Source organism: Accipiter gentilis, chromosome 7 (genome assembly GCF_929443795.1).
Source record: "Accipiter gentilis chromosome 7, bAccGen1.1, whole genome shotgun sequence".
NCBI lineage: Eukaryota > Metazoa > Chordata > Aves > Accipitriformes > Accipitridae > Astur > Astur gentilis.
The window spans coordinates 12,191,050-12,260,077 of NC_064886.1; the positions used below are offsets into that span (position 1 = coordinate 12,191,050).

Consider the following 69,028-nt stretch of genomic DNA (forward strand, 5'->3'; position numbering starts at 1 on the left):
GGCAAGGGGTGCGGAGAGCAGGGCGCTGACGGGGGCTGGCTGGGCAAAGAGCAAGCGGCAGGCAGTGCGGGCAAGGTGGCGGCTCTGGCCCCTCCAGCTCCAGGGCAGCCCTGGGAACAGGGCGCTGCTCGGCCACGGGATCTCCTCCTCGCTCATGACACCTGTCCTTGGGTCCCGCGTGTTTCAGGCTCAGCTCTCTCGCACAAAGATGTCTTGCTACGACCTGTGCCCACCGAAAACCGGCGTCGCCGTCCCCCAGCCCATCGCTGAGAGCTGCAACGAGCTGTGCGCCCGGCAGTGCCCCGACTCGACGGCCTTCATCCAGCCGCCCCCCGTCGTCGTCACCTTCCCCGGCCCCATCCTCAGCTCCTTCCCCCAGCAAGCCGTGGTGGGCTCCTCCGGAGCACCCGCCTTCGGGGGCAACCTGGGGCTGGGAGGCCTCTACGGCGCCGGCGCCACCCTGGGCTCGGGGGGCCTCTGCACCTTTGGCAGACCCTACGCTTCTCCCGCCTGCAGCCCTTGTGCCTTGCCCCGCTACAGCAAGAAGCTGTGGGACACCTGTGGGCCCTGCTAGACCCAGCCCCAGAGCCCCCACAGACCCTGGGCCTCCTCAGCCTCACACCTCCTCTCCTTCCTCCCCTCCGTCCCCTCTCTCCATCTTGCCTCTCCTCCTTGCTCCTGCCCATGCCCAGCTGCACGGTGCAACACCACCATCGTCCCACAGGGCACTCGCTTGTCTCCACAACAGCCACCGCCTGGGAGAAGCCTGAAGGAACACCTCTCTTGAAGCCCGGGGTGACAACCTGCCTGCCTCTGCCTTGCGTGTCTTTCTGCCGTGGGTGCTTTCCTGCACTGCAATAAAGCAAGCCTGCATCCAACACCTGCCTCTCTGCCTTTCCTTTCAAGGCCTAGCGTGGGCTGCAGGGCTCCCTCGCCCTGCACGTGTCCCCCTCCAGCCGGGCCAGGGCAGGCTCAGCCCCAGCAGAGCCTGGCTGAGCTGCCTTTTGGGAGACCCCCCCACACACGGTCCCGCGGCTGAGCTCCAAGGGCCCTGCCTGAACGCAGGTGGCTCCCCTGCCTGCACGACATGCAGCCCTGGGGTGTTTGCAGGCCTCCAGCCTCCCTACGCGTGAGCACGGCTGCCCCAGGGGATGGGAGCCAGCCAGGAGCAATTCCTGCCGCAGCTCCACACCTTTGTGCCTCCTTGGCTCAGCTTGAGGCCCTGGGAGAAAAAGGAAACGGGAGGCTTCCCATTCCCTTCCTCCTCCCTAACAACGTCCAGTGCCCTTTCCTCTTCTTTGTACCCTTTTGCTACTTTTTTTTCCGCTTCTTCCCCTTCTTCTTCTCCTTCCCCTTCTCCTTCCCTTTCCTCTTTCCCTACCGCTTCTCCCTCCCCTTCCCTTGCCTCTTCTCCTCCTCCTTTCCCTTCCTCTTCCCTTCTTTTTCTACTCCCCCTTCCCCTTCCTCATCCTATTTCCCTTCCCCTTCCACTCCACTCTGCCCTTCCCTCTCCTCCTTCCCCTTCCCCTTCCCCTTCCACTTCCCCATCCCCAGCACAGACCAACACACGCCGTGCTCCTCGGTTCTCTGCCGCAGACACCAAATCACAGAAAACGCAGCCTGACTGTCGTGGCAGGAGCCTTTGCAGGGCATCTTGTCATGCTGCCCCCTCAAGCAGGGTCACCCCGAGCCGGCTGCCCAGCGCCGTGGCCACACGGCTTTTGCACGTCTCCAAGGACGCAGACTCCACAACCTCCCGGGCCAACTTGTGCCAGGGCTCGGTCACCCTCACAGTGGAAAAAGGGCTTTGGGATGTTGAGGCGGAGCCTCCCGTCTTTCAGCTGGTGCCCATTGTCTCTTGTCCTGGCACTGGACACCTCTGAAAAGAGCCTGGCTCCATCTTCTTGATGCCTTCCCTTCAGCCATGGGTGCACATTGATGAGGCACTCCCCCCACCCCACCCCGAGCCTCCTCAGCACCAAGAGGAACTGTCCCGTCTCTCTGAGGCTCTCCCCAGAGGACACGTGCTCCCCGTCCCTTCGGCAGCTGTGTGCGGCACTTTGCTGGACTCTCTGCAGCAGCCCCACATCTCTCCCGTGCTGGGGAGCCCAGCACTGGACACAGCAGCCCAGGGGTGGCCTCGCCAGTGCTGAGTGGAGGCCAAGGATCCCCTCCCTCCACCTCCTCCGCATGCAGCCCAGGACACCGCGGGCTGCCTTTGCCCCAACGCACGTTGCCGGCTCATGCTCAGCGTGGCGTCCACCAGCACCCCCAGGGCCTCTCCTGACAAGCTGCTCTCCAGCAATCGACGGCCATGTCCCAGGCACGGGGCTTAACACTGCCTCTCCTCCAGCCTCCTCTGTGCAGACGCCCGGAGATGCTGCCCTGCTTCTGCGGAGCAGCGGGACCTGGCGGAGCTGCTGCCGCTCCCGGGCTGAGAAGACCAGGCAAGGGAGCACTGCCAGCGCCTGTCCTGCCTTCTGCCCTTTCCCCAGATCCTGCAAGGGCCCACCAAAAGGCTCTCTCTCCCCTGCCTGCTGCCTGCATCCTCCCTCTCCCAACACCACCCACCCTCCCCTTGCCCAGGCATCCGAGGACCACTATTTGCCCTCCCACAGCTGCCGGGAACCCACCCACGGGGTCTTCCCAACATGGGACATGGAGGGAGGGAGACATGACTTGAATGCAGGAAACATTTATTGTGCCCAGAGGAGCAGGAGAGGCTGTCAGAGAGACGGTGGGCAGGACCCGGAGAGGCCGGTTGCCACGTGCTGGGGGAAGCAGAGGGATCTTCTCCAGGGCATCGCTTCTGGCTCCAGATGCCCCCCTGGCGCGGCATCCCAGATCCCGAGGACTTGGCCCCTCAGCCTTGCAGGGCCTTTCGGGTCCACCTCCTGCCCCACCCGACAGCTGGGACGAGAGGGGAGGGGAGGGGAGGAGAGCAGAGGGCAGGAGAAGAGGGCAGGGAAGGGCTGAGGGTGGGTGGCACTGCCGGCTGCCCAGGCGTTGGCTGGGGCTGGCGATGCTCAGCTCTCCTCAGTGCCCCGTGCCCGCCAGCTCAGCCCTGCTTGGGTGGTGGTGTTGGCGTTTGGGCTGGGGGCAGCGCCTGGCGCTGAGCTGGGTCTAGCAGGGCCCACAGGTGTCCCACAGCTTCTTGCTGTAGCGGGGCAAGGCACAAGGGCTGCAGGCGGGAGAAGCGTAGGGTCTGCCAAAGGTGCAGAGGCCCCCCGAGCCCAGGGTGGCGCCGGCGCCGTAGAGGCCTCCCAGCCCCAGGTTGCCCCCGAAGGCGGGTGCTCCGGAGGAGCCCACCACGGCTTGCTGGGGGAAGGAGCTGAGGATGGGGCCGGGGAAGGTGACGACGACGGGGGGCGGCTGGATGAAGGCCGTCGAGTCGGGGCACTGCCGGGCGCACAGCTCGTTGCAGCTCTCAGCGATGGGCTGGGGGACGGCGACGCCGGTTTTCGGTGGGCACAGGTCGTAGCAAGACATCTTTGCGCAGGATCGGACGGTGCTCTGCAAGAAGGCAGAGATTGCAAGAGAGCAGCAGAGGCGAGCGCCCGAGGCGGAGGGGCCGGGGCCGGAGCAGGAGGCCGAGAGGAGAAACGCTCACAGACTTACCCTGTTCCCAGAGGCAAAGGTGGCCAGAGCAGTGCTTGGGGGAGCCTGGCAGAGGCAGAGCTTTTATAGCAGCCCCGCCATTGCTCAGCACCACCTGGGCCAGTCTGCAGAGGCGGCACTCCCTCCTGCCAAGGATGATGGGGCTGTCCAGCTCCTGCCCCTCCCTGAGTCAGCATCCCCTCGCCAGGCCAGCACCTGCCACTTCCGAGGCTTTCCGCCCCTTTCTGGTTCGAGGGCTAAAAGATAGCAGGCGTCTCCCTGCTGGGGTCTGCGCACAGCAGGAGAGGGCTGTGCTTCTGCAGCTCCCCGCTGCCTGCCTCGTGCTCTGCCCGCGGAAGACATGTCTGCCCTGTGGCCGCAGCCAGGCTCTGCTGGGAGGAGAGACACCGCGAGCGCCAGCGGGGCCAAGCCAGCCGGGGGCTGCTGAGGTCATGCCACCAGGCAGAGTTCCCATCTCCCCAGCACCCCAAGGGCAGCCCTGGCCCAGCACCGTCCCCCAGCAATGGGGCTCCTGGGACACTTGCGAGGGGCTGGGGGAGGGCTGGCACGAGCCTGTGCCATGTGGGCCCAGGTGGGGTGTGTGCTCCTTGCACCATGCACCTCAGGGAAGAGCACGAGGGGCTTTTCTCCCCCAGAATTGCAGAGGTCGATGGCTAACACCTTCAGGTGGATGGAGACCGGCTCCTTTGGGCTGCTGAGTGATGCATCGTGCTGAGCAGGCAGTGCCCGAGAGGAGTGCCTTTGATTTGGCATTTCGTAACCTCGCGCCTCTGCGGATAATAGCCACACGGCGTACGTCATGCGGTCACTGGCATGCGGGAGGCCTTCGCAAGGCCGCCTTCCTGGCCAGCACCAGGACCCTGGTCTTCCCTGTGGCTCTGCAAAGCAAGCAAGGGGCCACCCCGAGAGCAAGCCCTTGGGCAAGTGCTATGGCACGCAGGGCGCTCGCAGTCAGCCTTTGTCACGCTGCATGCCCTCTTACACACCGAGATAATGAAAAGACAGCTGGGCTCATTCGGCCCATTAGGTGGCAGCTGGCAAGCATCCAAGCGGGGTAATTGCAGGGGCTGATAGAGCAGGTTGGGGCTGGAGAGGAAACAGCATCAGCAAAACAGCCCCATGCCACGCAGGGAGGAGGCAGGGGCTCGGCCGCTGCGGGCCACGTGCCCCCAGCGCGGCCAGCTCCTCCCCGCACTCGCCAGCCCGGCATAAAAGCGCTGCCCTCGGCAAGCGCTGCCATCCGCCGCTCCTGCCTCGCTCTGCTCAGGAACAGGGTAGGTGGGTGCCTGCAGCTCTCTGCCTCCTCTGACAGGGGCTGGCGTGGGGACTCCGTGGCCAGGAGAGCACTGCTGGCCATGGGCGTGCTGGCAGCAGGCTTGGTGGGCCAGGGCGGGCTGAGGGGCGGAGGGAGGAGGAAGGAGCCCCGTGGCCCAGCCGCGCAGAGCCAGGCCTTGCACAGGCTCTCGGGGAGGGCTTGCGTGCCCTCTGTGTGCAGAGAGGGCAAGGCAAGGGGTGCGGAGAGCAGGGCGCTGACGGGGGCTGGCTGGGCAAAGAGCAAGCGGCAGGCAGTGCGGGCAAGGTGGCGGCTCTGGCCCCTCCAGCTCCAGGGCAGCCCTGGGAACAGGGCGCTGCTCGGCCACGGGATCTCCTCCTCGCTCATGACACCTGTCCTTGGGTCCCGCGTGTTTCAGGCTCAGCTCTCTCGCACAAAGATGTCTTGCTACGACCTGTGCCCACCGAAAACCGGCGTCGCCGTCCCCCAGCCCATCGCTGAGAGCTGCAACGAGCTGTGCGCCCGGCAGTGCCCCGACTCGACGGCCTTCATCCAGCCGCCCCCCGTCGTCGTCACCTTCCCCGGCCCCATCCTCAGCTCCTTCCCCCAGCAAGCCGTGGTGGGCTCCTCCGGAGCACCCGCCTTCGGGGGCAACCTGGGGCTGGGAGGCCTCTACGGCGCCGGCGCCACCCTGGGCTCGGGGGGCCTCTGCACCTTTGGCAGACCCTACGCTTCTCCCGCCTGCAGCCCTTGTGCCTTGCCCCGCTACAGCAAGAAGCTGTGGGACACCTGTGGGCCCTGCTAGACCCAGCCCCAGAGCCCCCACAGACCCTGGGCCTCCTCAGCCTCACACCTCCTCTCCTTCCTCCCCTCCGTCCCCTCTCTCCATCTTGCCTCTCCTCCTTGCTCCTGCCCATGCCCAGCTGCACGGTGCAACTCCACCATCGTCCCACAGGGCACTCGCTTGTCTCCACAACAGCCACCGCCTGGGAGAAGCCTGAAGGAACACCTCTCTTGAAGCCCGGGGTGACAACCTGCCTGCCTCTGCCTTGCGTGTCTTTCTGCCGTGGGTGCTTTCCTGCACTGCAATAAAGCAAGCCTGCATCCAACACCTGCCTCTCTGCCTTTCCTTTCAAGGCCTAGCGTGGGCTGCAGGGCTCCCTCGCCCTGCACGTGTCCCCCTCCAGCCGGGCCAGGGCAGGCTCAGCCCCAGCAGAGCCTGGCTGAGCTGCCTTTTGGGAGACCCCCCCACACACGGTCCCGCGGCTGAGCTCCAAGGGCCCTGCCTGAACGCAGGTGGCTCCCCTGCCTGCACGACATGCAGCCCTGGGGTGTTTGCAGGCCTCCAGCCTCCCTGCGCGTGAGCACGGCTGCCCCAGGGGATGGGAGCCAGCCAGGAGCAATTCCTGCCGCAGCTCCACACCTTTGTGCCGCCTTGGCTCAGCTTGAGGCCCTGGGAGAAAAAGGAAACGGGAGGCTTCCCATTCCCTTCCTCCTCCCTAACAACGTCCAGTGCCCTTTCCTCTTCTTTGTACCCTTTTGCTACTTTTTTTTCCGCTTCTTCCCCTTCTTCTTTTCCTTCCCCTTCTCCTTCCCTTTCCTCTTTCCCTACCGCTTCTCCCTCCCCTTCCCTTGCCTCTTCTCCTCCTCCTTTCCCTTCCTCTTCCCTTCTTTTTCTACTCCCCCTTCCCCTTCCTCATCCTATTTCCCTTCCCCTTCCACTCCACTCTGCCCTTCCCTCTCCTCCTTCCCCTTCCCCTTCCACTTCCCCATCCCCAGCACAGACCAACACACGCCGTGCTCCTCGGTTCTCTGCCGCAGACACCAAATCACAGAAAACGCAGCCTGACTGTCGTGGCAGGAGCCTTTGCAGGGCATCTTGTCATGCTGCCCCCTCAAGCAGGGTCACCCCGAGCCGGCTGCCCAGCGCCGTGGCCACACGGCTTTTGCACGTCTCCAAGGACGCAGACTCCACAACCTCCCGGGCCAACTTGTGCCAGGGCTCGGTCACCCTCACAGTGGAAAAAGGGCTTTGGGATGTTGAGGCGGAGCCTCCCGTCTTTCAGCTGGTGCCCATTGTCTCTTGTCCTGGCACTGGACACCTCTGAAAAGAGCCTGGCTCCATCTTCTTGATGCCTTCCCTTCAGCCATGGGTGCACATTGATGAGGCACTCCCCCCACCCCACCCCGAGCCTCCTCAGCACCAAGAGGAACTGTCCCGTCTCTCTGAGGCTCTCCCCAGAGGACACGTGCTCCCCGTCCCTTCGGCAGCTGTGTGCGGCACTTTGCTGGACTCTCTGCAGCAGCCCCACATCTCTCCCGTGCTGGGGAGCCCAGCACTGGACACAGCAGCCCAGGGGTGGCCTCGCCAGTGCTGAGTGGAGGCCAAGGATCCCCTCCCTCCACCTCCTCCGCATGCAGCCCAGGACACCGCGGGCTGCCTTTGCCCCAACGCACGTTGCCGGCTCATGCTCAGCGTGGCGTCCACCAGCACCCCCAGGGCCTCTCCTGACAAGCTGCTCTCCAGCAATCGACGGCCATGTCCCAGGCACGGGGCTTAACACTGCCTCTCCTCCAGCCTCCTCTGTGCAGACGCCCGGAGATGCTGCCCTGCTTCTGCGGAGCAGCGGGACCTGGCGGAGCTGCTGCCGCTCCCGGGCTGAGAAGACCAGGCAAGGGAGCACTGCCAGCGCCTGTCCTGCCTTCTGCCCTTTCCCCAGATCCTGCAAGGGCCCACCAAAAGGCTCTCTCTCCCCTGCCTGCTGCCTGCATCCTCCCTCTCCCAACACCACCCACCCTCCCCTTGCCCAGGCATCCGAGGACCACTATTTGCCCTCCCACAGCTGCCGGGAACCCACCCACGGGGTCTTCCCAACATGGGACATGGAGGGAGGGAGACATGACTTGAATGCAGGAAACATTTATTGTGCCCAGAGGAGCAGGAGAGGCTGTCAGAGAGACGGTGGGCAGGACCCGGAGAGGCCGGTTGCCACGTGCTGGGGGAAGCAGAGGGATCTTCTCCAGGGCATCGCTTCTGGCTCCAGATGCCCCCCTGGCGCGGCATCCCAGATCCCGAGGACTTGGCCCCTCAGCCTTGCAGGGCCTTTCGGGTCCACCTCCTGCCCCACCCGACAGCTGGGACGAGAGGGGAGGGGAGGGGAGGAGAGCAGAGGGCAGGAGAAGAGGGCAGGGAAGGGCTGAGGGTGGGTGGCACTGCCGGCTGCCCAGGCGTTGGCTGGGGCTGGCGATGCTCAGCTCTCCTCAGTGCCCCGTGCCCGCCAGCTCAGCCCTGCTTGGGTGGTGGTGTTGGCGTTTGGGCTGGGGGCAGCGCCTGGCGCTGAGCTGGGTCTAGCAGGGCCCACAGGTGTCCCACAGCTTCTTGCTGTAGCGGGGCAAGGCACAAGGGCTGCAGGCGGGAGAAGCGTAGGGTCTGCCAAAGGTGCAGAGGCCCCCCGAGCCCAGGGTGGCGCCGGCGCCGTAGAGGCCTCCCAGCCCCAGGTTGCCCCCGAAGGCGGGTGCTCCGGAGGAGCCCACCACGGCTTGCTGGGGGAAGGAGCTGAGGATGGGGCCGGGGAAGGTGACGACGACGGGGGGCGGCTGGATGAAGGCCGTCGAGTCGGGGCACTGCCGGGCGCACAGCTCGTTGCAGCTCTCAGCGATGGGCTGGGGGACGGCGACGCCGGTTTTCGGTGGGCACAGGTCGTAGCAAGACATCTTTGCGCAGGATCGGACGGTGCTCTGCAAGAAGGCAGAGATTGCAAGAGAGCAGCAGAGGCGAGCGCCCGAGGCGGAGGGGCCGGGGCCGGAGCAGGAGGCCGAGAGGAGAAACGCTCACAGACTTACCCTGTTCCCAGAGGCAAAGGTGGCCAGAGCAGTGCTTGGGGGAGCCTGGCAGAGGCAGAGCTTTTATAGCAGCCCCGCCATTGCTCAGCACCACCTGGGCCAGTCTGCAGAGGCGGCACTCCCTCCTGCCAAGGATGATGGGGCTGTCCAGCTCCTGCCCCTCCCTGAGTCAGCATCCCCTCGCCAGGCCAGCACCTGCCACTTCCGAGGCTTTCCGCCCCTTTCTGGTTCGAGGGCTAAAAGATAGCAGGCGTCTCCCTGCTGGGGTCTGCGCACAGCAGGAGAGGGCTGTGCTTCTGCAGCTCCCCGCTGCCTGCCTCGTGCTCTGCCCGCGGAAGACATGTCTGCCCTGTGGCCGCAGCCAGGCTCTGCTGGGAGGAGAGACACCGCGAGCGCCAGCGGGGCCAAGCCAGCCGGGGGCTGCTGAGGTCATGCCACCAGGCAGAGTTCCCATCTCCCCAGCACCCCAAGGGCAGCCCTGGCCCAGCACCGTCCCCCAGCAATGGGGCTCCTGGGACACTTGCGAGGGGCTGGGGGAGGGCTGGCACGAGCCTGTGCCATGTGGGCCCAGGTGGGGTGTGTGCTCCTTGCACCATGCACCTCAGGGAAGAGCACGAGGGGCTTTTCTCCCCCAGAATTGCAGAGGTCGATGGCTAACACCTTCAGGTGGATGGAGACCGGCTCCTTTGGGCTGCTGAGTGATGCATCGTGCTGAGCAGGCAGTGCCCGAGAGGAGTGCCTTTGATTTGGCATTTCGTAACCTCGCGCCTCTGCGGATAATAGCCACACGGCGTACGTCATGCGGTCACTGGCATGCGGGAGGCCTTCGCAAGGCCGCCTTCCTGGCCAGCACCAGGACCCTGGTCTTCCCTGTGGCTCTGCAAAGCAAGCAAGGGGCCACCCCGAGACCAAGCCCTTGGGCAAGTGCTATGGCACGCAGGGCGCTCGCAGTCAGCCTTTGTCACGCTGCATGCCCTCTTACACACCGAGATAATGAAAAGACAGCTGGGCTCATTCGGCCCATTAGGTGGCAGCTGGCAAGCATCCAAGCGGGGTAATTGCAGGGGCTGATAGAGCAGGTTGGGGCTGGAGAGGAAACAGCATCAGCAAAACAGCCCCACGCCACGCAGGGAGGAGGCAGGGGCTCGGCCGCTGCGGGCCACGTGCCCCCAGCGCGGCCAGCTCCTCCCCGCACTCGCCAGCCCGGCATAAAAGCGCTGCCCTCGGCAAGCGCTGCCATCCGCCGCTCCTGCCTCGCTCTGCTCAGGAACAGGGTAGGTGGGTGCCTGCAGCTCTCTGCCTCCTCTGACAGGGGCTGGCGTGGGGACTCCGTGGCCAGGAGAGCACTGCTGGCCATGGGCGTGCTGGCAGCAGGCTTGGAGGGCCAGGGCGGGCTGAGGGGCGGAGGGAGGAGGAAGGAGCCCCGTGGCCCAGCCGCGCAGAGCCAGGCCTTGCACAGGCTCTCGGGGAGGGCTTGCGTGCCCTCTGTGTGCAGAGAGGGCAAGGCAAGGGGTGCGGAGAGCAGGGCGCTGACGGGGGCTGGCTGGGCAAAGAGCAAGCGGCAGGCAGTGCGGGCAAGGTGGCGGCTCTGGCCCCTCCAGCTCCAGGGCAGCCCTGGGAACAGGGCGCTGCTCGGCCACGGGATCTCCTCCTCGCTCATGACACCTGTCCTTGGGTCCCGCGTGTTTCAGGCTCAGCTCTCTCGCACAAAGATGTCTTGCTACGACCTGTGCCCACCGAAAACCGGCGTCGCCGTCCCCCAGCCCATCGCTGAGAGCTGCAACGAGCTGTGCGCCCGGCAGTGCCCCGACTCGACGGCCTTCATCCAGCCGCCCCCCGTCGTCGTCACCTTCCCCGGCCCCATCCTCAGCTCCTTCCCCCAGCAAGCCGTGGTGGGCTCCTCCGGAGCACCCGCCTTCGGGGGCAACCTGGGGCTGGGAGGCCTCTACGGCGCCGGCGCCACCCTGGGCTCGGGGGGCCTCTGCACCTTTGGCAGACCCTACGCTTCTCCCGCCTGCAGCCCTTGTGCCTTGCCCCGCTACAGCAAGAAGCTGTGGGACACCTGTGGGCCCTGCTAGACCCAGCCCCAGAGCCCCCACAGACCCTGGGCCTCCTCAGCCTCACACCTCCTCTCCTTCCTCCCCTCCGTCCCCTCTCTCCATCTTGCCTCTCCTCCTTGCTCCTGCCCATGCCCAGCTGCACGGTGCAACACCACCATCGTCCCACAGGGCACTCGCTTGTCTCCACAACAGCCACCGCCTGGGAGAAGCCTGAAGGAACACCTCTCTTGAAGCCCGGGGTGACAACCTGCCTGCCTCTGCCTTGCGTGTCTTTCTGCCGTGGGTGCTTTCCTGCACTGCAATAAAGCAAGCCTGCATCCAACACCTGCCTCTCTGCCTTTCCTTTCAAGGCCTAGCGTGGGCTGCAGGGCTCCCTCGCCCTGCACGTGTCCCCCTCCAGCCGGGCCAGGGCAGGCTCAGCCCCAGCAGAGCCTGGCTGAGCTGCCTTTTGGGAGACCCCCCCACACACGGTCCCGCGGCTGAGCTCCAAGGGCCCTGCCTGAACGCAGGTGGCTCCCCTGCCTGCACGACATGCAGCCCTGGGGTGTTTGCAGGCCTCCAGCCTCCCTACGCGTGAGCACGGCTGCCCCAGGGGATGGGAGCCAGCCAGGAGCAATTCCTGCCGCAGCTCCACACCTTTGTGCCTCCTTGGCTCAGCTTGAGGCCCTGGGAGAAAAAGGAAACGGGAGGCTTCCCATTCCCTTCCTCCTCCCTAACAACGTCCAGTGCCCTTTCCTCTTCTTTGTACCCTTTTGCTACTTTTTTTTCCGCTTCTTCCCCTTCTTCTTCTCCTTCCCCTTCTCCTTCCCTTTCCTCTTTCCCTACCGCTTCTCCCTCCCCTTCCCTTGCCTCTTCTCCTCCTCCTTTCCCTTCCTCTTCCCTTCTTTTTCTACTCCCCCTTCCCCTTCCTCATCCTATTTCCCTTCCCCTTCCACTCCACTCTGCCCTTCCCTCTCCTCCTTCCCCTTCCCCTTCCCCTTCCACTTCCCCATCCCCAGCACAGACCAACACACGCCGTGCTCCTCGGTTCTCTGCCGCAGACACCAAATCACAGAAAACGCAGCCTGACTGTCGTGGCAGGAGCCTTTGCAGGGCATCTTGTCATGCTGCCCCCTCAAGCAGGGTCACCCCGAGCCGGCTGCCCAGCGCCGTGGCCACACGGCTTTTGCACGTCTCCAAGGACGCAGACTCCACAACCTCCCGGGCCAACTTGTGCCAGGGCTCGGTCACCCTCACAGTGGAAAAAGGGCTTTGGGATGTTGAGGCGGAGCCTCCCGTCTTTCAGCTGGTGCCCATTGTCTCTTGTCCTGGCACTGGACACCTCTGAAAAGAGCCTGGCTCCATCTTCTTGATGCCTTCCCTTCAGCCATGGGTGCACATTGATGAGGCACTCCCCCCACCCCACCCCGAGCCTCCTCAGCACCAAGAGGAACTGTCCCGTCTCTCTGAGGCTCTCCCCAGAGGACACGTGCTCCCCGTCCCTTCGGCAGCTGTGTGCGGCACTTTGCTGGACTCTCTGCAGCAGCCCCACATCTCTCCCGTGCTGGGGAGCCCAGCACTGGACACAGCAGCCCAGGGGTGGCCTCGCCAGTGCTGAGTGGAGGCCAAGGATCCCCTCCCTCCACCTCCTCCGCATGCAGCCCAGGACACCGCGGGCTGCCTTTGCCCCAACGCACGTTGCCGGCTCATGCTCAGCGTGGCGTCCACCAGCACCCCCAGGGCCTCTCCTGACAAGCTGCTCTCCAGCAATCGACGGCCATGTCCCAGGCACGGGGCTTAACACTGCCTCTCCTCCAGCCTCCTCTGTGCAGACGCCCGGAGATGCTGCCCTGCTTCTGCGGAGCAGCGGGACCTGGCGGAGCTGCTGCCGCTCCCGGGCTGAGAAGACCAGGCAAGGGAGCACTGCCAGCGCCTGTCCTGCCTTCTGCCCTTTCCCCAGATCCTGCAAGGGCCCACCAAAAGGCTCTCTCTCCCCTGCCTGCTGCCTGCATCCTCCCTCTCCCAACACCACCCACCCTCCCCTTGCCCAGGCATCCGAGGACCACTATTTGCCCTCCCACAGCTGCCGGGAACCCACCCACGGGGTCTTCCCAACATGGGACATGGAGGGAGGGAGACATGACTTGAATGCAGGAAACATTTATTGTGCCCAGAGGAGCAGGAGAGGCTGTCAGAGAGACGGTGGGCAGGACCCGGAGAGGCCGGTTGCCACGTGCTGGGGGAAGCAGAGGGATCTTCTCCAGGGCATCGCTTCTGGCTCCAGATGCCCCCCTGGCGCGGCATCCCAGATCCCGAGGACTTGGCCCCTCAGCCTTGCAGGGCCTTTCGGGTCCACCTCCTGCCCCACCCGACAGCTGGGACGAGAGGGGAGGGGAGGGGAGGAGAGCAGAGGGCAGGAGAAGAGGGCAGGGAAGGGCTGAGGGTGGGTGGCACTGCCGGCTGCCCAGGCGTTGGCTGGGGCTGGCGATGCTCAGCTCTCCTCAGTGCCCCGTGCCCGCCAGCTCAGCCCTGCTTGGGTGGTGGTGTTGGCGTTTGGGCTGGGGGCAGCGCCTGGCGCTGAGCTGGGTCTAGCAGGGCCCACAGGTGTCCCACAGCTTCTTGCTGTAGCGGGGCAAGGCACAAGGGCTGCAGGCGGGAGAAGCGTAGGGTCTGCCAAAGGTGCAGAGGCCCCCCGAGCCCAGGGTGGCGCCGGCGCCGTAGAGGCCTCCCAGCCCCAGGTTGCCCCCGAAGGCGGGTGCTCCGGAGGAGCCCACCACGGCTTGCTGGGGGAAGGAGCTGAGGATGGGGCCGGGGAAGGTGACGACGACGGGGGGCGGCTGGATGAAGGCCGTCGAGTCGGGGCACTGCCGGGCGCACAGCTCGTTGCAGCTCTCAGCGATGGGCTGGGGGACGGCGACGCCGGTTTTCGGTGGGCACAGGTCGTAGCAAGACATCTTTGCGCAGGATCGGACGGTGCTCTGCAAGAAGGCAGAGATTGCAAGAGAGCAGCAGAGGCGAGCGCCCGAGGCGGAGGGGCCGGGGCCGGAGCAGGAGCAGGGGGCCGGGAGGAGAAACGCTCACAGACTTACCCTGTTCCCAGAGGCAAAGGTGGCCAGAGCAGTGCTTGGGGGAGCCTGGCAGAGGCAGAGCTTTTATAGCAGCCCCGCCATTGCTCAGCACCACCTGGGCCAGTCTGCAGAGGCGGCACTCCCTCCTGCCAAGGATGATGGGGCTGTCCAGCTCCTGCCCCTCCCTGAGTCAGCATCCCCTCGCCAGGCCAGCACCTGCCACTTCCGAGGCTTTCCGCCCCTTTCTGGTTCGAGGGCTAAAAGATAGCAGGCGTCTCCCTGCTGGGGTCTGCGCACAGCAGGAGAGGGCTGTGCTTCTGCAGCTCCCCGCTGCCTGCCTCGTGCTCTGCCCGCGGAAGACATGTCTGCCCTGTGGCCGCAGCCAGGCTCTGCTGGGAGGAGAGACACCGCGAGCGCCAGCGGGGCCAAGCCAGCCGGGGGCTGCTGAGGTCATGCCACCAGGCAGAGTTCCCATCTCCCCAGCACCCCAAGGGCAGCCCTGGCCCAGCACCGTCCCCCAGCAATGGGGCTCCTGGGACACTTGCGAGGGGCTGGGGGAGGGCTGGCACGAGCCTGTGCCATGTGGGCCCAGGTGGGGTGTGTGCTCCTTGCACCATGCACCTCAGGGAAGAGCACGAGGGGCTTTTCTCCCCCAGAATTGCAGAGGTCGATGGCTAACACCTTCAGGTGGATGGAGACCGGCTCCTTTGGGCTGCTGAGTGATGCATCGTGCTGAGCAGGCAGTGCCCGAGAGGAGTGCCTTTGATTTGGCATTTCGTAACCTCGCGCCTCTGCGGATAATAGCCACACGGCGTACGTCATGCGGTCACTGGCATGCGGGAGGCCTTCGCAAGGCCGCCTTCCTGGCCAGCACCAGGACCCTGGTCTTCCCTGTGGCTCTGCAAAGCAAGCAAGGGGCCACCCCGAGACCAAGCCCTTGGGCAAGTGCTATGGCACGCAGGGCGCTCGCAGTCAGCCTTTGTCACGCTGCATGCCCTCTTACACACCGAGATAATGAAAAGACAGCTGGGCTCATTCGGCCCATTAGGTGGCAGCTGGCAAGCATCCAAGCGGGGTAATTGCAGGGGCTGATAGAGCAGGTTGGGGCTGGAGAGGAAACAGCATCAGCAAAACAGCCCCACGCCACGCAGGGAGGAGGCAGGGGCTCGGCCGCTGCGGGCCACGTGCCCCCAGCGCGGCCAGCTCCTCCCCGCACTCGCCAGCCCGGCATAAAAGCGCTGCCCTCGGCAAGCGCTGCCATCCGCCGCTCCTGCCTCGCTCTGCTCAGGAACAGGGTAGGTGGGTGCCTGCAGCTCTCTGCCTCCTCTGACAGGGGCTGGCGTGGGGACTCCGTGGCCAGGAGAGCACTGCTGGCCATGGGCGTGCTGGCAGCAGGCTTGGAGGGCCAGGGCGGGCTGAGGGGCGGAGGGAGGAGGAAGGAGCCCCGTGGCCCAGCCGCGCAGAGCCAGGCCTTGCACAGGCTCTCGGGGAGGGCTTGCGTGCCCTCTGTGTGCAGAGAGGGCAAGGCAAGGGGTGCGGAGAGCAGGGCGCTGACGGGGGCTGGCTGGGCAAAGAGCAAGCGGCAGGCAGTGCGGGCAAGGTGGCGGCTCTGGCCCCTCCAGCTCCAGGGCAGCCCTGGGAACAGGGCGCTGCTCGGCCACGGGATCTCCTCCTCGCTCATGACACCTGTCCTTGGGTCCCGCGTGTTTCAGGCTCAGCTCTCTCGCACAAAGATGTCTTGCTACGACCTGTGCCCACCGAAAACCGGCGTCGCCGTCCCCCAGCCCATCGCTGAGAGCTGCAACGAGCTGTGCGCCCGGCAGTGCCCCGACTCGACGGCCTTCATCCAGCCGCCCCCCGTCGTCGTCACCTTCCCCGGCCCCATCCTCAGCTCCTTCCCCCAGCAAGCCGTGGTGGGCTCCTCCGGAGCACCCGCCTTCGGGGGCAACCTGGGGCTGGGAGGCCTCTACGGCGCCGGCGCCACCCTGGGCTCGGGGGGCCTCTGCACCTTTGGCAGACCCTACGCTTCTCCCGCCTGCAGCCCTTGTGCCTTGCCCCGCTACAGCAAGAAGCTGTGGGACACCTGTGGGCCCTGCTAGACCCAGCCCCAGAGCCCCCACAGACCCTGGGCCTCCTCAGCCTCACACCTCCTCTCCTTCCTCCCCTCCGTCCCCTCTCTCCATCTTGCCTCTCCTCCTTGCTCCTGCCCATGCCCAGCTGCACGGTGCAACACCACCATCGTCCCACAGGGCACTCGCTTGTCTCCACAACAGCCACCGCCTGGGAGAAGCCTGAAGGAACACCTCTCTTGAAGCCCGGGGTGACAACCTGCCTGCCTCTGCCTTGCGTGTCTTTCTGCCGTGGGTGCTTTCCTGCACTGCAATAAAGCAAGCCTGCATCCAACACCTGCCTCTCTGCCTTTCCTTTCAAGGCCTAGCGTGGGCTGCAGGGCTCCCTCGCCCTGCACGTGTCCCCCTCCAGCCGGGCCAGGGCAGGCTCAGCCCCAGCAGAGCCTGGCTGAGCTGCCTTTTGGGAGACCCCCCCACACACGGTCCCGCGGCTGAGCTCCAAGGGCCCTGCCTGAACGCAGGTGGCTCCCCTGCCTGCACGACATGCAGCCCTGGGGTGTTTGCAGGCCTCCAGCCTCCCTGCGCGTGAGCACGGCTGCCCCAGGGGATGGGAGCCAGCCAGGAGCAATTCCTGCCGCAGCTCCACACCTTTGTGCCTCCTTGGCTCAGCTTGAGGCCCTGGGAGAAAAAGGAAACGGGAGGCTTCCCATTCCCTTCCTCCTCCCTAACAACGTCCAGTGCCCTTTCCTCTTCTTTGTACCCTTTTGCTACTTTTTTTTCCGCTTCTTCCCCTTCTTCTTCTCCTTCCCCTTCTCCTTCCCTTTCCTCTTTCCCTACCGCTTCTCCCTCCCCTTCCCTTGCCTCTTCTCCTCCTCCTTTCCCTTCCTCTTCCCTTCTTTTTCTACTCCCCCTTCCCCTTCCTCATCCTATTTCCCTTCCCCTTCCACTCCACTCTGCCCTTCCCTCTCCTCCTTCCCCTTCCCCTTCCCCTTCCACTTCCCCATCCCCAGCACAGACCAACACACGCCGTGCTCCTCGGTTCTCTGCCGCAGACACCAAATCACAGAAAACGCAGCCTGACTGTCGTGGCAGGAGCCTTTGCAGGGCATCTTGTCATGCTGCCCCCTCAAGCAGGGTCACCCCGAGCCGGCTGCCCAGCGCCGTGGCCACACGGCTTTTGCACGTCTCCAAGGACGCAGACTCCACAACCTCCCGGGCCAACTTGTGCCAGGGCTCGGTCACCCTCACAGTGGAAAAAGGGCTTTGGGATGTTGAGGCGGAGCCTCCCGTCTTTCAGCTGGTGCCCATTGTCTCTTGTCCTGGCACTGGACACCTCTGAAAAGAGCCTGGCTCCATCTTCTTGATGCCTTCCCTTCAGCCATGGGTGCACATTGATGAGGCACTCCCCCCACCCCACCCCGAGCCTCCTCAGCACCAAGAGGAACTGTCCCGTCTCTCTGAGGCTCTCCCCAGAGGACACGTGCTCCCCGTCCCTTCGGCAGCTGTGTGCAGCACTTTGCTGGACTCTCTGCAGCAGCCCCCATCTCTCCCGTGCTGGGGAGCCCAGCACTGGACACAGCAGCCCAGGGGTGGCCTCGCCAGTGCTGAGTGGAGGCCAAGGATCCCCTCCCTCCACCTCCTCCACATGCAGCCCAGGACACCGCGGGCTGCCTTTGCCCCAACGCACGTTGCCGGCTCATGCTCAGCGTGGCATCCACCAGCACCCCCAGGGCCTCTCCTGACAAGCTGCTCTCCAGCAATCGACGGCCATGTCCCAGGCACGGGGCTTAACACTGCCTCTCCTCCAGCCTCCTCTGTGCAGACGCCCGGAGATGCTGCCCTGCTTCTGCGGAGCAGCGGGACCTGGCGGAGCTGCTGCCGCTCCCGGGCTGAGAAGACCAGGCAAGGGAGCACTGCCAGCGCCTGTCCTGCCTTCTGCCCTTTCCCCAGATCCTGCAAGGGCCCACCAAAAGGCTCTCTCTCCCCTGCCTGCTGCCTGCATCCTCCCTCTCCCAACACCACCCACCCTCCCCTTGCCCAGGCATCCGAGGACCACTATTTGCCCTCCCACAGCTGCCGGGAACCCACCCACGGGGTCTTCCCAACATGGGACATGGAGGGAGGGAGACATGACTTGAATGCAGGAAACATTTATTGTGCCCAGAGGAGCAGGAGAGGCTGTCAGAGAGACGGTGGGCAGGACCCGGAGAGGCCGGTTGCCACGTGCTGGGGGAAGCAGAGGGATCTTCTCCAGGGCATCGCTTCTGGCTCCAGATGCCCCCCTGGCGCGGCATCCCAGATCCCGAGGACTTGGCCCCTCAGCCTTGCAGGGCCTTTCAGGTCCACCTCCTGCCCCACCCGACAGCTGGGACGAGAGGGGAGGGGAGGGGAGGAGAGCAGAGGGCAGGAGAAGAGGGCAGGGAAGGGCTGAGGGTGGGTGGCACTGCCGGCTGCCCAGGCGTTGGCTGGGGCTGGCGATGCTCAGCTCTCCTCAGTGCCCCGTGCCCGCCAGCTCAGCCCTGCTTGGGTGGTGGTGTTGGCGTTTGGGCTGGGGGCAGCGCCTGGCGCTGAGCTGGGTCTAGCAGGGCCCACAGGTGTCCCACAGCTTCTTGCTGTAGCGGGGCAAGGCACAAGGGCTGCAGGCGGGAGAAGCGTAGGGTCTGCCAAAGGTGCAGAGGCCCCCCGAGCCCAGGGTGGCGCCGGCGCCGTAGAGGCCTCCCAGCCCCAGGTTGCCCCCGAAGGCGGGTGCTCCGGAGGAGCCCACCACGGCTTGCTGGGGGAAGGAGCTGAGGATGGGGCCGGGGAAGGTGACGACGACGGGGGGCGGCTGGATGAAGGCCGTCGAGTCGGGGCACTGCCGGGCGCACAGCTCGTTGCAGCTCTCAGCGATGGGCTGGGGGACGGCGACGCCGGTTTTCGGTGGGCACAGGTCGTAGCAAGACATCTTTGCGCAGGATCGGACGGTGCTCTGCAAGAAGGCAGAGATTGCAAGAGAGCAGCAGAGGCGAGCGCCCGAGGCGGAGGGGCCGGGGCCGGAGCAGGAGCAGGGGGCCGGGAGGAGAAACGCTCACAGACTTACCCTGTTCCCAGAGGCAAAGGTGGCCAGAGCAGTGCTTGGGGGAGCCTGGCAGAGGCAGAGCTTTTATAGCAGCCCCGCCATTGCTCAGCACCACCTGGGCCAGTCTGCAGAGGCGGCACTCCCTCCTGCCAAGGATGATGGGGCTGTCCAGCTCCTGCCCCTCCCTGAGTCAGCATCCCCTCGCCAGGCCAGCACCTGCCACTTCCGAGGCTTTCCGCCCCTTTCTGGTTCGAGGGCTAAAAGATAGCAGGCGTCTCCCTGCTGGGGTCTGCGCACAGCAGGAGAGGGCTGTGCTTCTGCAGCTCCCCACTGCCTGCCTCGTGCTCTGCCCGCGGAAGACATGTCTGCCCTGTGGCCGCAGCCAGGCTCTGCTGGGAGGAGAGACACCGCGAGCGCCAGCGGGGCCAAGCCAGCCGGGGGCTGCTGAGGTCATGCCACCAGGCAGAGTTCCCATCTCCCCAGCACCCCAAGGGCAGCCCTGGCCCAGCACCGTCCCCCAGCAATGGGGCTCCTGGGACACTTGCGAGGGGCTGGGGGAGGGCTGGCACGAGCCTGTGCCATGTGGGCCCAGGTGGGGTGTGTGCTCCTTGCACCATGCACCTCAGGGAAGAGCACGAGGGGCTTTTCTCCCCCAGAATTGCAGAGGTCGATGGCTAACACCTTCAGGTGGATGGAGACCGGCTCCTTTGGGCTGCTGAGTGATGCATCGTGCTGAGCAGGCAGTGCCCGAGAGGAGTGCCTTTGATTTGGCATTTCGTAACCTCGCGCCTCTGCGGATAATAGCCACACGGCGTACGTCATGCGGTCACTGGCATGCGGGAGGCCTTCGCAAGGCCGCCTTCCTGGCCAGCACCAGGACCCTGGTCTTCCCTGTGGCTCTGCAAAGCAAGCAAGGGGCCACCCCGAGACCAAGCCCTTGGGCAAGTGCTATGGCACGCAGGGCGCTCGCAGTCAGCCTTTGTCACGCTGCATGCCCTCTTACACACCGAGATAATGAAAAGACAGCTGGGCTCATTCGGCCCATTAGGTGGCAGCTGGCAAGCATCCAAGCGGGGTAATTGCAGGGGCTGATAGAGCAGGTTGGGGCTGGAGAGGAAACAGCATCAGCAAAACAGCCCCGTGCCACGCAGGGAGGAGGCAGGGGCTCGGCCGCTGCGGGCCACGTGCCCCCAGCGCGGCCAGCTCCTCCCCGCACTCGCCAGCCCGGCATAAAAGCGCTGCCCTCGGCAAGCGCTGCCATCCGCCGCTCCTGCCTCGCTCTGCTCAGGAACAGGGTAGGTGGGTGCCTGCAGCTCTCTGCCTCCTCTGACAGGGGCTGGCGTGGGGACTCCGTGGCCAGGAGAGCACTGCTGGCCATGGGCGTGCTGGCAGCAGGCTTGGAGGGCCAGGGCGGGCTGAGGGGCGGAGGGAGGAGGAAGGAGCCCCGTGGCCCAGCCGCGCAGAGCCAGGCCTTGCACAGGCTCTCGGGGAGGGCTTGCGTGCCCTCTGTGTGCAGAGAGGGCAAGGCAAGGGGTGCGGAGAGCAGGGCGCTGACGGGGGCTGGCTGGGCAAAGAGCAAGCGGCAGGCAGTGCGGGCAAGGTGGCGGCTCTGGCCCCTCCAGCTCCAGGGCAGCCCTGGGAACAGGGCGCTGCTCGGCCACGGGATCTCCTCCTCGCTCATGACACCTGTCCTTGGGTCCCGCGTGTTTCAGGCTCAGCTCTCTCGCACAAAGATGTCTTGCTACGACCTGTGCCCACCGAAAACCGGCGTCGCCGTCCCCCAGCCCATCGCTGAGAGCTGCAACGAGCTGTGCGCCCGGCAGTGCCCCGACTCGACAGCCTTCATCCAGCCGCCCCCCGTCGTCGTCACCTTCCCCGGCCCCATCCTCAGCTCCTTCCCCCAGCAAGCCGTGGTGGGCTCCTCCGGAGCACCCGCCTTCGGGGGCAACCTGGGGCTGGGAGGCCTCTACGGCGCCGGCGCCACCCTGGGCTCGGGGGGCCTCTGCACCTTTGGCAGACCCTACGCTTCTCCCGCCTGCAGCCCTTGTGCCTTGCCCCGCTACAGCAAGAAGCTGTGGGACACCTGTGGGCCCTGCTAGACCCAGCCCCAGAGCCCCCACAGACCCTGGGCCTCCTCAGCCTCACACCTCCTCTCCTTCCTCCCCTCCGTCCCCTCTCTCCATCTTGCCTCTCCTCCTTGCTCCTGCCCATGCCCAGCTGCACGGTGCAACTCCACCATCGTCCCACAGGGCACTCGCTTGTCTCCACAACAGCCACCGCCTGGGAGAAGCCTGAAGGAACACCTCTCTTGAAGCCCGGGGTGACAACCTGCCTGCCTCTGCCTTGCGTGTCTTTCTGCCGTGGGTGCTTTCCTGCACTGCAATAAAGCAAGCCTGCATCCAACACCTGCCTCTCTGCCTTTCCTTTCAAGGCCTAGCGTGGGCTGCAGGGCTCCCTCGCCCTGCACGTGTCCCCCTCCAGCCGGGCCAGGGCAGGCTCAGCCCCAGCAGAGCCTGGCTGAGCTGCCTTTTGGGAGACCCCCCCACACACGGTCCCGCGGCTGAGCTCCAAGGGCCCTGCCTGAACGCAGGTGGCTCCCCTGCCTGCACGACATGCAGCCCTGGGGTGTTTGCAGGCCTCCAGCCTCCCTGCGCGTGAGCACGGCTGCCCCAGGGGATGGGAGCCAGCCAGGAGCAATTCCTGCCGCAGCTCCACACCTTTGTGCCTCCTTGGCTCAGCTTGAGGCCCTGGGAGAAAAAGGAAACGGGAGGCTTCCCATTCCCTTCCTCCTCCCTAACAACGTCCAGTGCCCTTTCCTCTTCTTTGTACCCTTTTGCTACTTTTTTTTCCGCTTCTTCCCCTTCTTCTTCTCCTTCCCCTTCTCCTTCCCTTTCCTCTTTCCCTACCGCTTCTCCCTCCCCTTCCCTTGCCTCTTCTCCTCCTCCTTTCCCTTCCTCTTCCCTTCTTTTTCTACTCCCCCTTCCCCTTCCTCATCCTATTTCCCTTCCCCTTCCACTCCACTCTGCCCTTCCCTCTCCTCCTTCCCCTTCCCCTTCCCCTTCCACTTCCCCATCCCCAGCACAGACCAACACACGCCGTGCTCCTCGGTTCTCTGCCGCAGACACCAAATCACAGAAAACGCAGCCTGACTGTCGTGGCAGGAGCCTTTGCAGGGCATCTTGTCATGCTGCCCCCTCAAGCAGGGTCACCCCGAGCCGGCTGCCCAGCGCCGTGGCCACACGGCTTTTGCACGTCTCCAAGGACGCAGACTCCACAACCTCCCGGGCCAACTTGTGCCAGGGCTCGGTCACCCTCACAGTGGAAAAAGGGCTTTGGGATGTTGAGGCGGAGCCTCCCGTCTTTCAGCTGGTGCCCATTGTCTCTTGTCCTGGCACTGGACACCTCTGAAAAGAGCCTGGCTCCATCTTCTTGATGCCTTCCCTTCAGCCATGGGTGCACATTGATGAGGCACTCCCCCCACCCCACCCCGAGCCTCCTCAGCACCAAGAGGAACTGTCCCGTCTCTCTGAGGCTCTCCCCAGAGGACACGTGCTCCCCGTCCCTTCGGCAGCTGTGTGCAGCACTTTGCTGGACTCTCTGCAGCAGCCCCCATCTCTCCCGTGCTGGGGAGCCCAGCACTGGACACAGCAGCCCAGGGGTGGCCTCGCCAGTGCTGAGTGGAGGCCAAGGATCCCCTCCCTCCACCTCCTCCGCATGCAGCCCAGGACACCGCGGGCTGCCTTTGCCCCAACGCACGTTGCCGGCTCATGCTCAGCGTGGCATCCACCAGCACCCCCAGGGCCTCTCCTGACAAGCTGCTCTCCAGCAATCGACGGCCATGTCCCAGGCACGGGGCTTAACACTGCCTCTCCTCCAGCCTCCTCTGTGCAGACGCCCGGAGATGCTGCCCTGCTTCTGCGGAGCAGCGGGACCTGGCGGAGCTGCTGCCGCTCCCGGGCTGAGAAGACCAGGCAAGGGAGCACTGCCAGCGCCTGTCCTGCCTTCTGCCCTTTCCCCAGATCCTGCAAGGGCCCACCAAAAGGCTCTCTCTCCCCTGCCTGCTGCCTGCATCCTCCCTCTCCCAACACCACCCACCCTCCCCTTGCCCAGGCATCCGAGGACCACTATTTGCCCTCCCACAGCTGCCGGGAACCCACCCACGGGGTCTTCCCAACATGGGACATGGAGGGAGGGAGACATGACTTGAATGCAGGAAACATTTATTGTGCCCAGAGGAGCAGGAGAGGCTGTCAGAGAGACGGTGGGCAGGACCCGGAGAGGCCGGTTGCCACGTGCTGGGGGAAGCAGAGGGATCTTCTCCAGGGCATCGCTTCTGGCTCCAGATGCCCCCCTGGCGCGGCATCCCAGATCCCGAGGACTTGGCCCCTCAGCCTTGCAGGGCCTTTCGGGTCCACCTCCTGCCCCACCCGACAGCTGGGACGAGAGGGGAGGGGAGGGGAGGAGAGCAGAGGGCAGGAGAAGAGGGCAGGGAAGGGCTGAGGGTGGGTGGCACTGCCGGCTGCCCAGGCGTTGGCTGGGGCTGGCGATGCTCAGCTCTCCTCAGTGCCCCGTGCCCGCCAGCTCAGCCCTGCTTGGGTGGTGGTGTTGGCGTTTGGGCTGGGGGCAGCGCCTGGCGCTGAGCTGGGTCTAGCAGGGCCCACAGGTGTCCCACAGCTTCTTGCTGTAGCGGGGCAAGGCACAAGGGCTGCAGGCGGGAGAAGCGTAGGGTCTGCCAAAGGTGCAGAGGCCCCCCGAGCCCAGGGTGGCGCCGGCGCCGTAGAGGCCTCCCAGCCCCAGGTTGCCCCCGAAGGCGGGTGCTCCGGAGGAGCCCACCACGGCTTGCTGGGGGAAGGAGCTGAGGATGGGGCCGGGGAAGGTGACGACGACGGGGGGCGGCTGGATGAAGGCCGTCGAGTCGGGGCACTGCCGGGCGCACAGCTCGTTGCAGCTCTCAGCGATGGGCTGGGGGACGGCGACGCCGGTTTTCGGTGGGCACAGGTCGTAGCAAGACATCTTTGCGCAGGATCGGACGGTGCTCTGCAAGAAGGCAGAGATTGCAAGAGAGCAGCAGAGGCGAGCGCCCGAGGCGGAGGGGCCGGGGCCGGAGCAGGAGCAGGGGGCCGGGAGGAGAAACGCTCACAGACTTACCCTGTTCCCAGAGGCAAAGGTGGCCAGAGCAGTGCTTGGGGGAGCCTGGCAGAGGCAGAGCTTTTATAGCAGCCCCGCCATTGCTCAGCACCACCTGGGCCAGTCTGCAGAGGCGGCACTCCCTCCTGCCAAGGATGATGGGGCTGTCCAGCTCCTGCCCCTCCCTGAGTCAGCATCCCCTCGCCAGGCCAGCACCTGCCACTTCCGAGGCTTTCCGCCCCTTTCTGGTTCGAGGGCTAAAAGATAGCAGGCGTCTCCCTGCTGGGGTCTGCGCACAGCAGGAGAGGGCTGTGCTTCTGCAGCTCCCCGCTGCCTGCCTCGTGCTCTGCCCGCGGAAGACATGTCTGCCCTGTGGCCGCAGCCAGGCTCTGCTGGGAGGAGAGACACCGCGAGCGCCAGCGGGGCCAAGCCAGCCGGGGGCTGCTGAGGTCATGCCACCAGGCAGAGTTCCCATCTCCCCAGCACCCCAAGGGCAGCCCTGGCCCAGCACCGTCCCCCAGCAATGGGGCTCCTGGGACACTTGCGAGGGGCTGGGGGAGGGCTGGCACGAGCCTGTGCCATGTGGGCCCAGGTGGGGTGTGTGCTCCTTGCACCATGCACCTCAGGGAAGAGCACGAGGGGCTTTTCTCCCCCAGAATTGCAGAGGTCGATGGCTAACACCTTCAGGTGGATGGAGACCGGCTCCTTTGGGCTGCTGAGTGATGCATCGTGCTGAGCAGGCAGTGCCCGAGAGGAGTGCCTTTGATTTGGCATTTCGTAACCTCGCGCCTCTGCGGATAATAGCCACACGGCGTACGTCATGCGGTCACTGGCATGCGGGAGGCCTTCGCAAGGCCGCCTTCCTGGCCAGCACCAGGACCCTGGTCTTCCCTGTGGCTCTGCAAAGCAAGCAAGGGGCCACCCCGAGACCAAGCCCTTGGGCAAGTGCTATGGCACGCAGGGCGCTCGCAGTCAGCCTTTGTCACGCTGCATGCCCTCTTACACACCGAGATAATGAAAAGACAGCTGGGCTCATTCGGCCCATTAGGTGGCAGCTGGCAAGCATCCAAGCGGGGTAATTGCAGGGGCTGATAGAGCAGGTTGGGGCTGGAGAGGAAACAGCATCAGCAAAACAGCCCCGTGCCACGCAGGGAGGAGGCAGGGGCTCGGCCGCTGCGGGCCACGTGCCCCCAGCGCGGCCAGCTCCTCCCCGCACTCGCCAGCCCGGCATAAAAGCGCTGCCCTCGGCAAGCGCTGCCATCCGCCGCTCCTGCCTCGCTCTGCTCAGGAACAGGGTAGGTGGGTGCCTGCAGCTCTCTGCCTCCTCTGACAGGGGCTGGCGTGGGGACTCCGTGGCCAGGAGAGCACTGCTGGCCATGGGCGTGCTGGCAGCAGGCTTGGAGGGCCAGGGCGGGCTGAGGGGCGGAGGGAGGAGGAAGGAGCCCCGTGGCCCAGCCGCGCAGAGCCAGGCCTTGCACAGGCTCTCGGGGAGGGCTTGCGTGCCCTCTGTGTGCAGAGAGGGCAAGGCAAGGGGTGCGGAGAGCAGGGCGCTGACGGGGGCTGGCTGGGCAAAGAGCAAGCGGCAGGCAGTGCGGGCAAGGTGGCGGCTCTGGCCCCTCCAGCTCCAGGGCAGCCCTGGGAACAGGGCGCTGCTCGGCCACGGGATCTCCTCCTCGCTCATGACACCTGTCCTTGGGTCCCGCGTGTTTCAGGCTCAGCTCTCTCGCACAAAGATGTCTTGCTACGACCTGTGCCCACCGAAAACCGGCGTCGCCGTCCCCCAGCCCATCGCTGAGAGCTGCAACGAGCTGTGCGCCCGGCAGTGCCCCGACTCGACGACCTTCATCCAGCCGCCCCCCGTCGTCGTCACCTTCCCCGGCCCCATCCTCAGCTCCTTCCCCCAGCAAGCCGTGGTGGGCTCCTCCGGAGCACCCGCCTTCGGGGGCAACCTGGGGCTGGGAGGCCTCTACGGCGCCGGCGCCACCCTGGGCTCGGGGGGCCTCTGCACCTTTGGCAGACCCTACGCTTCTCCCGCCTGCAGCCCTTGTGCCTTGCCCCGCTACAGCAAGAAGCTGTGGGACACCTGTGGGCCCTGCTAGACCCAGCTCAGCGCCAGGCGCTGCCCCCAGCCCCAACGCCAACACCACCACCCAAGCAGGGCTGAGCTGGCGGGCACGGGGCACTGAGGAGAGCTGAGCATCGCCAGCCCCAGCCAACGCCTGGGCAGCCGGCAGTGCCACCCACCCTCAGCCCTTCCCTGCCCTCTTCTCCTGCCCTCTGCTCTCCTCCCCTCCCCTCTCGTCCCAGCTGTCGGGTGGGGCAGGAGGTGGACCCAAAAGGCCCTGCGAGGCTGAGGGGCCACGTCCTCGGGATCTGGGATGCCGCGCCAAGGGGGCATCTGGAGCCAGAAGCGATGCCCTGGAGAAGATCCCTCTGCTTCCCCCAGCACGTGGCAACCAGCCTCTCTGGGTCCTGCTCCCCCGGGCAAAATAAAGCTTTCTTGCATCCATGTCATTTGTCCCTCCCTCCTTTTCCCACATTCAGTCCCTTGTAGCTGTGGGAGGGAAATTCTTTTTTTTCTATATTTCACCTTGGGATATCATATCTGTTTTCATTCCTAGGAGAGAATATGCGATTCCTGGTTTCTCATTCTCCAGCTTCAGATGAGTGGTGCTTATCTCAGGGAAAATCTTCTTTTCTCTAATTAGGGAAACGTATTTTTCACTTACATAGTTGTTGGAATGATTTGGGTTCACGTGGTTAGACTGCAGATGCCTCTTCAAGAAATGCATGCATACTTATATATAAATTTGTGTATAGATATATATTTGGGCCATAATATTCATATTTTAGAGGGTGGTATCTTAGCTACTGTTCACAGTCTTTCAGAAGAAGGTGTGATGCTGCTCTCTCACTCTTCAAAACTTTGTATTTAGACAAAACTGGTACTGTATTGTATTCAGCGAATTTGTTGCTTGCTAGAGGTCAAAAAGAAATACATATAATGTGTTTCTTAGTTTTACTCAAGATGACCCATCCAACAACATGATTTTTACCACTTACTGTGGTATGTGTGAGAGTAATTGACTTAAGTTTAGTGCCATTCAAACTTCTTGGATTCACCCTGTCTTTTTGGAGTAGTCCCACGTCTGCAGTAAAAGGGAAATTGGGTGTGCTCTTCCCCTTGTTTTTACAGGTTCTGTTTATACTACCATTACTCTCTGGTATTCTCTGCTTACAATGTATTCACTCAAGAACATACAATCTCCCTATTCCTTACCATCACCTATTTGGGGCTACTCAGTGAATTTTTCCTCTTCTGTCACTTCTTTCTGATTATGGCCTGTGTTAGACCAGATCTTTTCTCCATAGTCAGCGGGTGCATGGCTTTGCTCTGTATTACTGAAGATCATAACGTTACTGTTACTCCCATCAGTTAAGCCACCTTGTTTTACCGGTCTTAAAGTCTGATTCCCTCCTGTTTAATGCCACTCAGCTTTGTGTTATCAGCACATAAAACAGAGTGCTCCCAAGTTATGTGCCAATGTCATTAATGAAAACAAATAATTTGAGGTTTTCTGAGACTGATCCTTGAGCAACAAATGTAGTAAAACCCCTCCATTCCTATGATTCCCATATAACATTAGACACTGACAGAAAGGTTATCTCTATGTACTATTTTGCAATCAGACATGAGCTCACCCTGAACAGGCATCCAGCCCAAATAGAAGCTACGTAATCATGTTAGCTGGATGCTAATAGCTCTCACCAATCTTGTTATATTGGGCTAGGCACTTGCTGTCTGACATAATACACATCTAATTGGGTGCTGGCTGGTACCTGCCTGGCACTGCCTCATTGAGAGTATCAGTGGAAAAGCTGGCAGTTGGAGCTCAGGTGCTCAGCTGTGATCATGTATGATTTACACTGAAGTACTTCTTACAGGCTGTGCGTGAGACCAAGGACCCTGGTGTTGAGCAGAAGAGAAATGGAGATGAAACCAGGCATCTTCATTTTGTAAAGCTGTCCCAGGAACTGCTTGGGACTCGGCTGAACTAGCTGGGAGGAAAGAGGGCTTTGCTTAGCACAAGAGAGCTACCTGAGCCAAGGAGATGCAGGGCTCCTGTGACACAAGCCAGGAGGTTGGTTGCTGAGCTCCTGGGAATGGCAGCAGTGTCCTTGCCTCAAGCCATGTGAGAATGGAGAGGAACAGCAGGGACAGAAAGCTATTTCCTTGTACCCAAGAGGCAGGAACCTTTCTTCTCCACCTCAGCTGCTTGGGCTCTTCACACATCCCAGTCACTCATGTTGCAGGGCTCTCAGCTGGGACCTGCAATCTCCAGTCCCTTCTAAGACCCACCCAGACCTTTCCCAAAAATCCAAGGGCCATGAGGGCAGGCAGTGTTGAGACAGGGAGGATAAAGCAGGCAGAGAGGAGAACCTTTCAGGGAAGTGCTTTTTTTGGTCAAAATATTTTCAATAAGTATTTGTTAATCAATAAAAATTAAATAATAATTTCTTGAATGAAAAGTAAGATTCATGAGTGGAACATCAAATTGCCTGTTAAAACCAGACTTGCTAGTCTATGACACTGACAGAGGGTTGAGATAAAGAAATTGTACATTCATGCACAGACCTTTTCTTTGAAAGAATCTCAGTGAAGTAATAGGTAAATCCTCTGTAATGCATTAGTTCATATTCTTTTTACTTCACCCAGCTGACTTACACTCAGCCAAAACTTCCCTGAGGCAATTGTTATCACAGCAGTGATTAAAAAAAAAAAAAGTACTATTTGATCTTTGCTCATCAGAAGCCTATCTTAAAAATTGTTTTCCATTGTTTACCTTCCTCCTATTGTTCCTTTTCCAAATATGCTTTGACAGAGCTTCAAGCCATTTTTTTTTCTACATTGTCTTTGAATACAACTTAATGGTTTCTAGTACACCATCTGGGAAGATATAAAATTAATTCCAGCACTAAACTAACTAGTTTAAAAAATGGACTAACTCCTGGAAGTCTGGCAACTAGAATAAATAGTGTAGGGGAGACAATGATTGTAGCTCAGTAGCAATGAGAGACTGGGCAGATAGGTTTCGTAACAGCAGAACTGTGTGTGGCCAGGGCTGTGGGGTCTCCCAAAAGGCAGTTCAGCCGGGCTCTGCTGGGGCTGAGACACTGCCCTGGCCTGGCTGGCAGGGAACACATGCAGGGTGAAGGAGCCCAGCAGCCCATGTGGGGCTTTGAAAGGAAAGGCAGAGGGGCAGGTGTTGGATGCAGATTTGTTTTATTGCAGTGTGGGAAAATACCCACTGGAGAAAGACACATAAGGCAGAGGCAGGCAGGATGTCACCCTGGGCTTCAAGAGAGGTCTTCTTTCAGGCTTCTCCCAGGCAGTGGCAGTTTCAGGGAGAAGCAAGTGTCCTGTGGGACAATGGTGGAGTTCCACATTTGGGCACTGGCAGGGGCAAGGAAGGGGAGATGAAACAAATGAAGAAGGAAATGAGAAGTTTAATTTAGGGAGCTATTCTGACTCCACTGTATTAAGTGGAAGTCTTTGATGCTCTGCCCTTACTTAGGAGCTCAGTTGAGGATCAAGAACGTATCGTGCATTTGCCAGTCATTCTTTAGTCAAGAGATTTTTCTATTTTAGCAGGGCCCACAGCTGCCACAGCTGTACCTGCTGTACTGGTAGGAGTAAGGGCTGCAAGAGCCAGAACCATAGGATCTATCATAGCCATACAGGCCCCTGTAACCCAGGGAGCCCCCATAGCCATACAGACCCCCACAACCCAGGGAGGAGCCCCCATAGCCATTCAGACCCCCATAGCCAAGGGAGCTCCCATAGCCCCCAAGGACAGGTGCTCCAGAGGATCTCGCAACTGAATCCTGTGGGAAGGAGCTAAGGATGGGGCCAGAGAAGGCGATGATGACTGGAGGTGGCTGGATCACAGTTGTAGAGTCAGGGCACTGACACACAGTTCATTCCCACTGTCAGCAAGGGGCTGGGGGCGGTTGATGCCACCAACAGCAGTGGAGCACAGGTCATAGCAAGACATCTTGCAGGGGTGGAAGTCAATCTACAAAAGGTGATTTTACCAAGTAGAAGACATTATTTACATATATAAAAGTGCTATAGAGTTCACTGACTTTCCTCAGAGAAGAGTGCTTTGAAGTACAACAATTTGCCCATGTCTATTAGAAATGAAAATTGAAGCAGAACAACCAAATTATTTGCTCAGATGCTTTGGTGAGTCAGTGGATCAGCAAGGACTGGAACTCCAAGAATGGAGTGTGCCATTATGCATGATTTCATGACTCAAACTTTTCATTCCCACTGATCTCCTTTGTGCTGAGCCTTGTCAGAACAGGGATTATAAGTCATTGTGTATTAAGATTTGCTCAGTAACTTGTTTGATGAGACCATTACAAGGGAATTGCAAAGATTATTGTCCCCTGTTTCCAAACATTTAATCAGGGCAATGAGATATTTATGACTAACTTAACACAATGTGTTCATTACGGGCCCTGAACTCTTTTGAAAAAGTATCACCCCAAACAACTTGACCCCATCAACATGAAAAACCCAGTGCTTTGCCTGTCAGCTCCTTAAGTTGCCTCCATGATCCCTCTTTCTCTTAATTAAATTTCTTACAGAGCATTTTCAACAGCTCTCAATTCTTCTCTATGCCCTACTGTATCTAAGCCAGTGCCTGATCTCTGGTATTATTCATGCCCATTTATCTTGAATTAATGTAAAAGCACTTTGAGTGATCTGTAATAGAATAAACTGGAGAAGGTCTGCTTCTAAGCTCAGCATTTCCCTGTGAACCATATTTAAACTTCTTCAAATAATTTCCAGCTACCCATATAAACAGAGAGGACAAATGCATATTGAACTAGTCACATCATTTCTTCAGCTGTTGGAAGTAACCTAATAATGAACTTAATTTTCTGCCATATCAAGAAACTTTCAGTTTTCTTTGAAATTAAATGCAACCCTGAATGCAGAGAATAGCTGTCCATGATACTTTTAATCATTTTTGTAAGCTTCATCTTTTGACCTAAAATTTTACCCACTAGATCTTAATGGAAGATACCATCCTAGATTAAATTGTACAGCAAAGAGCTATTCCAATAGCTGTAAAGAGCAGATTCAGACTTACCCAATTCACTGAGAAGAACAAGCAAAGAGAAGAGGTTGGAAAAACCCTGAGTGGAGAGAACTTTTATACAGTTCAGACCGCCTGATGCATGAGAAGCTGGTTTTGTGAACATGGATCTAAATTAGTTGACACAGCACATTTTTTGTATTGATAGCTCCGCAAAGCGATGAAATTGTTTCACTTTGGTTTTGTTTATTACTTGATTTCAATTATCATGTAACATAACACATGGATTACATCATGCAAGGTTCTTTCATCTAAGAGTCATGGGTGAAATTAATGTATCTTTCATCCTAAAACATGATTCATGAAATTAATATCAGTTTTCTATTCTCTTTGGAGTTGCACCACGTAGTAAGCTGCTTATACATAGATATTCTTCTTTTGCTGTATTATATGACAAAGATAGTCAGACATTTATCGGAAATAACCTGCTGTGAGGTGTTTCTTTTGAAGTCCCTTACATAAGTTTTCTCTCTTCTTAAGGACAAAACACAGTCTATCATTAAATCCTCAGCAAGGTGGGCAATATTTTTTGTGTGATTAGGTTTATTTCTGAGATGTGATACAATTCATATTGGAGTCCATGGAGGATTCTCAGTACTCTGTGAATCAAATTATATTGTGAGCATTCCTGAACACACAATGGCAGATGTCCAAAACAGCCTTAGGTTTTATCTCACCCCCAAACTACAGCTTAAAGGTGAATTTAGTTCTGAAAGGAGAGATATTTATATTTTTAATGCTCAAGATCAAAAGCTCAAAATAATCAAAGTGTACACTGAATTAATATCTAAATTTTTGATTTACTGAGATAGATGTGTGTTTTTGTAGAAGTTATATAGGAGAACCCCCAAATTTAACTGTATTAGGAAAAAAAATAAAAACTTTCTTTTTTGAAGGAAGGAGAGCTGTGAAGTGAGATTTCAGAGTAACAGGCTAAGCCACAGTCTAATAACATTATCAACTCAATAAATTCATCCCAGAATATGCAATTCTTACTGGTGTTCCACTTGCTCATCTTCTATGTGTTATCTCTGCCCTTCTTCTGTCATGCCTGCAGGTACATTGAACCGGCTCCTTTTGGCTGTTCAAAACTGCTCAGACCTACTGCTTAAATCAAAGACCATTCACAGGTCTTAAAGGATTCCTGCAGGTCTTGTTTCACCTGTGTATCTGACAGATAAAAGCAACCTTTTAGACATCAAAGTATCTAAAGTGTCATCCAAGTGACATCAAAAAGTGGACAGATTCCCAATGAATTTCTGAAATCATAAGCAGTCAGGGATACTCAAAACTTTCAACTCAGTTTGATCCACAATTTTGAGAGGGTGCATTTTCCTGAAGTTTCCTTTAATTTCTAGCTTGCTCCTCAGTCATCCTTGATCCTGGTCTACAACCGATCTTGCAGCTAACCCCATCTCTGATGGCATCTTTCAACAGAGAGCAATTATGAGGTGGGAATCTTCTGGGAAAGGCAGATGCTGGCTTTTGCTGAGGTTTCTTTCTTTGTTTATGCCATTATTGTAATACCATATCATTATCATGGTTATCATAATCATCAACATGGTTATCTTCAGACCACATATTATTTCTAAATTATGAGCTTTTCCAAATCTAGAGATACATATGCAGATTTCCTGAGCTATAATACAGAAAAAAGCCATCTCAACGTTTTACAAGAACATTCCAAGAGATTTTCAAATACCTCATGAGCACCCGTTACTAGCTTGTACATAGTGTGTCATAATTATATAAAAAGTATGCCTGGATGCATACACCCTCCTATTATAAGAGATTATCACATTACAAAAGTTAAGGTCACTTGGATCTTCCCCTTAATCAATTCATTGTTTATTACACTTTTTGGATCTTCCAGATTATTGCATTGAGTAGCTGGAGGTAGAAGTGCGTTAAGTCTGCAGAAAGAATGTTTTTACCCTTGTTATTTGTCTCCAGCCTTCATTTGAGATAGTAAAATAAATTCCATTTTGTCTCAAGGTATAATGTTGATTACACTAAAAGATCTGTAACTGGACAGAAGAAATTACTGTCCTCCTGGCATCCTAATTATGCGGGACTCTTAAATCAAGTCAGCTTACTTCCTCCCCTAATGCTAAAGAGAGCAATGGAATACAAAAGTTATTCCACACATAAAGCCTGGAGATAATAGAAAGGTCTGTGGTGGAGTGTGCATGTCACGCTATGTGTGGGTTTGAAGTGCCTGCAACCCACAAGCAATAAGCAAAAACAATTTCAGCACTTTGAGGAACTACCTGTTCTACAATTTGGGGTTGGTACCTAGTTAGGAACTCACACATAGGATTCCTAATGTCCTCCAGGCAACCAACAGCTGTATAAAAGCTCTTTGCATTAAGTCTTTCTATCCACTCCTCACACCTTTCTCACCTTCCTGAATTGGGTAAGTCAGATTTGTCTCAAACTTCACTAAACTTAATTTGCTGTCAAGAACTCTTGATTTTAACTCAGGACCAAGTCCTCTCCAGTTACCGCCAGGCTGGCAGTGATCTCTAGATTATTTGCTGCTGGAAATAATGTTTGGTTTCTCATCTGTTGCTAGGTCCTGTAAAATTAGGCTGCAGAAGAAGGGTATATCAAGCAGTTTTAAATCCCAAACTTGTAACATTTTAGTGTGCCAAAGAATTCCTAGACTATTTTAGGAAGTAAAGAATAATTCATATGCATGGTTGTATATGGCTGCATTTAGCAGAGCTCTGCTGAGTTTATAATAGGAAAGATCAAACTTATCAAGTAGAAAACATCAACTAATAACGATGTAATACTACCAAAAAAAGCTCATCTGGAAATACCAAAGATACAATTGAAAAGTACACTACTTTGTCATACTAAAGTCAAAACTAGCCTCCAGATTACACTGCTAGGAAGAACAGTAATAGAAAATATGTTTACTTCCCAGATTTGTTACTGAGACCCTGTTGGACTGCTTCATCATAACCTAATGTTTGATATTTTTTAATGTTAACATAAATGACCATGTTTTAGACTGACTTCCATCCTTGCAAGATGTCTTGCTACGACCTGTGGTCCACCTCTGCCTGCAGCATCAACCGCCCCCAGCTGCAATGAGCCATGTGTCCGTCAGTGCCCTGACTCCACGACTGTGATCCAGCCACCCCCTGTTGCTGTCACCTTCGCTGGCCCCATCCTCAGCTCCTTCCCACAGGATTCAGTTGTGGGATCCTCTGGAGCACCTGTCCTTGGGGGCTATGGGAGCTCCCTTGGCTACAGGCGTTATGGCTCCCTGGGCTATGGGGGTCTGAATGGCTATGGGGGCTCCCTGGGTTACAGGGGCCTCTGTAGCTATGGTGGATCCTATGGTTCTGGCTTTTGCAGCCCTTACTCTTACCAGTACAGCAGGTACAGCTGTGGCAGCTGAGGGCCCTGTTAAATCCTACAGAAATATCCCAAGTGAGCTATAACAACAAATGAGATGTGATGGTTTCACAGCTAAATATATCTGAACCTCCACTGCTCTGTTCCAAGACCACAGAGCTGTATCCCTTCAGCCCCCTTTGAATTTCTCCTCTTCTACTTCCAGTTTCTGCCTTAATGCTTCTCCCATGACATGTCCATGTTGCCTAGGGTAAACATGTAACAAAGTCGCTCAAAACAGTTTCTGTCTGTTCAAATCAACAGCTAAGACTCAGGAAGAAAAGGGGAAAAAAAAGAATCAATCACATGTGAATGTATCCCTGACTGGAGAACTGTACTTGGAGATTCTGAAAATGTATTTCTTTTCTCACTATCATTAAAAGTTACTGCATCAAAGTTGTCCTGTTCTGGCATTCTCTTCTCATGTTTTCACCCTTATTATTTGTCTTGGGAGAAATCTAACCTGTGCAGCTGTCAGTAACAGTTTAAACTATGAAGTTGAACATCCTGCCCCCAAAAATCAGGGGTTTTAAGTGTACAAAAGCAGCACAAAGCACTCAGCACAGAAGGAACTACTGTCCTGCCATCCCCATTTTTCAGATAAAGATTCTTTACATTTTTGAAGAATTTGGCTTCTTGGTGGTACATCCACTGGTTACAGATTAGTAGTGGTAGAGAAATGAAACGGTAGATTACTAATTTTAAACCCTTTCCTAAAAAACATTAGACTTTAGTAAGAATTTCTTCCAGGTAAGTCTTTGATTCATCTCCTTGAACTTCAGGATCTCACTCAAATAATTAAACTCCATCCTCAGTAATAGTCTCTGCAGAAAGTTGAATTAATATTCCGTCAAATCCTTAAAGAAAGTTTTCTGAGCCATGCAAGGGAACTTTTAAATCTGAAGTGTGGGTAATGGTTTTTCTGTATAATAATGAAGTCTAAGGTGTTGGATGTTTTTTGACAGAAAAACAGCTACTCCATACAGCTACCCCAAGGGCTAATTCATCTATGCCAGCAAGAACAGCTGGAACAGATAGAACAGAGTTATAGTGCCTGGAAAGCTTAAAAGGTAGAAAAAGTCATAACTCTGTATACATATCCTCAACACTGTTGTTGTGCTTCCCAATTCCTTCTGCCTGGGAAACCCTCACAACAGAAACCCCCATTTTCAGCTGCTCTAACTTTCAGCCTCTCCCACAATAGTCCTCATCTAAAAGGTCTGTTAGATAGTCTACTCACCCCTGAAGAGCTCCTTTCCTTGTCGCAGCACCAATCCTCTCCCTCTCAGCAGCTCCATGCCAATAACCTTCACCACCCTCTCCCCACCTCCCTAAATCCCTTCTGACTCAGGAGCATCCCTCCCACCTGAGGGCCTCATCTGCCACCCTTTTGCCCATAATTTGCTATGAATCCAGCCTCAGCTGAGCCACCAGCTCTACTCCTGCTATGATCCGCAAAGTTGTTCAAGTAGTTCATTAGAGAATGGAGGTTTAGTGTGGTTTCTTTCTAAACATAATGTTATTGCTGTAACCCAGGTCAGCTGTGGAGCAAGGATTCCTGCCCCAAATGGGTGCATTGAGTGCCACAAAGAGTGATTGACTTCACTGAGAGCTGGGCCATTTCAGCTGTGTTTTTGAAGTCTGAGCTTCAACCTACGTAAGGATTTGAGTTTCCCCATTTGCAGAGAGGAAAGTTGTATATCCATAGCAGAAGAAATTAAAACTAAAAATTAATTTGTTTGATGCAGAGTAGAATCACTTTAATGAGAAATAAACATTCACAGAAAAGCATTGTAGAATATCAAGAATATGCATCAGAGTGGAGGCAGTTCCTTCTATAATTGTTCTTCTTCAGTTGGACAGTGAAGTGCCATTTTATAAGAATATAAATTACTTGTTTTATCCTACCCATTATACACATAGCTTGAAAAGACCATGAGTAGAGGGTGAAGAAATTAAGGATGTGCAGTGTGCTCGAAGCTCTGTTGCAGTGGGGTGGCAGTGATCAGGAATTCACAATAGCTCTCTTGGGACCACTGCTGTGGATCAAGATTGTATCTCTCAGTTGCTGGTTAGTCCTTACTCAGGGGGTATTTCTGTAGGATTTATCAGGGCCTGCAGTGGCCATGGCTGTACCTGTTGGACCAGGAGGAGTAAGGGTTGCAATACCCAGAACCATAGGGTCTACCGTAGCCATACAGGCCCCCACAGCCTAGGGAGCCATAGCCTCCATTACCATAGAGACCCCTATAGCCCCGGGAGCCATAGCCCCCATAGCCATACAGACCCCCATAGCCCCCAAAGCCATACAGGCCTCCATAGCCCAGGGAGCTGTAGCCCCCATAGCCCTCAAGGACAGGTGCTCCAGATGATCCCACAGCCGAATCCTGTGGGAAGGAGCTGAGGATGGGGCCGGGGAAGGTGACGACAACAGGAGGTGGCTGGATCACAGTTGTGGAGTCAGGGCACTGATGGACGCACGGCTCATTGCAGCTGTCAGCGAGGGGCTGGGGGCGGTTGATGCTGCAGGCAGAGGTGGACCACAGGTCGTAGCAAGACATCTTGCAAGGATGGAGGTAAGCTGCAACACACACTGATGATTAGACTAAGTAGAAGACAAAGACTTCAAAATTCAACAGTTTACATTAAAATAATGAGTCAAGTACAAGTAAATAAATTGATTTCCCACTTTGCAATCATAATCCTCTTTTTTCAAAAATCAGATTTTTGAAAATTCTCTAAAAGATGTCTATGCATACAGAAGCATATGGGAAATGTTATGCCTACCTCTGAAAGTGGTGTCCCTCATGAATATCCTGCAAAGAACTTAGATATATTTCTACACGTTAAACTGAACATAGAGAAGCAAAAGCAGAGAGAGCAAAGTGACTTTGTCCAAGGTCATCTGATGAGTCAGTAGGAGAACTTGGATTTGGGTTCAGCAGGTTTACATGAGATGTAGTTCATGAATAACTTAATTACAGTAGCTTCTTCTTCCCACTCATCTCAATTTTGCTGAGAGTTGTAGGAACAACCGATTATAGGATTGTGACTGCCCAGATTGCTCAGAAAGCCATTTGACAAGACAACAAAGGACAGATGGTAGCATTATTATCCCAATTCCCACCTATGCAGCTATTGTATGGATACAGCCTGGACAATTTCGATATAAATAGTGTTTTAGTCCCTAATGTCTTTCAAAAAACTCATTTCAGATTATTCTTCCAGGACAAACCAGGACTCCTTGATAAACCCAAGAATTCAGCCTATATTCTCCCCTCCAAATTTAGTTATTTCCTCCAAGGGTGATTTTACTCTTCTCCACTCATTATGTCCTGGAAGTCCTTAGAAGGGTTCTGAGAAAGAACAGGAAAGCAAGAAAGTAAAGGACAGCCAGAAGATTTGCTGTACTGGGACAACACACACAACTTTCTCAAATGTATTGCTTGTTCATCTCAGGTTGCATGAATGGCTGCAGTGGTGATGCCCTTATTCAATGTTGAACCTCATATGCAGACTTTGGAATAGGTTAAATGCATTGAAGTAAGAATCATAGAATATCTCCAGTTGAAAGGGACCCATAAGGATCATTGAGTCCAACTCCCCGCTCCTCCCAGGGCTACCTAAAACTAAACCAGGTGACTAAAAGCATTGTCCAGTTGCTCCAGGGTCCAGTGTTTCTGACACTGAGAACTCCTCAGAGCCCCATGCACGAAATAGGGGTGTATCTACCACCCCAGAGGCAGCATTAGAATCTCTGTCCCAAGGCAATGCAGATACCCTGGACAGTATGGTTGGCGGACATGAACTGAAGTTGAAACCAGCAATAAAAAGATACATTGATAGCAACAGAGAAGAATCAGACTTAGCCAAGTCACCAAGAAGTCAAGGGAAGTGTTTGGAAGAGCTATGAGATAGAAGAGCTTTTATATCGCAGCAGCTGGAGGTACAAGAAGAACATTGGCTGTCCAGCCCAATTTCAGACACATGTAACTCATCAAGGTGATGAAATTGCTGTGTGCATTACTGGAGTTTATGAGTCCTTTCAAATTTGTTTGTAATAAGGACCTAAACATCACTTTAGCTTATAGAGAATTCTTTCATTTTATGATGACTTGGGGAAAATTAATACCTGGCATTATTTCAGTCACTTCCTTGAAATTACAACAGAAATTATTAAGCCAGGTCCTCCTGTATTAACAACTGGAGAGTGTCTCATGGGTTTATCAGAATTACAAACTGCTCCCATGAGCAGGATTTTTGTTTAAGTACATATAATTCACATTACAACCTGCCAGGACAGAAGTTAAAAACTGTCAATATGATATGCAGGAAGGCTGGGGGTAGTTTCTGCATGTTTAGTTTCCCCACCAATGGTTGGGGGACACAGCACCCTTGGGAGTCAATGATGTTTTCCAGTAGTATTTGACACTGGCTGTAACGGGCACAATTCAGCTCAGAAGAGCAGCAGCAACTCCCGGGACCTGCAACATGTGCTTTAGTCTCTAAATAGGGCTTATGTGGAAATTGAAATTTAAATTTGACAGAAAAAATAGTGAAATCCTTTGTTTTGGAGTGCTGGCAACTCTTTTCATGCAGATGTGAGCTGAATCAGTTTCTCCATTCATCTGTCACATAAACAGTTGTATTCTCTTATAAAAATGTGTAGGGCTAAGTCTGTAGAGTTTCACATAGGAGATGGAGAGGAAGCCTTTATCTTCCTGAGGCTTGCTTTTGTTTTTTTAAGAGATAAACAAGGAATGAATTTCTGAAGTTAACTAAAGCTACTAAGGGATTGGAGATCCCAAAGAGACTTTTTCCAGGTATTGTTGGTTTGATGTTGTCAGTATAAAGGTGGTACTTAAGAATATCTAATAGGCCTGAGGAAACCTAAGCTTTTTCAGTACAAATGGATCCTCTGGTGCAAAAATTGGAATGTGACAGAAGTGCTTTGAATTACTGACTGATTCTCAGGACTTATGACCTCCTGTAATACACTATTGTTGCTGCAAGCCATAAATCCAGAACAGGGCTGAGCTGGCAGTTTCTGTGAACAGGGAACAATTATGAACTTGGAATGCACCATGCAAAACAAAGGCTGGTTCTTCCCTTGTTTACAGATGTATTATTTTAATACTGAAGGCTCTGTGCCATAGATTATCTCTAAATTATGAGGTGGGTTTCTCAGCCTTTGAGGTGGTTAGAAGTTTTTTTGGACAGTAATATTTTCAAGCTTCCAGAGAGCAAGTCTTTTCAAATGCCATGAACTACTCACTGATGGTTTGAGAATGCATTCTTACAATCAGATTAAAGACATGTGCCTGGATTTAGGTGCCTAGCAATTATGGAATGACATCACATTAAAATATGTAAGTCAAGGTATTTGTGTCCTTGGTATAATCAGTTAATGGCTGAAAACTGGGGATCTGTGGATCTTCAGGTTTTTTCAGTGTAAAAGTATAGAATGAAATATAAACTTTTAAATAAAATCCAGCAGTTCATAAGCTGTGTAATCAGTGTATCTTTATAATTTTCAGTTGCACATCAGAGCACAGAAACAGAGGATTTAATTATTTTCTTGAGATGTTACAATTCTATCAATGATCATCCTTTATCTGTGTAAATGATTTCTCTGTCTCTATCGTAACATATCTCCAGAGAGCTTTAGCAAGTTGCTACTCATCATGTTTCATTTAATTTCATTTCTCAGTAGTCTCCAATATTGCCTGGTCTGAAGATGGACATATAAATGGATCCCTGAAGGCTTTGTATCAGGAGACAGAAAACTGGAAAATGTGGGTGACAAATGCTTGACAAAGAAAGTGCCTTGTAATCTTGAGTACAGAAAAGGTAAGTATTAGTTTGCCTCTAGACTCCAACCTGTGTTGAAATACAGTGAGAGACCTGTTAGAAAAAAATGAGTAGTTTAAAAGGAGGTTCTATCTCCACGTTCTGCTTAAAATTGTTCAAAGGACTTGCCAGCATTTGAGAAAAGGACAGGGAGAGTAATCCACAGCTGAATGCACAACAAAGAAAGCAGGAGTTATTTCCCCAAGTCCCTTATTCATTAGACGAGGCCAGCATTTTGTTCAGAAGCAAAAGCCAAACAATAGAAAGCCATTTAAGGACCATGGGATGTTTTCTATGGCTTCCTTTGGGTGCAGCATTGTTCTCATATTAAGTAGCTGAGAGTGCAAATGATAAAGATAAAAATGACGAACCCAAAGTTGCTTTAATGGAACTCCATTTCATCTGCAGGTATCTTACAGCCTGGATTTAATGGAAAAATCTGTGCACATTAGGTGACAACAGCCGTGCAGTGAGCAGCCAAGTTTTGCCATTAATAATGGACAAGCTAAGGAAGAGCATTAGTATAATTGTTGTTGTAATGCCAAGGATGTGAATGGAATGATAACAGGAATGAATATGACATTTAACCATTCAAGGTGAAAGAGATTTCTGTGATGAAATGCATCTATGATATTTCATGACACTTTGAACCAACAAATAAACAAATAGTCAGCAAAACTTTGAGGACCTACGTGTCATATTAGTTTCATGTTTGCCCCAATTATGCACATGAACAAATTGCACCTTAGGTGATCCCCATGATCTAGGGAACTGTATAAAAGCTCTTCCAACTCGGGGCTCTTCATTCCACCTTGCTTGCTTTATTCACCTCTGTGAAAGGGGTAAGTATCATTCTATGTGATCTCTTTCCTAAAATGCTGGTATCTCTTTTCTGCTGGTTTTAATTAAGGTCAGAATAATCCATAAGTATTCGAAGATTCTTAGTAATGTTGGATTATTTCACTGTGAATTTATTTTTCTTACTTGGTGTTGGACATCCATGTATTTGTGTTTAAAATGGTAAAACTATGTTTTTCAAAAATTATTGTTTCCTGTTAATACAAACTTGAGCTATCAAAGCAGCTTCTAAAGCATCATCGGAAACCTTGTTCAATCACTAGGAATTTTTTAAAGATTTTGCATGTGAGTTTTTGATATGTGTCTGTGTATATGCATGTTTTTGTTGAGGGGACAAGCTTAACCAAAAAGAATATAGAAGTATTGCCTAAAGAAGTATTGGAAAACAGAGATGAAACTAGGAGATCCTAACCTACCCTTTACTTTGTCCATGCTTTGAGTGAGGAGTTGGACTAGATGACCTCCAGAAGTCTCTTCTAATCTAATACTTTATTGGTTCTAGTGGGGAAAAAAATTGTTTACAGGCAGTATTCCTAGTCCTTCCAAGGGATCCTATGGTGAAAGTCTTTCTGAAGAGCTCACACCCCAACATACTTATCTGCAGTAGAAACCTAGCCCTAGTTATCTGAGTGTACCAGTTTCCCACCTGGGAAATCAGACAAATAATCTTTTCACCCACCCTGTGGCCCCCAAGCTACTTTGCAACCACTTCAGGGCAGGGAATGCCTTATTTAATCTGTGTTTATAGCAGGTTCAGCATACTGGCAGCATGACTTCAGCTCCTGCTTCTGGAAGAACATTGCAAGTCAATATGACAGAGTTGTTCTTCTGGCTACCCATTAATTTACCACAGGAGTTTTGCTGGTTGTCAGGTCACACTGTTTTGGCTAGTATAAAACAAACATGAAATGACCTTTCAGGTACAGACAATGTAAGAGGGGCTGCAAAGTATAGCGGAAGTAATTTGTAAAGGAAAGATAATATTTTTGCAGTGTTTGGCAGTGGCGTAGAACAAAGAACTACTTCATAAAGGGAACCAAGTAGAAGAAATTAGGAATGAGACCATAAAAGAGATGACTGATCAGTGTGCAATCTGGGCAATGGTGATTTACAAGAGGGAGAGAGACCTCATGAAAAATACTGAAGAAAAAGAAGCACAATCAAGACCTAAAAGATAAAGCCATTATTTTAGTCCATGTGTCCAAATTTCAAACTCTTTTTCCCACTGAATTTGTGTCTTTCGTTTACTCCCCAGTGTGTATTGCAGCTTACCTCCATCCTTGCAAGATGTCTTGCTACAACCTGTGCTCCAACTCTGCCTGTGGCGTCAACCGCCCCCAGCCCCTCGCTGACAGCTGCAATGAGCCGTGCGTCCGTCAGTGCCCTGACTCCACAACTGTGATCCAGCCACCTCCTGTTGTCATCACCTTCCCCGGCCCCATCCTCAGCTCCTTCCCACAGGATTCGGCTGTGGGATCATCTGGAGCACCTGTCCTTGGGGGCTACGGGGGCTACGGCTCCCTGGGCTATGGGGGCCTGTATGGCTTTGGGGGCTATGGCTCCCGGGGCTATGGGGGTCTGTATGGCTATGGGGGCTATGGCTCCCGGGGCTATAGGGGTCTGTATGGCTATGGAGGCTATGGCTCCCTGGGCTGTGGGGGCCTGTATGGCTGTGGAGGCTCTCTTGGTTACGGGGGTCTATATGACTATGGTAGACCCTATGGTTCTGGGTATTGCAACCCTTACTCCTCCTGGTCCAACAGGTACAGCCATGGCAGCTGCGGGCCCTGCTAAACACAACAGGAAAGTCCACTGAGTAAAGTACAAGTAAAAAACAAAATGCGGATTCACCAGTGAGCAGATGAGTGACAGCTTTGTTAAAGCACTCACAAACCCTGTTCAGTGCAGTGCTTTCTGCATGCTCTGCACCTCTCCTTTTTTTCCTTTGAATTTTTTCCTGGTATCATCATGGGTTCAATTCCTTACTATCTTCTACTTTATCATACCTGTGACTGAATGCAGTGAGACTTTTAACAGTGTCTTTCAAAATGTGTTTGTCTCTGACATCTTGGATACACATTCTTAATATTGCAATGTATTTTTGTTCTTTTCATTCTCATTAAAATTCTGTTGCATCATTTAAAATAAGTGTGTTGTGGTTTTTTGTTCTCATCCATTCTGAATTTGCCAACTTTTCTGGATAAAGCTGCCTGTTGTACATACGGCTGTGATAATATTGTGCAAATCTTGCCCACATAGTGAAAGTCTCCATGAGGAGCCCTTGCTAGGCCTGTTTCACCACTGAATTGCAACAACATGGTCACAAAGTGCTGTCCATAGATGAACAGCAGCCTTCTCTACAAATACTTTATTAGACTCTCCATTCATGAGTTTGTGTGATAATTCTTTGAACTACAAGTGACTATTCACACTCTGAAAGTTAAGCTCTTACTTATTCCACTGCAGACTTCTAATCCAATGTTGTACAAGTAATTACACCTCCACTGCTTGTAATGGAAGATTGGTGACTGATATTAAGTGAATTTCAGATTCTGTGTTTCTCTAGCACAGACCAGCCTAGATCTATGCTATTAAATTGTCTCACTCTCCGAAATTCTGGCTGTGTGCAGATGACGCTTCCTTAAAACCACAATAAGGACCATGTGCATAATTTCACAGTATATCAGACTGAGTTTGTGGGTTTGGGACTTCTTTGGTTCTGTTTAAGTTATGTATACATTAAATATAAATAAAATTTGTGTAAATATTATATAGGTAGCCTAAAAACGAACAAAAATACTGCACTGTACATGGCATAGCTTTTTAAGTTATCAGTAAAGCATGTAACCATCTTCTGATTCAAGCAGATGCTTATCTCACAAGATAGTTTTCTTTATGTGGTTCAGCTGCCAAAAGATCTTAGGCTACATATTTTACTACAGTAAAAAGGATGGCTAAGCATAACGTAACAATGTTCAGAGAACATCCAACTAGATACTGAAGGCAGAATACGAAAAAAGAAAGGCAAGATCTGCTGTGCATGCCCAGCTCCACTCTCTGTAACTGGACAGTGCTTAAAGCACACTTCTCAGCACATGTTACCTAAAAAGTCAGCTATAAATCTTCCTTTTATTTGTTTTTATTTAGTTGTCTCTGGTAAATTTAATAGCTTTTCCAGCAAGAGCCACAGTTTCCACAGCGGTATCCAGTATCAAAACAACAGCCAGAAGGGATGTTCTACTTGCTGCCAGGTCCTAAAAACCTGTAAGAAAATTTGTTGTGATAAAGACTACTATAACAAAAGCTCCCATAACAAAAGGAGGCCTTAAGTATGGGTGCTAACAGATATCCCACTATCCTGTCCTGAAGGAAGGAACTAAGCACCTGGGCTGGTAAGGTGATGACAATGGATGGTGGCTGAGCCACTGCCCTCAGGTCAGGGCAGTCAGCTCCTTGCAGCTATAGGCACTGGTGCTGGACATGAATTGGCTGAGTGGAAACATGACTAAATATAAGTGTAACACAGCACAAATTCCCCTGGAGCAGGAAGAAAAGCTTAGATGCTTAGATCTCATGGAAATGGGAAAGGCACAGAAGTCTGGATCCTCTGCAAGACTAATTTAGTTCCAGATCCATCCCACCTAATTGTAGCTACCCCGCCAACATCTACTTGCTGCTGTGGATGTAATTCCTCAAATTTGTATAAGCCCTGTAAGAAAAATGACTTTTAAGTGATGGTTAATCACTGCTTAGTGGAAACACAGGAATATAGGAGGTCACGTGCTTCCTCAGACAAATGGTAGCTCTTATACTCTACCTTGTCTCTGATAAAAGTCAGTTCCATGTGGTCTGAAGTTTAGTGTAAAAATCCTGATGCTATGCATTATTGAATGAATTGTCCAAAGGCTCACCTAATTCCTAACACCCTGGAGGCCCATTTTGCTGTGGGTAAGAAAGCTTTGCTTACATGCCTTTCAAGCTTTGGCTTTCTTCCATACAAACTAATTTGAAACAGCAGCTGGAAGACCAAGTAATTAACTACCAAGAGGACATATCCTCTGTGAAACATGGCTGTGACTGAGGCCTTTGTGGTGCAGGAGTACAGAGCAGTTTGTTGAGCTGCAGTCTGGGGTTTTGGTATCTGCTTAGCAGATTATAACTCTGAGATCTGAACTAGTGGAGAGTGACAGGTCCTATATAATCCATTGTGGAAAATACCAGCTTAGACCTTAAAACTGCATATAATATTGCCTCCTCATAAATGACAAAAGAAGACTAATTTAAATTTATGGAAAAAGAACAGTTTGATATCTAGAAAATAGCTGGCTCTGGGAAGAAGAAGGCAAGAGAAGTAAATAAAAGGCAGTTTTGAGGAGGCTCTTATACGTTTCCTCAAACTGCCTGAAGAACCTGAGACTCCCATTAACACCAACCCATGCTTATCACACATGGTTCACCTCAAAATGTTGAAACAGCTTTGCTCAATATTTATGTTTATAAGTTGATACAAATTCTCATGCTGCACGAAATGCAAATTACAAAACAAATATTTCTTTCATCTTAGCAGTTAATTGGTGAGATTCGTTCCTGGTAACATTCCATTAAATACATTAGAATGACAGGAGGAGTTATGTTGGCTTCATTTATATCCCTCATATTGGTTGACATAATGATGGTGGCTCAAATGTCAATCATAATTGCCATCTGCTTTCATATGCAGGTTTTCTTTCCATGCTTCCTTACCCATGGTAGATAAAGTATAATTGATATAAAACATGGTGTCTTTCTTGTGAAATCAGCAACCCATCTATGAAGTTCAAATTAAGATTTCGACAGGACCATCCTGCTCATTTAAGGGAAAAATCAAAAAATACATTACAAAGTACCTTTTAAAATAATCCAGACTCATGCCTTGTCTCCCAGACTACCCAGTTGTACCATTTCTTCACATTTTAGAGGTAAATTCACTGGTCACAACAAAGGTAAACAGTTTTTTAGCCAGACTAGAGGCAACTTGTTAAATATATTTTTTAGGAAGATGAGCATGTGTTTAAAACAGAGAAGAAGGATAGACCGCTTACAGTTAGGCTAGGAAAGTCCTGGGAAAAGCTTTCAAAACATGAGGACAGAGGCAGATATTGCAGATTTTTGTGCTACAGACACTGAAGGGGATATGAATTAATACAACATCAGCACTGAAGGAGCTTATAAACAAACTTAAGCAAATAAATGAAAACCTAAATTATAAAACAAAATCAACTGAAATCCTAAGGTTAGAAATAATGAACTGGTAAAGGGAACAGGAAGAGTGATCTTGACCAGTACAATTTAATAAATATATTTCAAAATGCTGGGCTGCTTGAATCCAACCACATACTTATATTATAATAATGACGCACCACTTCATGCATAAACCACTAAGGAGGGTTGGGAAGTGCTTAAAAACACACACAAAAAATATTTGAAGAACCTTTGTGAGTATTATTGCTCTTGTGATCCCCTACAGCTATCTCAAAGTTCGGAAAAAAGAACCTCATAATTTAAAATATAACTTCTGGTAGAAATGTTGCAGTGTTTATTATTTAACAAACAACCCATCCATAGGCAAATGAGGATTTCTGAGGCTGGACCAGGCACTGTTTATTACACAGCATTTTAGAATATGGGAGTATGGGTGGGACACATCTTATCAAACCTTCCTTATCAGTTGAGCTTGTTGTCTGTCTCCATACTCAATGAAAGCAAAATAGTTATGTTTTGAGGGTGATACCAATTCTGGTAAGGTAAATGTCTGAGACAAGATGAATTGTCTTGCAGAAATTCTTGTCCCTCCCCATGAAGTATTGGGGAAGCCTGAGTAATTTCAAGTGACAAATCACTTGAAATTTTTGCAGGCAAGGCCTCTGCAACAATATACACTCTGCAGGTGATGTCCTGCTAGTCAGGAAAGAAAGAAGAGGGAAAAAAAATCCATTGTTGCAATAACTATTCCTTGGGTAATTCCATTGCTTTTCCTGCCACTTACCCAGTAATTCTGAGAAGGAAGCACTCAAAAATTGTTTCTGTGACATCCTCCAGCAAAACATTGGTTCAATTCCTTTGTAAGGTGAAGGAGTAGATCTAAGGGCAAACTACACTCCATCATATGAACAAAAAGAAAGAGAAGATAGAGACTGAATGAATGCAGTGGTGGACAGAAACATACGATTTCACAAAGAAACTGAGAAATTTGCACTTGCTTCACCACTATCTTGTGTTACCTCCTCCTTTAGAGCTGTGCAATGTCAATACAGAGTACCTAGTAACTATTAATCTGTTTGCATTTGCAGCCATTTTATATTGCTGAACCTGTGAGATGATCTCTGTGCCTTTGCAGATTCCAGGTGAAAAATAAGGAAAAAATAGTTATCCCTTCAGAGAAAACTTTAGCCTTTGGTTTAAACACTGTTTCAGGTACTAAAATACTATGTTTTCTGCAGGTCTGGCCAAGGAGAAAAGAAAACTCAGGATTTCTAAATCAAAGACCATTAGACAACGTCTGTGATTACCGTAAGTACAGGACCTCTCTCATGTTTTGTGGCTGTGGGTGGGAAAAGGATCAGAAGGTGTCTTCCATCTCAGTGAACATTTCATTGCAAAATGTGCGAGTAGATTAGATTACAGCCTAGATCTAGAGCACTTAAATACAAACATGTATATGACAGCAGGTTATAGCTCTGATTAAAATCATTATGGGAAGTTAATGAAGGAAGTGCTAAATAAATAGAACCAGTTTAAAACCTCCTGCAATGCCAGTGAGCAGGGTGGAATGATACCAGCAATGAAGTTGGTCAATTAGGCTTCAAGATGAAAGAGAACTAGGAGCTGGAATGTGCATATCATGCTATTCAGAGATTTGGGGTGATTTTGCAAACTGCAAGCGAAAACAGTTTCATCACTTTGGGAAGTTGTATGTGCTTCAAACTTGGGCTGGTTGGTGATTATGACTTCATGTGTACAGTGTGCCTCAGATCCCCCTCAGGCAATCTGAAGCACTGTATAAAAAGGAGCAGGTACACAGACCTATTCCATCTCCCTCTCCTGTGTACTCTCCTCTACATCAGGTAAGTCTGATGCCATTTCATTTCTTTCTAAATGCCAAAATGCCTTTGCACTGGAGCTTAGAATACTGTTCACTACTATTATATTTGAATTTTTAGGACTATTTTTTAATTCTCTTTCTTTTTCTTTTCTTTTTTTTTTTTTTAAAGTATATTGGCAATTTGTGTTACTGGTAGGCTTTAGAAGACAAGACCAGGGTTTGAGGAATTTATTTCATTGTAATTCATATTTGGGCATTCTTGTACTGTTAGCAGATTGAAAATGTAGGATGGCATAAGCTTTAAAATGCAGAACATCCTGTACCATTTCAGTTTATGACTGAATCAGAGACACATGGCCATATCCTAAGTTGTTTAATGACCCAGCTGAAGAAAGAGCATTATCTACATGGGGATTTTATTGCAAAATAATCCTAGCTTGAATTTAGTTTTTATGGATAGGTAAAAACTAAATCCTGCTTATTTTAAACCCTAGTTATTTTCACCAGAGATAATAATAAGGGAAATAGACTAGTGGTCTGATCCAGTGTGTTTGATATATGTCAGTTTGAAAATCCAGATCCAGATTAGCTGTTCAGTTACACTGAGTTCAATGATTTGATTCTCTGCGTTTCAGGGCTACTTTATAAACAAAATAATATTTCCCTTTTTTTAAACTGGAAAAACTGCTAAGCCACAAGCTTTTGTGACCAGACATTTAGCTGAAATGGCAGTTTGCAAACCGCATTTTTGCCTGATGAAGAAAATCAGCTCCTTACATTTTACCAACCTGCTCCACACTCTATATGAAATTACACTGCTATGCCAAGAAGGATTTGGTTAGAAATATTTTATAGGGTACATGTACGTATTACATCAAATATATGAATCTATCCTCAGGCTCAAACGCTTTGGGGTTTACCAGAGAGATTACAGAGATTAAGAGAGTGTAGAACTAAAAGGGAACAACTGAAAGTATATTACCCCAAAGATCTTAAAAAGAAACAGGGACCGGGAAAGGAGGAGGAAATGTATGGTTAAAGCAGTGCTGGGTTCTTGACTTCATCCCATCTCTCCCAAGACAAAATCTGCTTCTGTCCCATTTGGTGTAACAAGGAGGTCAGCTCTGGTGTATCTCCTGCAGCTCTTGGTTTTCAATCCACACTCACCAGGGATGAGTGATGGGTTTTTAGTAAAAAATGTGCTGCTAACACTCTGTTCCTCTGGGAGGGAATGCGAGTTAAAAAAAAAAAAGAAGCAGCAACCTCAGAAGGCTTGGCGAATGTGACAAGTGCAGGCATTACTGGATGGGGAAGATCAGAGCAATGCTGATTGACAGGAAAGTGTGTGAACAGCATCATCAATTTTACTAATGCATATGGTGATCATTTTGCCTGTTCCCCAACAACCCAGCACCAAACCTTGACCTGTCATTCCAGTAGATCGTGTGCTTTGTTTTTATACAGCTCTGTGCTCTGTGTTTCAGGATCACCTTCATCCAAGACGGAAATGTCTTGCTACGACCTGTGCCCCATCACCAGCAACATTGTCTGCCCCCAGCCCATTGCTAACAGCTGCAATGAGCCATGTGTCCAGCAGTGCCCCGACTCAACAGCCTTCATCCAGCCCCCCCCCATCATCGTCACCTTCCCCGGCCCCATCCTCAGCTCCTTCCCCCAGCAAGCTGTGGTGGGCTCCTCCGGAGCACCCACCTTTGGGGGCTCCCTTGGCCTGGGGGGCCTCTACAGCTCCGGGAGCCTCTACGGTTATGGGGGCTCTCTGGGATATGGCGCCCAATGTGGATATGGGAGTTCAGCCCTCTCCACACTCAGCAGCGGCTACTGCAGCCCATACTCATCCCGCCGGTACAGCCGGCTCCTCCGCAGCAGCTGTGGGCCCTGCTAAAGGCAGCAGAGAAGCTCTCAGAAGAGTCACACATGAAGGCCCAAATGCAGAGCAATGAGGATGGGGGTTCAGTGTTCCTGCAGCCCTGCAATGGAGCTACTGCCACTTAGCATTTCTGATCTTTCTTCTACTTTTTGTTTTCCCTTCAGTTTCTCATTTGTTGTTTGCTATTGTTGCCTATTCCAGCTTTCCCACTTTTGTTAACCATCATGGAGCAGCATATTCCATATGGACATCACTCATAATGACAAATATCTTCCTCAGTAGTTGCACAACAGACAGAAGAAAGCCAGCTGAGGGCAGCAATATCTCAGAGCAGGACATTTGTTGAACATTCTATGAAATTGTCTGGAAACAGATTTTTCATATTCTATGATATCTCGCTTTGCAAACATAGGCATTTCTTGCTCATTAAAATTTTGTTGCATCACACAGCAGCCTTCCGGTTTCCCTTCCTCCCTTCATCCACAGCCTGTCCTGGGTGATATCTTCCCACAGGCAGAACCAAGCTGCTAACTGAGGAGTAGTACTGCAGAATATTTTAGCACAGACTGAATTTACACAGTGTCACAAATGTTTCTGTAATGACACTCCTGAGTAGCAGCTTTCCATCATTTGAAGTTATGAAAAGTTTAAAATAACATAGTATCTTAACTCCTGTTATTTAAACATTATTTCTGTGGGGCCTTTCCATGAGCATCCAAACAGAGAGTGGGTTTCCATGTTGATCTCAGCATGACCACAAATGCCACCAAAGTGGTGCCCAGCAGAATACTTTCCAAATGTAAATTTGCACCTATAAATTCAGACACAATGCACAGCATTAACATTGCTCAGCGGTACTTAAACTCCAGACATCCCAAGCAGCTAATACTTATTCCTTCTTGCAGTCATCAACCTTTCCACCTCAGTAAGAAAGAGGAATAATCCCTATTCCCTCTAAGAAATAACTGTAGTACAGTATCAGGAGCAGCAGAGACTCAGGGCTTTTCAGATTCTGGTAATATAGCCAATTCAAATTGTAATGAAGCTGCAAATGAGGCAGGTTCAGTGCTGTGCAAACAAAGAATAAAGCTAATCCCCGCCCTCAAGTGCTTTCAGAGTAAATAGGTAAGACAAGCAAAGCATGAGCATCATTGGTCTTTTCCCTTTTTTGCAGATAAGCATCTTTTGTACAGACATTAAAGGCTGTGTTTTCCATACTGATAAAAACATTAGTAAATGTTTTCCCCAGGTGACAAAGGAATCGCTTGGCAAAGCCCAGAACTAAATTCCTTTCTCCAATATCTCCATCTAACAATTGACATAGGGTCTTGGTTTCCAGTTTTCTATTCCATTGGTTAGCTTCAGGTTTGCTTTTCGTTGCTACTCTCATCTCCTTTAGGAAAACAGGAAAATAACAGCAGATAAGGAGCACACCATGTAATATTCCTGTCTGTCTCTTTGCTCTGGTGTCAGGAACAGTGACAAATATTCGGACAGGGAGAATTTCAGTACTGCTAATTTCCATATTAATATTGAAATTTGTCTGTAATCTAGGTCAGTACTCTGACTGCTATGTGTGAGTCAATAATGATGATGTTTAAAATCAAAAATATCCTGATTACTTTTGTTTTAAGACAGGACTCTGAAAATGAGATAATCAGTCCAGCTGACATGTTTCCATGGAGTTCTGCTTATTTTAGTTGAAAGATGGTATGCGGCATGGCCAGTAGTATACAGGACATAGGAAATTTAACAGATCATAGAATCATGGAATCAAGGAATGGTTTGGGTTGGAAAGGACCTTTGAAGATCATCTAGTCCAACCCCTCTGCCATGGGCAGGGACAACTTTCACTAGACAAGGTTGCTCAAAGTCCCATCCAACCTGTGAGAAACTATGGACTAGGGTATTGTTTATTAAGATTTATGTTAAGCTCAATGTAAAGGTCAGGAAATCGCTCATGCAAACAGCTACCAGACACCGCCTGTGTAAGATAAGATAAGATAACCACAATCGTTTACCATTGTACAAGATAACTGCCAGGTATCCAGGAACCGACAGAAACAGGACAGACAACCCCATATAAGGACATATGAGTAAGGGATTAACTATGGGACAAAGGAGAAAGACTTCTTACTTCAGCCTCAAAGAGACAGACAACGACCCCCCAACAACAACCGAAACATGCGCAGAGTATCTCCACTACTTCACGAACACGGAAGTAAAGGTGTATAAAAAGGGACTGTTTGAACTGCTCAGTACGGCAGTTGGTGGAGCGCAGACTCCCCTGCCGTCCAGCGCTGTATTTGCTCATATTCTACTTGCTATAATCAATAAAATTTTAATTGGATTATGATCCCTTGTGGTCGCAATTTATGACAATTCTTGGTGCCGTGACTCGGATAAGGAACGGTGGGCTTCTGTCCTCCGGGGAGGCGCCCCGCGGCAATCCGCAGCCCCGTGACCGACAGCCTACCTCAACCTTACCGACGAACCTAAATTCTAGAATAGTGAGCAAAGGAAAAACCGGTAAAATCCCATAAAAATTCTGTGCACGGGAGTCCGGACGAAGACGCAGGACGCGTAAGTATATTGCGAATTTGTTCGCGGGTTTGCCGTTCGGGCGGGATTGGGTTTCCTGGATTATAACAAATGAAAGGTTCGATATACTGAACCAAGCGAGTGTGGACTCTTAAGTACTGCGTTTCCCATCTCCCGCGAGGGACTGGGCCAGGAACAAGGGGAGCGAGTGAGTGTGTGTGTGTGGATAATCCAGAAGATGGGGGCGAAGGGCAGCAAGCCTTCGACTCCCATGGGAAGGGTACCCACTGTACCTAAGAATACCCCTCTGGCATATATCTTAGACAATTGGAGATATTTCCCTAGAACCCTAAGGAAAGATAAGCAGAAAATGATAGAATATTGTACTAAGATATGGGGAGGGAAGAAGATTTCTAAAAATGTCTTTTGGCCAGTCTATGGGTCAGAAGAGGATTGGGTAAAACAGCAATTAAACCTCTGGGTTAATAATAAAAAAACCCTTAACCCGGAGGAAAGTCAGTATGCGGAAGTGTGGCTAGAAAGACCGGGAGCTAGACTTTACCCACTGAATGAAGTAAAAACTAAACAAAAGAAAAAGAAGGAGGAGTTAGACAAAACCCTTCTAACCCCCCCCCCCTTACATTCCTCCTCCTGCTCCCGCAGCCCCTCCAGAGGTCCCCAGAGCGCCCACTCCCCCACCAGAGTCGGAACAAGGGTCCCCCCTTCCTCCTAGACGCGTGACTAGAAGTCAAAAAAGGGCAGCTCAGATGTATCCTCTGAGGGAAATGCCCATGGGGGGACCTCAACCTGTGATTGGATATATTTCTGTACCCCTAAACTCAGTTGATCTACGAGATTTTAAAAGAACCGAGATGGGAAACTTAATTGAGGACCCACTCGGAGTGGCAGAAAGATTAGATCAATTTTTGAGACCAAACCTTTATACTTGGGATGAGATGCAATCTATCCTTGGTCAATTATTTACTACCGAGGAAAGAGATATGATTAGACGAGCAGGAATGAGACTGTGGGATGCTCAGCATGCCCAGGGACCCCAAGCAGATATTAAATGGCCACTCCAAAGACCTAATTGGGATAATCAGGATCCGGTGCATAGAACTCATATGCAGGACCTGAGAACTATAGTAATTCAGGGGATTAGAGAAACAGTACCCCGTGGCCAGAATATCAATAAAGCATTTAATGAAATGCAAAAGAAAGATGAGAGCCCTACTGAGTGGCTAGAACGACTGAGGAAAGCCCTTCAGCTATACTCTGGGGTAAATCCAGACGACCCTTTAGGGCAAGCACTCCTCAAAACTCAGTTTGTGGCAAAATCATGGGAAGATATCAGAAAGAAAATTGAAAAGTTAGAAGACTGGCAGAATAGAGGGTTGGACGAATTATTGAGAGAAGCTCAGAAAGTCTACGTAAGGCGGGAAGAAGAGAACAGCAAGCGACAAGTAAAAATGATGGTAGCAGCGGTCAGAGAGGATCGCAAAGGGCGGACTAGTGAACACAGATCTGCTGGAACGAGACAAGAGAACGTAGTAGTAAAGAAGGAACAGAGATGTTGTTTTTACTGTGGAAAGAAGGGACATATAAAGAAGAATTGCAGAGAAAGGATCAGAGATGAGGAAATATTAAAAACGGAATAGGAAAGTCAGGGGCTCTATATCTTAGGGGACCGGAGTCATCATAAGCCCTTGATAAAATTAAAAATAGGTCCCCATAAACAAGAATTCACCTTTTTAGTAGACACTGGGGCTGAGAAATCGACTATTAGGCAAATACCTGAGGGATGTAAAGTTTCCCCTGAAAAAGTACAAGTAATTGGAGCAAAAGGGGAACCCTTTAAAGTAAGCAAAATCAAAAATGTGGTGTTCGAAACTGAAAATAAATTTGGAATGGGTGAACTCTTGCTCGTCCCTGAAGCAGAATTTAATCTGTTAGGACGGGATTTAATTGTCGAATTACAATTAGAAATTAAAGTAAAAAATCAAGAGCTAACGGTGTCTGCTTATCCTTTAACCGTGGACGATCAAAAACAAATTAACCCTGATGTCTGGTACTCTCCGGACACAATAAATAAACTGGAAATCCCACCGATTAAAATTCAAATCTCTGAACCCCACATACCTGTGAGGGTGAGGCAATATTCCATATCCCTAGAAGGACGGAGAGGATTAAAACCAGAAATTGATCGATTGTTAGCACAAGGAATCTTAGAGCCTTGTATGTCACCCTTTAACACCCCCATTTTGCCTGTAAGGAAGCCAAATGGGAAATATCAGCTTGTACATGATTTGAGGGAAATAAACAAAAGAACTATCACCCGGTTCCCTGTAGTAGCAAATCCATACACACTGCTAAGCAAGCTAGGACCCCATAACTCCTGGTATAGTGTGATTGATTTAAAGGATGCCTTTTGGGCCTGTCCACTGGCAGAAGAATGCCGTGATTATTTTGCATTTGAATGGGAAGACATAGAGACAAGCCGTAGACAGCAATTGAGATGGACCGTGCTCCCCCAAGAGTTCACTGAATCCCCTAATCTGTTTGGACAAGCCTTGGAAGAGCTCTTAAAAGAATACCAGGTACAAACAGGAAACGTACTGTTACAGTATGTAGATGATCTGCTCATAGCAGAGAATAATAAAGAGGATGTAAGAAAAGAAAACATTCGACTCCTAAACTTTCTTGCACAAAAGGGACTACGGGTATCACAAGAAAAGTTACAATTTGTGGAGGAAAAAGTGAAATATTTGGGGCATTATTTGTTTAACGGCAAAAAGATATTGGATCCAGAGCGCATTAAAGGAATTCTAGAATTACCTATGCCTGTCACTAAGAGGCAAATTTGGCAGGCATTAGGGCTATTTGGGTATTGTAGACAATGGATAGAGAACTACAGCTTTAAAGTTAAATTTTTATATGAACAACTGTCTAAAGACAAAATACCCAAGTGGACCCCTCAGGATCAAGAGCAGTTTGCCAGTCTCAAAAGGGAGCTAAGTCAAGCACCGGTTTTAAGCCTCCCAGATTTAAAGCGGCCATTCCATTTATTCGTTAACATACATGAAGGAACGGCATTCGGAGTATTAACTCAGGAATGGGCCAGACAAAAGAAACCGGTGGCATACTTATCAAAGCTGTTGGATCCTGTGAGCAGGGGTTGGCCAAGTTGTTTACAAATCATTGTTGCTACTGCCTTATTATTTGAGGAAACGAATCGCATTACCTTTAATGGAGAAGTTGTCTTATATGCACCTCATAACATCAGGGGAGTGCTACAACAAAAAGCAGAAAAGTGGCTTACAGATAGCCGATTATTAAAGTATAAAGGAATACTTATAGAATCCCCTAAACTATCTTTAAAAACTATTAGAACAGTTAATCCCGCTGAATTTTTATACCCAGGAGAAGGCAATGAACTATTGCACAATTGTTTTCAAGCAATTGAACAGCAGACACGCATTAGGCCAGACTTAGAAGAAGAAGAACTACAATGTGGAGAAGTATTATTTATAGATGGGTCATCACGAATAGTGGAAGGTAAACGATTATCCGGATATGCCATCGTTAAATTGGAAAAAGGAGAATTTAAAACAATAGAATCAGGCCCCCTGACTGCCAGCTGGTCGGCTCAAGCCTGTGAGCTGTATGCATTGTGGAAAACATTAGTGTCACTGAAGGGAAAGAATGGAACTATATATACAGACTCACGCTATGCGTTCGGAGTAGTACATACCTTTGAAAAAATATGGGAGGAAAGAGGATTTATTAACTCACAGGGAAAAGAACTGATACACCCGGAATTAATTCGGCGAGTTCTGGAGGCATTAAAAATGCCGAATAAAATAGCAGTTGTACATATAAAGGGACACCAGCAAGGTACAAGTTATCAAGTTAGGGGAAATAATGCAGCTGATACAGAAGCAAAACGAGTAGCAGGTAATAATAGTACGATTTTAACTATGCAACAAGTGCCTGTTAGTAAAAATTTGAGTTTTAAATCTGTAGAAAAGGAAAAATTAGAGCAAATGGGAGCTAAGGAACAGGATGGTAAGTACATATTGCCAGATGGGAGAGAAGTCTTGCCGAAGGGCATAGCACTCAAAATATTTTCAAAAATACACAGTAAAACACACTGGGGAACCCAGGCGTTAGTTGATCATTTTAATCAACAGTTTGCCTGTACAGGCGTATATAACATAGCAAAGACAGTCACAACAACTTGCGAGACTTGTCAAAAGATTAATCGAAACAACATGAGACAAAAACCTCTTGGAAGACGTTCCCCAGCATACAGACCTTTCTCACACATACAAGTGGATTTTACTGAACTACCCAGGGTAGGGCGTTACAAATATTTATTAGTAATGATGGATCACTTAACACATTATGTTGAAGCTTTTCCTACCTCCAAGGCAACTGCTAACCAGGTTACTAAAGTATTACTTGAACATATTATACCTCGATATGGAGTACCTGATGTAATCGACTCGGACAGAGGAACACACTTTGTGTCAAAAATTGTTAAAGATCTAACAGAAAGCTTGGGTATTAAGTGGGAATACCATACGCCATGGCACCCACAAAGTTCGGGAAAAGTTGAAAGGATGAATGGAGAAATCAAAACTATTTTGACTAAATTAATGATAGAAACCAAATTATCATGGATTAAGTGCCTACCCATGGCACTATTAATTCTCAGAACCAGACCCCGAGCAGATGTAGGAATATCAGCATTTGAAATGGTGTATGGGATGCCCTATAGAATTGAAAGTCCACAAACAAATGTTTTGATTCGAGATCGTATAATTAATGAATATGTTTCACAATTAGCAGAACATCGTAACAAGCTTTGGGAACATGAACTGATTGTGCAACGACCTCCGTTGGACTTAAAAATTCACAATTTTAAACCTGGGGACTGGATATTGGTTAAAACGTGGAAAGAAGAAACCCTAAAACCCAATTGGGAGGGACCTTATCTTGTTTTGCTTACAACAGAAACAGCTGTCCGGACTGCTGAACGTGGATGGACTCATGCCAGTCGCATTAAAGGCCCAGTGACAAGACCCCACTGGAAAGTAATCAGTACTCCAGGTGACACCAAGATAACCCTGAAAAGATAACGTAATGATAGAGACTTTATTTGATTATTTTGCCGCATTACCTTTTAGTATATATTGCTGTTTATATTTGCTATAATTACTTCTTCTTTTATCTATTATATATGGAAGCATACAAAGTGTGCTAAAGGAAATTGCTAAACTTATGCAACCACACAATAATGAATACAGAGGATACACAAGTGTAAATAATTTGAGCACTCTAGATGTACGAATTAGGTGTAATAATTTGAACTGCAATTGTTATCCATTTGCTTGTTTCAGGTGTAAGGTATGCCAGAATAAATGGTGGACACACTGTGAATATGGATACCCCCCGATAGGAGTTTGCACACAGTGTTGGAAAATCCAAAGAACTCTCACTGAATGGAAACTAAAACAATTAGAGACTAAACAAGAAATTATTCGAAAATCCCATGAATGGTGGGAAATTTTTACCAAAAGAATAAACCCACAATATTATTGTTACCATTCCAACGAACCAGTCCCCTTTGTAGCTGAAATCTTGGCTATAAAGTGCAGAAGGGAAATACTAACTGTGTCTTGCTTTGTCCCATTAGTTAAAGCTACAAGGTGGAAAGCCTATGTAAACAGGCAGAAAGCCCCAAACAGCTGTTCTCCTGAAAAATTCCCTTGCTGCCGAGAAGATGGTACACCCCGTGGCTCGAAGCAACAGAGTCAACGGGCGAGGCAGAGGAGGAACAAACTGTGGAGAAAAGAACCAGAACAATGGGACGCAAAAGCAGCAATGGTCGAACTTCCCCAGGACTGGTAAAAATAAACTTAAATTGACAAAATTGACAGACACCCTTTTTCCTGGTATACCATTAGTTTGGTTATTAATAATAACCCAAGCAAATGGAAACCCTCATGAACCTATGGCCTGGAAATTATATAATTTACCAGAATCAAAATTAATTCAAACTCAGATCGGTCCAGGAAAGTGGAACTTCTCCGTGTTATCACACCTCTGAGGAGGTGCTACGCCACTTTGAAGGAGACCTGAATAGACAAAAACGAGAGCCAATTACAGTGGTAACCCTAGCTACACTGCTGATAGCGGGCAGAGTTGAAACAGGTACAGGCATAGCCTCCCTAGTAAAAGGTCAGGAATTACAAAGTTTGCAGATGGCTGTAGATGAGGATTTAACAAAAATAGAACAATCTATCCAGAATTTAGAGGATTAGACCTATTGTTCTTAAAAGAAGGAGGGTTATGTGTAGCTCTCAATGAAGAATGTTGTTCTTTTGCTGACCATACGGAAGTAGTCCAGAACACTATGTCTGAACTCCGGAAAAGATTAGATCAACGTAAAAAGAATCGTGAAGTGGGCAGGTCATGGTATGAAAACTAGTTTAATGTTTCACCTTGGCTAACCACTTTGTTTTCTGTTTTAGCAGGACCGCTTACTATGTTGATTCTAGGACTTATATTTGGGCCTTGTATATTACGCTATATTTTACATTTTATTAAAAAACGGTTTGACATAGCTAAATTGCTTATTTTAACTATGAGGTCTGAGGTAAAAGATAAAAGTGTATCTATTAATGAAGATGAAAGTTGTTGTGAATGCGTTATGCCACGTGAGAACTATGCCTATTGTAATTGTGAAGTATTACCTTGTGAGTGTTATGATAAATGTTGAGATTGTGGAAAAAGGTTTGCTTGCAGTGCCGAAAATGAAAGTAGCGTCTAATAAACAATAATAAGATAAAAAGAAAAAGGGGGGATTGTGAGAAACTATGGACTAGGGTATTGCTTATTAAGATTTATGTTAAGCTCAATGTAAAGGTCAGGAAATCACTCATGCAAACAGCTACCAGACACCGCCTGTGTAAGATAAGATAAGATAACCACAATCGTTTACCATTGTACAAGATAACCGCCAGGTATCCAGGAACCGACAGAAACAGGACAGACAACCCCATATAAGGACATATGAGTAAGGGATTAACTATGGGACAAAGGAGAAAGACTTCTTACTTCAGCCTCAAAGAGACAGACAACGACCCCCCAACAACAACCGAAACATGCGCAGAGTATCTCCACTACTTCACGAACACGGAAGTAAAGGTGTATAAAAAGGGACTGTTTGAACTGCTCAGTACGGCAGTTGGTGGAGCGCAGACTCCCCTGCCGTCCAGCGCTGTATTTGCTCATATTCTACTTGCTATAATCAATAAAATTTTAATTGGATTATGATCCCTTGTGGTCGCAATTTATGACAAACCTGACCTTGAACACTTCCAAAAAACAGTGACTGAAGGATTCAAGACATGGGTTATTATATAATTTGTTTTCTAAGTAAAAGGGGAGAATGAGATAAAAAAAAAAGATTCCTTTCTTCAGGTTTCTCTGATAGAACATTTTATTTAAAACATCTGAAACAGTCAAGTTCAGATCCTCCAATTGCAAAACTGTTAAAAGGTAGACTGCACCTTAGTCACTTGGCTAATTCCTCACAAATCAGACCCTGGAAGGAAGCTGGCATTCAGCAGGGCATATTTCTAGTTCTGTTATGTTGAGCCATTGTGCCTGCAGGCTATTTACCAGTGGTGTGAGTCTGAACCACAGAAAAAACCATTAGGCTCTAGTAGTGACTAAATATTTAGTGAATCCACCAATTCAAATCAAACATGAAAGGCCTAACTCCCACAGATATCTGTCTTGAACTGTAATTTAGTGCGTGGAGAGGACATATACTTCAGGCTGTGTTTACATCTTCATGAATCAACTTCCGATCGCATCTCATTTACCAATAGTGTTACTTTGTACTAGGCTATAAACATATGCTCAGATCACATTCAGACAAGAGAGAGGAGAGTATAGTGACCTCTGTAGTTCAAGAGGAGACACTGATTTCATTTATTGTTGCTTCCTGTTCTTGGTAATTACTTGTTTCACTGACAGGAGGAACAGGAGTCTGAGTTGCTGGTGCTAACTGTCAACAGCCTGGACTTCCCATGGCTGACCAAGAACTGCAGGAGACCTCGGACTCAGATGTGGTCCCCATGTTGCTGTGGCCAGCAACCTGTCAAGATCTCAGCACTGCTTCCAGATTAGCACGATAAACAGCAGCTGGTGTTCCTCCCATCTCATATCTGCATGTGGTGTGATCTGAGATGTATTGGGTCTGCCAGTGAAATTAGTTCTCTTATATTCTACTGTGTCCATCTGTGATTACACTTGCATGAAAGTGTCATCCAAGTTCAGCCTGATGTGCATTTGGGAAGTGGCAGATTGCTGATGGCCAGGAGCAGTACAAAACAATGGAAAGCAGTTAAAGAACTGTCCTTTGGCATTTGCTCTGGTCTATGCAAATTCAGGCTGGCAGATTAGAATCAGCAATGCAAATTTTGCAGTTCCTGCTCTCCAAGGGGCAGTCTGTGCAGATCACTTTAACAAATAATGGTGTTGTGGAGTGCTATGTCTTCAAGCACAACTCAAATTCAGTAGAGTCCATTGATCAATTAATACATATGACAGTGTTCTGTTTATAGTCCGGGCTCTAACTTCTGGCTCCCATGTGTGTCTTTTCTCTACTATAACAAGTATGCATGCAGAGCAGCTTCACCCAGGTATGCTGATAACATCCACACTGAAGGATGTCTGACTGCACATTTTCACCGCAGCATGAGAAACTGGCTGCTATTTCAAGTACATTACAGAGGTGCAGCAAGATGGGTTGAGAAGAGGATTGATGTAATTCTACTGTTCTCTGTGCAATGAAAACAAAAATCTTGAAAAGAAGAATTCTGTAGTGATCAACACCATAGTGTCTTGAAAATACCTGATTTGGTTGTTTTAGTTCTTTGCATACCTGCACAAATAAGTACTGGTTTTTTGACAGCATCCTAGTGACTCCAAGAAGAATCATGCATTGCACCAAGACAGAAGAAGCATGAAAACAAGACAAAGCCTTCAGACACATCCTAACAAGACAGAGGTGTTGCCTGGCTACCTCATTGTAGCCTCATCTCATTTCAGCTAGTTTGACAAGTGAAGTCACAGCTCCAAACTCTTTGAAATTATTACCACATACTTGATCCTGTCCAAACAAATTTCTGCAGCATGAGACTGGGGTTTGCCTGGAATTAGCCTGCTCAAGTATTGTGAAGTTTGTCAGTGCATTGCTGGTATTCCTAGGAACAGCACCTTCACACAGGGAAGTGCTGAGCGGTGTCTGATGTTTGGTCCATCAGAGTCCTGGTAGGCATTGCAAGCATAGGATGGGATGAATGACTCTTAGTAGGTGTACTAATTGTATGCAAATTGCATCACTAGAAAAACAGCTTTACAGGACATACTGAGCAGCCTGGAACCATGTTGCTGTTGAACAAAGAGAAGTGCTGAATATGCCCAGTATCCACAATCATCTGTGAGTAGCCTGAAATTTAGATGTAAGCTTCCTGAGATGGAAAATATTATTTGGCCTAAATGACATGTGTTGCTCTGCAGGGAAGACTTAAAGAATTATTCTTTTATTTATATTAACTGGGGTTGCCAAGAATTTAGAGCTATTAATGGGAAAGTTCAAATAACTCGCAGAATTTCAGCAAAGATTTGCCATTCAGTTAAAAATTCCTGTTGGCTATTCAAAGGAAAGTTCTACCCACAGATCATTACATGCTATTTTTAAACAATGAAAAATATCATAAAACCAATGTATGGGGATGTAATTAAATGGGAGCCTCAGGCAAGTAGTAAGACACAGGGAAGATCTTCAAAGTTACTCGTGTGTTTAACTTTCTTTGCTAGCATGTAGCAAATACACAGTATAACCACACCTGTCCTGGAGGAAATTTCAAACTTAGTTGTAAGGGTTACAAAAAATGTTTATCCAGGATGAAATTACTTTTGTGCAGAAGGCAGTCATTATGCTTACTCCTGCTTAAAGAGCCTGGCCACCTTCCAGCTTTAGGCATTGAAAGAAAGCAATCACTGTCATATTTCACTACAGAGGCTGATAGTCACCCAGAATGGTATATAAACAAAAAAAAAAGGGGGGGGGGGGGGGGGGGAGAGACAAGAAAGCTCAGTGTTTTGATGCACAATAATTTAATAAGAAAGAAGTAAAAGATCTTACTGAGCAGGAAATACACAAGGAAAATATTGCCAGGGTCTCATTAAGGGCTGCAAGCAAAGAATTGCTCCAGGGCTATGCATTCCACATATATTACTGTTTCTTTTTCATGGCATAGGAAGACTTACACAATCTTGTCCCACTTTCAACCAGCCAAAGATCATTAATATAACTAATTCGAGGCCATTAGTATCAGGAGGCACTGGAAAGAATAGTCAGAAAACTAAATTAAATTGTTGGCTTGAAAATTACATATAAAAGTGATATTCAGAGATGCACAGTTCACAGTCCAGGAAAGCAATGCCAGTAACAGGGTTTGTGGAGGCACATCTTCCCCCATGTTGGGTGATTGCTCCTTATTCATTGCACATTTAACATGGTCTGCAGCTCCCAAAACCATAACCACTGGATCCATAGGAAGAATATGACCTCCCATAATTGTACAAGCTCCTACAGCCATAGGAGCCACTGAGACCCAGAGAGCTCATGGATCCAAACAAGCTCCCAGTGCTGGATGGTGCTGAGCTGCCCACTATGCTCTCCTGAGGGCAGGAGCTGAGAATGGGTCCTGGGAAGGTCATGACCACGGGTGGTGGGTGGATCACAGCTCTTGAGTCACCACAGGATGTAACACAGGGCTGGCTCCAGGCATTCACAATTGGCTGCAGGCAGGTCACTTCGCAGGGAGCAAGGCTGCGGAAGCTGATCATTTGTCTGTAGGAAGACATCTTCTGGGAATGGAGATAAATCTGAAACACACAAGACTGAGACAACACAAAGCTGAAAGCTTAGATACCAATATAATGGAGATTGTGCTTGGAAGAGAAAGAAAAAAAAGATAGGAAGCAGACCAGAAGGAGACTGAAGATTTCAGTTTTGTCTCAGCAGCCATGTCCATTTTCTCATCTTCTCATGCTCTCCTTCTCTCCTCTGGCACAATCTCTGTTTCTTTTGACTCCTAATTATGGAGCCAATTTGATACATAAAAACACCACCAGCAATCAAAGAAATTGCATATTTGAACTCAATCTATCCCCCTATCCTTTACCATTTCTCCCCTCTTGAATCTGACTCACTGTGACACTTGACCGTTTCTTTTATAAATAACTGCAGAAAAGAACAGAAATACCAGCTAGCACTTATATAGTAACGTCATGTGCTGGTTCAGCACCACCTGTAGTCATTACAATTGTATGAGGCATGTCATTGGTATTCCAGATTTAAGGAAGAGGTAACTGAGGCTGAGAAGTGAATACCTTGCCCAGAGCCATTTGGTGAGGTAACTGGAGAGACGGAGTTAAAATTCAGGCAAGCCTGGTTGTTCATGACAGTGTTATTACCCAGTCTTTCAGATGCTACAGCTGGCACCAGGGCTCCCCTGCATGTTCTTTACACAGGTAAAATGAGCAGCAGCCACAGCCCTGAAGAGCTCATAAAGAGAGTTTTCTTGTCAGAATATCCCATGTTTGGGTGCAAATGCAGTATCAATGAGGTTTCCAGTATAACTAGGACTCCCGTTAATGTGGTCCCAACTGTCCTGCTAAAGATGACTGAGGTGACAGATGACTGTGGCAGAACTAGGAGCTGTGTGTCATTTTGTGGACTCCTTTTCTTTAATCATAAGATCAATTGATCACTCATAAAATCAATTTGCACCTCCTCTTGATCTCTGTCCTGCCTTACTAAAACCCATAAAATGAAAGGCTAGGAATAAAGAAAAGGAATAAAGTTCTGACCATAGCAAGTACATAAAGTAATGCATGACAGGCTTCAAATTAGTTCAGAAATAATTGCAAAGAACAGGACAAAATATTATTGCTAATGGTGGCTTCTTAGTTCAGCCTGAGACTCAGAGTTAACATTTCTTGGTAGTCACCATTACAAGTCAATGAGAAAAAAACAGGGCAGATTCATAAAGGCAGGATGATCAGGCTGGAGAAAATAGGAATTCACTAAATCTCCCTATAAATAAGTTTGCATATTCCAAACTTTCAACTGCTCTGAAAATGCTTGCCCTTTTACAACCTGCCACTGAATAAGTAGGAAACAGCTCTTTCTGAAAGAAAGCTTCAAACATTTCACACATTTCTGAGACTCACAGTTTTCTTTCAGTTAAAATCCTGCATTGTTATAGCAACACTGTAATAGCTATAATGTCAGACTCAGACTTACCCCTTCACAGCAAAGAGCAAGTCAGGAGAAATGGTTAGAGCAGCCCAGAACGGTAAGCGCTTTTATGCCTTTTCTTAGGCAACCAGGAGGATATGAAACATTCTTCATGTATGATGTCCTAATTCATTATTAAACAAAAATTCACTCCACCTGTAACTGCCCCAGATAATGTAATTATTTTGCTCAGCGATGGTGATTACTGTTGCATTCTTGTCATTACTCTGGCAAAGTAATTTTTTTTCTTTTATTGTTTTTTCCTATTTCTCTGATTGCTTCATAGAGCAAAGATTGCTCAGAGGTTTATCCATAAACACAATATGCTGACATACCTGAGATACTACCCCACTTTTTGAAGTCATGCAAGTAAGGGGGCATTGTGCAATTTATCCCATCATACCCACGCGCATTAATTCCTATGACTCTGATATGAGGCACATTAGACTCCATAGACACCTTCCTACTGAGTTATAGGTTTGGAAATGGGAAGCATTTGTTCCCATCCTCCTAGCCAAGAAACAAACACAAAGGACATGTCCCACTTCAAGCTTTAAAAGTACAGGTGGAGTAACCTATAAGCAGGGAGCTGCTGTTATCCAGCCCTGGCATGGGGGACAGGAAACTCAGACAATTAGAAATTCATGTCTAGCTTTCATTGTCAGGGACTCTATGGGATCATTGCTGAAGACCTCAGGGCTCCTGAGTGATGAACTATTCATGGTTTGGGATGAAACAGGTCAGGGAGTCAAGCCATGCATCACCCTACGAAAACTTTGGGCTGGAATCTTAAAGTGCTGTTTCAGCTGATGCAGAAGATTGGCTGCTTACTTCAGTAGATTTCTTCCTTAGATCCAGTACCCTGTTTTCAGTTATTTACTGATAAAACTATTTTCAATAGAGTCTATCCATTTTTTGTATCCAAGTTGGCATAATTTACAAATGCTTTTTTAACTTCAAGAAGATGAGTTCTTCCCCTCTAAAATCCATCCCCTTCTAGACAATTTAAGGTTGAATGGCTAGTTTTGAGTAACCTTGAGACTTCTGTTCTAAAATGCTAATTTTATTTCAGTTCATCCATCAGCATTTGGTAACTGTTACCAAAACTGCAGTGTAATGCTGTATAGGTGACCCATGCAAGAAGGTTGAGGAAGCCTCTTCTCCAGGGCCACCTTGGGATTTCCCTCAGTGTTGTTTTCTAGCAATGCCTAGGGAGACACCATTTAAAGCTACTGATAATTTATGGTGGAGGATACACATAGACAGGAAATGGGAACAGAAACAAAGGGAAGAAGATGTTGTGGGGAAACAATCCACACAGTCTGTTCCTTCTGCCCAAACCACATCTGGTTTCACTTTGATTGGAAGCAGGTGATGACAGTGATGACATGTACCTACAGATACCGATAGATGAATCACATAATTCTTGGAGATGCAACCCTCTTCTAACAATCCTACCCTCCTGAAAGGGCAAAGGGAGCCCATACAAGTATCAACACTGCTGACACCCCAAACTGCTTCTTTTGATTCATGATGTTCAGGGTTACAGCCACATGCTTTGCTTTTGTAATTTTACATACCCACATCCAGATGCCATCTTAATGTTTTCTCCCATATAATGGAAGTTGCATGTGTTTTACTGACTTAAACAATTCACAGCCACTTTTGCCAGTGCAAATATGGTATAGTAAAATATTCAGAGACAAATAGCTCTATGAAAAGCCATGTTAGCATGACATATGGACTACCTTTGCACAGATTCCTCATATGACAAATCACAGTACTGCTGTGGCACATATGAACCCATTGTAAGCAAACAATCATCAAACCGATTTACTAAATTAACATAAAATATTTTTATCTATATCAAGCACATAATTTTATTGTAACACCATCAAAAAAAGACATTCAAACGTATCTGCAAAAACTTCCATGTGTTGATTTTGGATTATTTCTTTACAAGTGTGACTAAAAACTTCTCCTGGCTAGCTTGGATGAACATCACAGTCAAGAATAGCAAAGGGACATCCTTCATTTCAGTTTGTTATTGAAATCCAAACTCTGCTTATTATGCCCAGACATTTCTGTGCAATTCTTCCAAGCCCATGGTGGACGGCTGTGGAGTCAACCATCCAAGAGTGTATCTCATACAGTGTGGGTGGAATTTATCTCATCTGCTAACATAGCACACCCAGGTTGTACTGGCATGTCTACTACACCCTAGGAGGAGTCAAATAACAGCACATGAGAATAGCAATGAAAAATTAGTAACTGCCAACAAGGAGGGGTTGAGTAGCACTTTCTGTTTGAGGAACAGTATTTCTAAGTTCTTAAAAAATAATATTTATGCCTTGGTATGGCTACACTTCAAGCCAAAAAGCGTGACTGCTGTTGATGTGGACACATTAAACTCTGTTGCTGAAATGGCCACAAAACCTAGCTGGAACCATAAAATAAATATTCATAGGGATAACACAAGATTCAGCACTGTGCTCTTGTGGCTTAGCTGAGAGCATGACTCAAGCTGAGTAAATCAGAGTTATGTCAGACACCTCTAGACAAGGTGAATTCAAGTCTCGGAGCTGAAGTGTTGGCATACCCTCCACTTATCTTGAAAATCGTGGTGCCTTTTCCAGATCAGAATTACCGATGCCTCTCCGGGACCACCTGAGATAGCATTGTTGTCAAGATGAAAGTGTCTTGGGGGTGGGGGGAGTTGGTTGGTTTTTTTCTGAGATGACACCAAACTGTTCCCAGCTTCCTTGGGAGCAGAGAGGTTCTCCAGTATCCAGCAGTTCCTTTCTTGGAGTCTTTGATTTTTTAAAACTCTCTCTTAAATATCACAGCTGCTTGTATTATTCTAATGATCTGCCAGTGTAACAGCAGACTCTTTTATCTAAGTGGTATACAATCCTAAGAGCCTAATCAGGCACAGGATGCCATCTTAATGCAGTCTGCTATTAAAGTACTTCTAGGCTATATTCCCATGTGTCCCAAAGACTCGATTTTGGTATTCTCTACAAAGCACAGTGTGCCAGGTTCAGCCAGCTCCTTGTGCACAGCAACAATACAGATATAAAGTGAGGACGAAAGTAAAGTGGATATGTTTATTTTAATATAAAAATATATCTATGCTAAATATTGGCATATTCTAACCCTAATAACAGCACTGTGCATATGTATTCTTTGACTGAGTCCTGAAGCACACATACTTCCCAGTGCAAAGGCATTTTTATGATGGCATTAACCATGTAAGATGCTGATTCTGGTTCCAGCTGCTGGGAAGGAAGAATTATGCATTGCACAGGACATATCCTGGCCCTATGCATGTATGTGCATTTATAATCATCAGCTAATAAAGGAATGTAAGGAAGAGAGGGGTGAAGAAAGGCTAGAATAAAACAAAAAGGGAATGCTATTATTAGGATGCAGCATGATTTTTATTAGGAACAAGAAATGGCATTTACAGTAAAAAAAAAAAAAAAAAAGAAGAAAGAAGGAATGTTTCTAGTTTCTCAGACCTGATTACAAGCAATTTGTCAACAAGGAATGAATGTTTCACACAAGGTGCTTTTTCTTACCTACGGCAAATCTAATTTTTCCAACCAAGTTCTGCTTGGCAGCATGCAGGAAGGCTTTGTTGAGCACAAAAGCCAAAACATATGGAATAGCAAAGTAACTTCCCTGATAAACTTTTTTTTACATCTTCTAGGCTGAACATGAAAACAGAAAACCAGTACATGTGTTCAC

The 69,028-nt window shown here is 50.3% G+C and overlaps 8 protein-coding genes and 1 pseudogene across 11 annotated transcripts; 4 read left to right on the forward strand and 5 right to left on the reverse strand.

The window, feature by feature from the left end:
* Positions 1-208: 208 nt before the first annotated feature.
* Positions 209-445, forward strand: LOC126040464 (scale keratin-like; the record flags this gene model as incomplete). The annotated part of the gene is made up of 1 exon (XM_049804875.1): positions 209-445. A coding segment is annotated over exon 1 (237 nt), but the record flags the coding sequence as incomplete, so codon positions are not given.
* A 2,807-nt stretch (positions 446-3,252) lies between these two features.
* Positions 3,253-3,489, reverse strand: LOC126040465 (scale keratin-like; the record flags this gene model as incomplete). The annotated part of the gene is made up of 1 exon (XM_049804876.1): positions 3,253-3,489. A coding segment is annotated over exon 1 (237 nt), but the record flags the coding sequence as incomplete, so codon positions are not given.
* A 20,126-nt stretch (positions 3,490-23,615) lies between these two features.
* Positions 23,616-23,981, reverse strand: LOC126040431 (scale keratin-like). Its single transcript, XM_049804845.1, has one exon. It carries the CDS (start codon positions 23,979-23,981, stop codon positions 23,616-23,618), a length of 366 nt encoding a protein of 121 aa, XP_049660802.1.
* A 1,847-nt stretch (positions 23,982-25,828) lies between these two features.
* On the forward strand, positions 25,829-34,676 carry LOC126040428 (scale keratin-like). Of its 2 annotated transcripts, none has more exons than XM_049804841.1 (2): positions 25,829-26,099; positions 34,471-34,676. In XM_049804841.1, the coding sequence occupies exons 1-2, from the start codon at positions 25,829-25,831 to the stop codon at positions 34,674-34,676; spliced, it is 477 nt and encodes a 158-aa protein (XP_049660798.1). The 2 variants fall into 2 exon arrangements, with proteins under 2 accessions (XP_049660798.1, XP_049660799.1); XM_049804842.1 differs by having other exon boundaries at positions 34,501-34,676.
* LOC126040430 (scale keratin-like) lies at positions 29,742-30,151 on the reverse strand (annotated as a pseudogene).
* A 2,104-nt stretch (positions 34,677-36,780) lies between the features above and the next one.
* On the reverse strand, positions 36,781-37,233 carry LOC126040429 (scale keratin-like). The gene has a single exon (XM_049804844.1). The coding sequence runs from the start codon at positions 37,231-37,233 to the stop codon at positions 36,781-36,783; it is 453 nt and encodes a 150-aa protein (XP_049660801.1).
* A 5,434-nt stretch (positions 37,234-42,667) lies between these two features.
* LOC126040426 (scale keratin-like) lies at positions 42,668-43,174 on the forward strand. 3 transcript variants are annotated; one of them, XM_049804840.1, is made up of 2 exons: positions 42,668-43,041; positions 43,132-43,174. In XM_049804840.1, exons 1-2 carry the CDS (start codon positions 42,668-42,670, stop codon positions 43,172-43,174), a joined length of 417 nt encoding a protein of 138 aa, XP_049660797.1. The 3 variants fall into 3 exon arrangements, with proteins under 3 accessions (XP_049660797.1, XP_049660796.1, XP_049660795.1); XM_049804839.1 differs by having other exon boundaries at positions 42,668-43,038; positions 43,123-43,174; XM_049804838.1 differs by having other exon boundaries at positions 42,668-43,174.
* Positions 43,175-49,953: 6,779 nt separating this feature from the next.
* LOC126040466 (scale keratin-like) lies at positions 49,954-50,364 on the forward strand. The gene has a single exon (XM_049804878.1). The coding sequence runs from the start codon at positions 49,969-49,971 to the stop codon at positions 50,362-50,364; it is 396 nt and encodes a 131-aa protein (XP_049660835.1). The 5' UTR covers positions 49,954-49,968.
* Positions 50,365-63,483: 13,119 nt separating this feature from the next.
* Positions 63,484-63,840, reverse strand: LOC126041092 (scale keratin-like). The gene has a single exon (XM_049806361.1). It carries the CDS (start codon positions 63,838-63,840, stop codon positions 63,484-63,486), a length of 357 nt encoding a protein of 118 aa, XP_049662318.1.
* Between the last annotated feature and the right edge of the window lie 5,188 nt (positions 63,841-69,028).

What these genes read in the sequence shown, in the direction of transcription:
- LOC126040426 (XM_049804838.1), top strand. Translation starts at nt 42,668, where the DNA reads ATGTCTTGCTACAACCTGTGCTCCAACTCTGCCTGTGGCGTCAACCGC.
- LOC126040431 (XM_049804845.1), bottom strand. Translation starts at nt 23,981, where the DNA reads ATGTCTTGCTACGACCTGTGCCCACCGAAAACCGGCGTCGCCGTCCCC.
- LOC126040429 (XM_049804844.1), bottom strand. Translation starts at nt 37,233, where the DNA reads ATGTCTTGCTACGACCTGTGGTCCACCTCTGCCTGCAGCATCAACCGC.
- LOC126040466 (XM_049804878.1), top strand. Translation starts at nt 49,969, where the DNA reads ATGTCTTGCTACGACCTGTGCCCCATCACCAGCAACATTGTCTGCCCC.
- LOC126041092 (XM_049806361.1), bottom strand. Translation starts at nt 63,840, where the DNA reads ATGTCTTCCTACAGACAAATGATCAGCTTCCGCAGCCTTGCTCCCTGC.
- LOC126040428 (XM_049804841.1), top strand. Translation starts at nt 25,829, where the DNA reads ATGTCTTGCTACGACCTGTGCCCACCGAAAACCGGCGTCGCCGTCCCC. An exon ending in CCTGGGCTCGGGGGGCCTCT is followed by an intron (nt 26,100 to 34,470) that starts GCACCTTTGGCA and finishes CACAGGATTCAG; the next exon opens with TTGTGGGATCCTCTGGAGCA.